Here is a 72089-nt window from a genome sequence, read left to right on the forward strand (position 1 = left end):
AGGATATTGGTGGAGGCTGAGGCTCAGCCCCGCCAGTCACAATGAATTGCCTAGTTTGGAACTGTCATGGGCTTGGGAACCTGCGAACAGGGAAGGAGCTTAGAGATATGATCTGGGCAAAAGACCCCTCTGTCATGTTTTTAGCCGAAACAATGGCGGATGAAGCAAGGCTAGATTTAGTTCAACGAAGCATTGACTATGAACACAAATGGGTAGTACCGAAGGAAGGCCGTGGAGGTGGTCTTGTTTTGTTTTGGAAATCAACAGTGAATTTAGAGGTGATTGATTCATCAAAATATTACATTGATTCTTGGATTGATAAGGGTTCTGAGCATGAGTGGAGGTTCACTAGTTTTTATGGGGAACCAGAGACATCAAAAAGAATTGAAGATGGGATAGTTTGCGGACTTTAAACCACCATCCACAGACCCCGTGGTTATGTGCTGGTGATTTCAATGAACTCACTAGGCAAGAAGAGAAACTAGGCGGGGCCTCCAGACAGCATAGGCAGATGCAACTCTTCAAAGATGTTATTGATGAATGTGGTTTCTTGGATCTTGGTTTTGTGGGAAACCGGTTCACATGGAGTAAACATTTCGAGGATGGGCATTCAATTTGGGAACGACTTGACCGAGGTTTGGCTAATGATGCTTGGTTTCTGAAATTCTCGAGTTCGATTGTTCAACACCTTCAAAGTGCCTCTTCTGATCATTGTCCACTTTTGATCAACCTGTTGGGTTTGGATCCTCTCCCTAAAAAAAGAATTTTCAGGTTTGAGGAAATGTGGCTTTTTGACGAACGTTGTGCGGAATTGGTGGAAGCATCTTGGTCTTCCTATTCAGTGGGGTTCCGTGATAGTGATATTCTTAAAAAGGTGGAAATTTGTGGTAGGGACTTAGCATGGTGGAACCACAATATTTTTGGCAATGTGAGAAAGGAATTATTGAAGAAAAAAGCTCTCTTGGTGGAGGCCAAATTTGCAGCTATTGTAAGTGGGCAAAATGGTTGAGTTAGGGAATTAAAGGAAGAAATCAATATTCTGCTAGATAGAGAGGCGAGAATGTGGAGCCAAAGATCACGGACCCTTTGGTTAAAAAATGGGGATAATAACACCAAGTTTTTCCATTGTCGGGCTACAAAGAGACATAGGAAAAACAAAATCCGGGGTATTATGGATGAGAACAACACATGGAGAGTGGAATCAAAGGAGATTAATTTGGTGTTGGTAAACTATTACAGAAAGCTCTTCTCTACCTCAAGGCCGGATCCCCAATGGCCTCAATTAGAGCACATTCCTTTGATGATTATTGAAGAAATGAACTCAGCCCTTACTGGTACCTTTACAGCTTTGGAAGTTAAAGAAGCTTTGAAACAGATGGCACCTCTCAAAGCCCCCGGTCCTAATGGCATGTCTCCTTTGTTCTTCCAGCATTTTTGGGGGGTGGTAGATGCCGATGTCACTAATTCAGTCCTTTCTTGGCTTAATTCAGGTACCATCCCACATCTACTAAACCATACTTTTATTACCCTTATCCCAAAAATTCAAAATCCTGTTAGTGTGAGTGATTACCGCCCCATAAGTTTATGTAATGTCTTGTATAAAATTTTCTCTAAAGTGTTGGCCAATAGATTAAAGAGAATTTTACCAAGTATTATATCTGAACATCAATCAGCCTTTACGAAAAATAGGTTGATATCGGATAATATCCTTGTTGCTTATGAGTCACTTCACTATATGAATAATATGAGAACAGGGAAAACAGGATATATGGCTGTAAAGCTAGATATAAGCAAAGCCTATGACTGTGTAGAGTGGGTGTACCTGGAGAATGTCATGAGAAAACTGGGTTTTAGCGAGAGGTGGATTGGTTTGATTATGGTGTGCATAAAAACAGTGACATATTCTATCCTTGTCAACGGTGAACCACAAGACCTCATTCAACCTACCAGGGGGATTAGACAAGGGGATCCACTGTCTCCCTTTCTCTTCTTGTTGTGCACGGAGGGCTTACATGGACTCATACAACATTCTGTGAGAATGGGGGAGTTAAAAGGGCTATCCATTAGCCGGAACGGCCCAAAACTAACACATTTATTGTTTGCAGATGACAGTCTCCTTTTTTACAGGTCAACCATTGAGGAGTGTAGAAAAATTTTGGAGATTCTGGAGATTTATAAGGAGGGGTCAGGCCAAAAGGTGAACAAAAACAAAACTGCTATTTTCTTTAGTCAATCCACTCCGGAAGCAACTAAAGTTGAGATAAAGGAGGCTTTGGGATTACAAGAGATTGTACAGTATGACAAATACCTCGGGCTGCCATCTCTAGTGGGGAGGAAGAAGAAGGAGAGTTTCAATTTTATCAAGGAAAAAGTTTGGAGAAAATTACAAGGCTGGGAAGGGAAGCTCTTATCTCAGGCGGGTCGGGAGATCTTGATAAAAGCAATCATTCAAGCAATTCCAACATATGCAATGGGGTGCTTTAAAATTCCGGTGGGACTTTGCCATGAGATCGAATCAATGGTCAGGAAATTTTTGTGGGGTCAGAGGGGAGATAAAAGAAAAATTCATTAGGTGAAATGGGGGGATTTGACAAAATCAAAGATGGAGGGGGGTATGGGTTTCAGAGACCTAGCATTGTTCAATGATTCCTTGTTGGCAAAACACGCTTGGAGGCTCTTGCAAAATTCTGACTCACTTTTCTATAAATTTTTCAAAGCCTGTTTTTTCCCAAATTGCTCTATAATGGAGGCTAAGGAATCATCCATTGGTTCCTACGCATGGAGGAGTATTTTACATGGGAGAGACGTGCTACTTAGAGGTTGTAGGTGGAGGGTGGGGAATGGGAGGTCTGTGCACATGTGGCAGAGTACATGGCTGCCAAGAAAACACCCAACCAAAGTTCTTTCTCCTATCATTGATACCATGGTAGATGCAAGGGTGGAGATATTGATAGATAAAGAGACACACGGCTGGAACCATTCTGTCATTGACGGCATATTTATTCCTGAAGAGGCTGAACTGATCAAGTCCATGCCATTGCCACAACAAGGAGTGGATGACAGACTCTTTTGGCCCTTCACTCAAACAGGGACTTATACCAGCAAATCGGGATATCGGTAGTTGAAGTCGGAGGAGGAAGACTCTCGTAGTGCAGTCCGTTCAGAGGAAGATAGGGAGTTATGGCGTGGTATTTGGTCACTACAGGTACCAAACAAAGTTAAAAATTTCATTTGGAGGGCTAGCCGAAACTCCCTGCCCACCAAGGAAAATTTGGTGCGTCGATCCGTCATTGAAAACCCTCTCTGTGATCGCTGTTCTGGTGCTCATGAATCTGCCCTGCATGCCGTGTGGTCATGTGGTGAATTGGACGTGGTCTGGGAGGACTTAACGTTATGGAGTTATCGTGATTCAATCACTTTCTTCACCTTCAAAGAGCTGCTGTCATGGTTGATCAAAAACCAGCACCACGTGGAGCTCTTCTCAGTCACGGCGTGGAGCATCTGGAATTAACAAAATCAAGTCAGACTTAATAAACCCAGCTGTAGCTCGCATCAAATCTCCCAACTCGCAAAGGAACGTTTGCAAGAAATCATGGCAGTTAATGTGCTCCCTCACTCAAGTCGGACTGTTCCTCCTACGGTGCAAAAATGGAAACCACTTGAGCATGGTCTGGTGAAGGTTAACTGCGATGGAGCCAGGTTTACGAAGGAAAATAGAGCTGGGGTTGGGGTGGTCATTCGGAATAGTGAAGGCTTAGTTTTAGGCTCACTGTTGAAGCTGGTTCCTCAGGCTTACAGCCCTTTGGAAATTGAGGCGACGGCTATTGCAACCGCCTTGGAGTTTGCTTCTGATCTGGGTTTTCAAAGGGCAATCCTTGAGACTGACTCACTTGTGTTGGTGAAGGCTTTGCGGGAAGATACGGAGTTCCTTTCAGCCGTGGGCTTAGTTTTGGATGAGATTAGACATAAGGTTAATTTTTTTAATGAATTACACTACTCTCATGTAAAGAGAGAGGGTAATATTGTTGCTCATAAATTAGCTCGACATGCTATTTCTGTTTCGGATGTTGTAGTGTGGATGGAGGATGTTCCACCACTTTTATTTCCAGTTGTATTGGCTGACATAGCCGGTTTTTCTTATTTAGAATGAATTCCATTCTTCCTCAAAAAAGATCCATTGTTTGTAATACATATCCAGTAAAAATTATAATTTCGACACCTTTATGATTATAATTTCTTTTTTAAAAAATATGATCTACAATGAATTTTATACTAGTTACTAACTTATCAATAAATTTTTTTTTTTTTTAAAATCTATCAATTCTTAACTAAAACAACATTAAATTAAAACATAAGAAGAGTAATATAATAACTAAAAGACCAAAGTTTGTCTACAAGCTAATTTGTAGGCAATGGCTACAAAATCCCCGATCATTTTATTAGATGTGAATTTTGACAAATTCAACAATAATTTTTTTTTAAAAAAAAATCTATCAATTGTTAACTAAAACAACATTAAATTAAAACATAAGAAGAGTAATATAATAACTAAAAGACCAAAGTTTGTCTACAAGCTAATTTGTAGGAAATGGCTACAAAATTCCCAATCATTTTATTAGATGTGAATTTTGACAAATTCAACATTATGTTAAATTTTCTTATAATATCTTTCATGTTTGCAAAATTTCAAAAAGATAAAAATAAATCAATAAATATATCATCAATTAAATGTTTAAATTTCAAGTTTTTGTAGTATTTAATTATGCATACAAAATAAGTTTATGGGTCAAATAGTAAATAATATTCGATTTGAATGAAGTTTGACATATATTTTTAGAAAAATGTTGTGCGTACCCAACCTCTTCATAGACTGGGCCTAAGGTTGGACTCACAACTTACTTGTAGAGTGGGCCTAGTGTTTCCTACTGAGGGCAGTTCCTCTCCAAGTGACACTATGACACCCCTTAGCCCTAGTGAACACCCTTACTTCCCTCTGTTGCTCTCCCCCTTAGTATCGCTATCGCTATCTCTCTCTCTCTCTCTCTCTTTTGAATTGCCCACCCCCTTCTTCTTATTCTATTCTCCTATTTATAGCTTGAGATGGGTGGAGGCATTATGATTACTTTCTGATCTCACTCGTGTGGGTGGGGTCTAATCCTATTATTCCTGAAGAGAATATGCTCTGTTGGGAATAGTGGTAATGGCATCGGAACTGGTTCCTACCTCCAAAAGATTGCTCGGCAGCGATATTCCCCAAGGCAATATCAGGTTGCCGAGAACACAGACTGTCCTGAGCAAGCACATTCCCGATCAAGTTAAAATTGATCGATAGGGGCTTGCCTCTGATACATTTAAGACAAGATGGACTCATTATGGTACTTGAGCTCTGCTTGGGCCTTAAAGTGCGTCTGGCCCAAGACCAAAGGTCTAATGGGAATGGGATCATGCGCTGTACCATAAGGCCTGGACCCAAGTCTCAATGGGTCTAGGACCACTCCCTGTACAAATGCAATTCAATTTTTAGACTTTTCAAATCATGTAGCTATATTAATTTTTTTTAGTGGGAGTTTGTAAGCATTGCCTACAAACTTTGTCCTAACTAAAATTATGGTGTTTAATACATTGTAAATAACTCACTTTTACTATTTTAGCTAACTGTAAACCATTATCAACAAAAGTATTCTTAAGAAAGAGACACACTAAGATGAAGCTAGATAATCTTCATGCTCTAAAAATCATTTAAAGCATTAAGACACCAAAGATTATGCCTTAAAAAATTTTTTGGGAAATTCCAACTTGTTTTTTTTTTTTTTTTTTTTTTTCATACCTAATTAAAAACAATCTAAAAGGGTTACATAAAGCATTAAGACACCAAAGATTATGCCTTAAAAAATTTTTTGGGAAATTCCAACTTGTTTTTTTTTTTTTTTTTTTTTTTCATACCTAATTAAAAACAATCTAAAAGGGTTACAAATATATTTGTTTAAAATTATTATTTTTGAATATAACACTTGAATAAAACATCATAAAAATAAACATAAACATTTAAATAAATAAATAAATAAATAAATATTTTAAATTTGATTCCACAAAACATATGTTACAATTTTGTCAAATAGAAGCATAGGAAAATATAGAAATTTCTATGTCAAATTTTGAATTTTTAAGGTTATTTATACTGTTTTCTCTTTCGTTTTTAACATATAAATCATATTCTTACTATTTATGAGAAAGAAGCTAAGCAACAAAGTTTCTAAGTTTTAAACAAGTTTAAGTATCTAAAGATAGTCTTACATTAATTTTATATCAGATGTAAATTTTTTTTTGATGAAATTTTTATTCTCACTTGCAAGGCGCATTTGAAGCAAAAAAAAAAAAAAAAAAATCATTGATATTTTTATGAATCTTCCAAAGAAGTCGATTTGAAAGAGATGAGTTTGTACTTTCTAGTTGACAACCATAGTCTAAATTGGTCAAAATATTGTGGACTACAATTCATATCATATGCAGTTCCTAAATTAGTTGATCACGTTGTGACATTTTTATAATGTATGAGTGTAAATAATAAAATATTATTAATTTAAATATTATTAGCGATCATAAATTTAGAGTTGATAGCTTTGATACATTTTTTCTTAGAAAAAAAAAAAAAAACTTTGATACATGTTCAATTATATGGCGAGTGTGCTTCATGAAAAAAGCAAAGCACCAATTTCCATCAAGTTTTTGAGAGTTAGTGTCGCTAGCTGTTCAGCTTCAGATACATTATCATGTTTCAGCTCTAGTAAGTTGTAATCTATATTTTGTTGCGACTAGTCTGGACTTAAGTTATTTTATAATTCTCGATTCAAAGAAATGCCCAAGGACGCAGTTGAATTTTTTATTTTTTATTTTGGGTGAAATGGGTACATGCCACACAATTGCAATAACAACAAGGTGTCAAGGTGTATAATGTTATATTGTATTTTTTTTTTAAATTATCATTGTAATTTAATTCCAATAAAATAATTATAGTTAATTTTATTTTGCTTCCGTATGTGTATTGGTGTGGTTTGCATGTAATCAAGGATATCATCTAACTGATAACTGTCAACTTACTTGTGTATTTTTTTATACATAATTTAAAAGATCTAAAATGGGTACAAATATATTAATTAATAATTATATTATTTGAAAAAAAAATTAAACAAAAACATTATAAATATAAACATAAATATGAAAATAATTTTTTTTTTTTTTTGAATCTACAAACATATCTAATTCTTTATTCAAATAGAAGCATAGGAGAATATGGAAATTTATAATGTCAACATTTGAATATTTTTAGGCTATTCATACTTGGCCATTCTACTTTATTTTTAACATACAAATAAATTTTCAACTATTTATGAGAGAAGCTTAAACTCTAAAGTTTCTAAGCTTTAAACAAGTTTCAACGTCAAAAGATAAGCTGACCTTATTTTTGTGTGACATTTCTCTATATAGTAATTTCATTGATTACTTTTGTAAGAAGTTTAAAGTCAAAAGACTCAGAATGTGAATGTAAATCCAGCAAAAGAAGGCATTTGGATTCAAAATAAAAATTTGAATAAATTAAATATTTAAATAATAATCAAATCAAATAATGACACAAAATTACACATTTTTTACCAATGTAATATGAAATTTGAAAATAAAAAATAAAGTAGTATTTATCCCTTATCACTATGCTCATCAATCCCATGGACTCAACGAACACTCTACCGGCAATGTGGGGTACCTTTCATAATCCTTGCAATAATCATAAATAACAAGGTTTCTCTGCACCCAAGCATAATCCTCTTTTTGAGAATCAGAGAGATGCCAAGCAGAATACTGATCCCACCAATTTTGAGTGGTGGTTGAAACACATGCAGGGTATGGATCTTCCCACTGGCAACCATCAACACTGAAGTCTTTGTAAGAGGACACAAATGGGGCCTTCTTCCAGTCTGTCTTCTCGAGCCCACCCCTTGTGGCCCACTCATCGGCATTCCATATGCTAGAAAACAAGTACATGGGCTTTTCGTTGGGGAAGAAATTATTTGCTTCCCCATTGTTCTTGAACACCCTTACGGGAGTACTATCCACAAAAAACCTGTTTGCATATTTGAATAGCAATTCAAGTTAGTAACTGTCAGTATAAGTTCTTCCAAAGCCCATGTTAGACTTCCCCTTGTTTCTTTGTATACAAAACTTTGGTGCATACCTTCAGTTTCTCAAATAAATTCAATCGCGTAATTGTATTGACTAATGTAACACAATCTGAATGGTATTATTTTCTCTTAATTATAATTAAATTCAACTGCGTAAGTTTTGACCAATACATTTATATGGTTGAATTTTGCTAAACCTATGTACACCACCAATCACAAAATTTTCACACTGTTTACCTGTGACTGCTGAAAAGTTGCTTCAATCATAACCGGACATGTTAACAATTGTGAAAAATGTTTGTGTCTATGTATTACTCATTCAGTCAAAAGCAACAGAGTAACTAAGACATCTTTTGTCTCCAATATTAATGGTGACTGCATCGAAGTGTTTGATGAGTAACCACATGTACAAAGTGGGGAGGAGAATCTAAACAAGTAGCTCATAGAAAAAAGAGTGAATTTCAATGGTAAGAGAAACTTACACAATCTGGTGGTTGTTCCAGAGGACAGAATAGGAATGGAAATCCTCAGTGGGGTCAAACCAAAGCATATGCCTCATCTCACGGCCACCAGTCCCATTCTTGTACACATTAGTCTGAATAAGATAAGGCTGCCCAGTCCTATTCCCCAAGAACTCAATATCTAACTCATCTCTCGTTGGCCCTGCCCCATTTTCAGTGCACATCTACAACATAAATTTTTGCCAATCATTTTAATTAGCCACTCTCTAATTACAATACAAATGCTATAAATATGAAGCATTAATAAGAATCGATGTCAAAGACTTACATAGTAAGCTGTCACTACACCGGCAGAGTCACCTCCGACCAACTTGAGCTTCATGCTAAACCACCCAAATCTGTATCTTTGCTTTGTTTGAAATCCACAGCCTATTCAACAATACAATAAAAGAAAACGTAAACTATACTATAAGTTTCTTATCACAAAGACTATATCTTTAAACTAAAGCAAGCAAAAATAGAATTAAGTATAGCTAATCTTGTGTATATATGTGTGTTACCTGTTTCTTTGTCTAATGAGAGATACCAGATCTGCCCATCTGGGGAGGTTGAAAAATGTTCCTGAGACCACATTATATCGAAATTGTCTTGAAATGATCCTTTAGAATCAGCTGCCTCAGATATAATAAAGTAAGAAGCAGCCATTAGAGCTGCAATGAAAAGAAGAGTGGGCATTGGAGAGACTCTTCTTTCCATTTTGGGCTGAAGGACTTTGGGGGAAGAGAAAGACGCTTCTAAGCTGGGATCTCTGAGAAGCAGTTGCATTAAATGGTCTGTATTTGAATAAGGATTTTGCACATGAAGATTGTCTGGTTAATAATTTAGTTATATATATGTACATTTTTGCCCATGTAATACTATTCAAACGTTTGTACGTTATTTGATAATAAGAGCTAATAATTGGTCATATTATATAGTCACTTAAATGTTTTCTACATCAAATTTTATGATTTATATATGAATATGGGGTAAAGAAAATTAGTCTTATAGAGTTATATTTCTTTATTGTATTACTTGACCCAAAAAAGTATAAGACAAATGTATTATAACTCATAATATTTAAGTCTCTCTTTTTTCTTTTCTTTTTTGGTTTTTTCCCATATGAAGATAATATCAAACGTGATGTTATGTGGAAGATTGTTTTTATTATATGTGGATTGAAGCCTATTGAAATAGTTCATTTTCAATAACAAAAATAAAAATCATTCATTAATTGTTCTAATTTAATAAATTATGCAGCTAAGTAGCTTTTCTTTTCAGTGAATTCTTTTTGTTCATGGGAACACCATCCCTTCACTGTATTAACCAATACTTTTTTTATAAAAGAAATGGGGGGTTTAGTATTATACTCAATGCTTTGACATTTATAAAAAATAAAAGTACTTTTTTATTTTTGAGCAAACAAATAGAAGAAAAAAGAAGAAGTTGAAAGTACTTTGTACCGACATGGGCAATATAGGAATTGAAGTGAAAATGAAAATACAAAAAATGGGGAAGTGCCGAACTGGAACTTATATGAAGCCAGGCTGCCCTCCAATGGGTTCTGGCAGAAATTAAAAATGGAGGTGGGCTCCATGTGTTTGCATCTAAGAGCGTGATTTTGATTGGTCATACAATAATCAGAAAGTTACTGGATTCGACAACTGGATTTGGCGGTCTGAAATTAAAAGAACTAGCGATCTTGTGAAACAAAAGAATCTTAAAATGTAGATTTTAAGAATTTACAATAGAGATTTGTGTTTGGTCAAAAAGTTAAAAAGAGGGTCTTATCAGTGTTTAATATTTCTTTAATCTTCTTTTTAACATAAAGTACTCTGTGTTTATGTATTTTACTTTAACTTGGAATTAGCATTAACCTCTATTAAACAAAAATATTTACCGAAAGAAGTGAATTTGTGCCTTGCAAGTTGCAACAGAGACACAGAAGACTTGCTTTATTGGTATAAATATGACCAACATGCAATTACAATAACCAAGAAAAGGATATGCTATTATGAATATATTTTTTATAATATCCTTTGTTGTCCTATCAAATAAGAGTAATACTTAATACATCAATTTTGACATGATTTTGTACTATAACTCGTCATATAATAAGTTGTGATTGATAAAAATATGTTCTCACATGGTCTACGGGCACACTCTTACTAATCACAACTCACCATATGGCGAGTTATGGCACAAACTATACCAAAGTTGATTTACCCAACATTACTCACAAAATAAACCCTGTCTTCTGATCGCTTTCTCACCAAAAAAAAAAAAAAAAACTGTCTCTGCAAGTGGGTAACCAGCTTATAAAACTTTTAATTAATTCCCAATGGCTTAATTATAATTAGCCAATTGACTAAAGGTCGAAACATGAAACATTGACTTAGGAAGATGCACATGCCAGCCAGGTCGGTCAGATTCCTGATCATGAAGGGAAGGCCACAGGAGCCACCAAATAAACCATTGGGAAACTTAATTATTGATGGACATTGTCATTGCACAGCTGGCAATAAGTAAGAAATGCAACATGAAGTGAAACCATTTTTTTTTTTTTAAAGTTATTAAGAAATTTAAATTGTATAAAATATAATAAAAAGTACTTGACTATATGGATATTCTTAAAAAAAATTTATAAATATGAAATTTTACAATTTTTTTTTAGTAACAAGATTAAAAGAAAAAAAAAAACAGATGAGAGATAAAATAAAAACTGCGAATGCTAAAATGAGAATAATAAAATGAGAGAGAGCGAGAGAGAGAGAGAGAGAGAGAAACCTATTGCGATTGCAAGTTATGCCACTGAGAAGAGTAGAGTTGTTGGTTTTGCTGAGGAGAACTCACGGTTACAATATCTCTCTTAGTACCATTTTTTTTAGAAAAAAATGAAATTAATGATTATTTTTTTAAGAATAGGTTGAACAGATTATGAGCCGAAATGATTAGAGATTTTTTTTTTTTGAATGAGTTTTTTTGTTGAATATTTTGTTAATTTTTTGTTGTTTGGACTAATCTTGTTGTTATTTGGGTTGATTTTTATTGTAATTATTTGGGATTATATTATTTATTTTTTCTAAGGGGTTATAGATTATGTTTAGGGGACAGTATTATTTTTGATTAATGCTGGAGACAAAACAAAATGTCACAATATTCCTAAATTAACATTCTAACTCACGTATGGGAACACAAGAATCTCTAATATAAATTTTTTGATTAAGTGAGTCATGTGTGTTACATATAATAATGACACATGACATCTTCTTACTAGGGCTTGAAGCCTAAGCCTCCAAGCATATTTGGAGCCAAATTTTGTTTATTTATTTACATATTTTTTTTAAAGTGGTATGATTCATTAAATAAGTCATATAACTAAAAAATGCATTTGAATGATTTTAACATTTACCGTATTGGAAATCAAAGAAATTTTCCTTTAAATCGATTTGAAGCAATTCTTTCTCCTAAGCTTATTGGGCCTAACTTATCCCAAAAAAGAAAAAGCTAATTGGACTTCTCATTGTAAAAAGTGGGAAGGATTCTCATATGTTTCCCCCCATGTCTTGTTTTGCACCAAGAGATGGTGTTTCTTCCTAGTCCCTTTGGGTTTGGTGTTATATTCTTGTTAATGAGGAAAAAATTAATTAATTGATTAAAAAAGGGTTAGATTAATAGTAATGCTTCTGATAAGTAATCGAATTAGATTAATAGTAATGCTTAGATCTGTCTCAAAAAAGAGTACTTCATGTAAAAATAGATACTCTGGCATTACATGGTCAAATTACAGGTTAAATGTTCTGCATCAAAGGTTCAATCTTGGTAGTTTTTCATAATTTACTCGAGGGAGACATGAAATAGTTGACCTTAATCCTCTTAGTTGGCAAAAAGATAAAATTGGCGAGTAGATCCCTGCGTAGAATCTTCTGAGGAGCCAATGCCCCAAAGTGCCCATCCAGCTGATTGGGGTGGTTCTATATATGAGGGCTTGTTTGTAAAAAGAAGACACATAGAGAAAAAGAAAAGGAAAAAACAGAAGAAACAAAAAGCAATAAAGAAAAACAAGTAAAAAATCATATACAACTATACAAGTACAACAAACGCACAAGTGCTTTTTTGGCTAAGCGCAGAGGTGTCCAAAGAATAAGGGATTGGTATCGGTATATACCAATTTTCAATCAACATCAAAAGTAGAGTTGTGATGAGATAGTGTGTATATTAAATATTAATTCAATGGTAGATGAACTGTCAGGTTGGGATTTCATACATCGAATATTCTTCTGATATAAATAAATATTTTGGGGAAATTAAGAACAACATCCGACAGTTTGGCCGAGTGGTCTAAGGCGCCAGATTTAGGCTCTGGTCCGAAAGGGCGTGGGTTCAAATCCCACAGCTGTCATGTTTAGTTTTTTTATTTATTGCAGTTAATTATTGTCATGCACACTTACGGTTCTGCATTTATTTAATGATAATTTTGCAGAAGTGCCGAAGAATATATAACATGCATCTATATCAGTTGATTATCATTAATTATGTAAGAATCCTAAATTCCAGTAAGGACAGCATAACAACTTTTTGCTAGGAATAAGGATCTTTGAACCCGTTAAACGATCCTGAATAAACAGACTCTATATAACCAAAGATTGTGACAATGTTAGATCCTTTTAGGCTAATACCCAAGCTGTTGGATTGTTGCCTAGTTTTCTTTAACATGGACCTGTGTATGTGGTTACTTAAAACTCAGGTTGCCAAGGAGCCCTTAGCAGCAAATATATATATTTTTTCCTTTAGCCATTTGGAGCCTTTGGCTTCACAAAAATAGAGTGGTGTTTAGAAATTCTCTGGTAAGTCATGATTTGTTTAAAGAAGTGAACCATTGTGCTACTGAATTCTTCTATTTGGGCTGCTCGGTCTCACATGAACAAGAGCATGCAATTAGTTAAGAGTGAGACGGAATAAACCTATGGAAGCCTGTCACAAACTCAGTTACAGATTGCTGTTCATTGGACAATCCTAGGCTAGCTAAATGGTAGGACTTAGGAGAGTGATCTGGGACCGTAGAGGACTATGGATTATGGATTTTACCCGAATCATGTGGGTGTGGCTACTAGTGTTGATGCAGAACTTTGTGTTTTGAGGGATGACCTATTGAAGTATATAAATATAAATTCCTTGGCGGTTGAAAATGAGATCATGCAAAGGTAGTCTTTAACTGGGTTATTGAATCTTATTGCAACAATTTACATTATGCAAGTCTTATTACGGACCGTAGGATCCTCCTCGGTTAGAGATTTTAAGTGAAGATAAAGTATTGTTTCTATGAGGCAAATCATTGTGCTGATGCTCTAGCTAGAGAAGGAATGGAACTAAACCAGGATTTTGTTATATTTTAAAGCCCATGTGCGGGTATTTGTATTTTGCTTTATTATGATAATTTGGGCATGTATCATAAGAGACTATGTCCTCTTAATTTTGTATTAGTTGTTTAATTTATGAGCACCCTTTGTTTATAGGAAAAAATACACTATATATTGAATGTAGGTTATTCGTTTATCATTATTTTAAAGATTATGAAGGTTGTAAGGTCATGATGGATGAGCTTCCATTATTTCATGTGTCATCTTTTGAAGAAAAACTAATCATCATGTAGCAAAGTCAATGAAACCTTAGAATTGGATGGGCCTTGATTAGCATCGCATCCCTAAACAATAAATAATGGTCCCATATCATGGATAATAATATAGTCAATTGGACAAATAACCTGGCCCAAAAGCAAACCAAGTTATCCAAATAATTTTTTTTGTTAGATAGGGTCAAAATTTCTCATCCCACTTGTCTTGCATTACTTCGTATGGATTTTCCCTGCTTCAAAATGGTGATAGTACAATGATGGGTTTTACTTGCTTTATCTCATCCCAAACGTTTATATATATATATATATATATTTATTTATTTATTTATTTATATGTATCATTTAATCATTTATATATATATATATATATATTTATTTATTTATTTATTTATATGTATCATTTAATCTTTTTTTATACAATTCTTAATTATAATTATTTAATTTGTACTTCTTTTTTACCATCTAAAAACACTTGTTTTCTCTCAATTATTTAGCTCTCTCACATGCGTCCATTCTCTTTTTCTTTGATCTCTACCTAATTAATGTCGAAAGATGAGTCTTTTGGCTAAATATTGTATAAAATGAAGTTTATTTGTGGTATAAGCACTGTTTAAAGTTATTTTAGAAAATGAGAAGAGATGCGAATTTCGATAATATCATTATTGAAATTCTAAGAGAAAGCAGGAGAGAGGAGAGAGACATGATGTGATGGAAGGAGAGAGAAAAAAAAAAAGAATTGTGGCAATGCCATTGGTGAAATTAGGAAAGAGAAAAAAATTTGCAATTGTGACAATTCAATTGCCGAAATATGAGAGGAATAGTAAAAAGAGGAAAATTTGTAATTGTGACAATTCAACTATGGCAATTCAATTGCCGAAATATGAGAAAAATTTCACTGTTCCTCTCATATTTCAGCACTGGTATTGCCACGATTCATTTTTTTTCTCTCTCTCCCTTCGTCACATCATGTCTCTCTCTTCTCTCCTACTACCATTGCCGAAATTCTCATCTCTCCTTATTTTCCTAAATAAACTTCATTTTATACAATATTTAACCAAAAGACTTGTCGAAAGACTTGGAACCACCCCAATTGGATTACAAAATACTTCAAACCCATCACATCTCATATCTACCCCAGTATATTTTGGCAATTGAATTGCCACAATTGTAATTTTTTTTCTCTGTTAATTTCGACAATAGTATTGCCACAATTCATTTTTTTTTTCTCTTTCCCTTCCATTACATCATGTCTCTCTCTTCTCTCCTACTTTTTCAATGATATTGTTGAAATTTGCATTTCTCATCATTTTCTCAAATAAACTTCATTTTATACGATATTCAACCAAAAAACTCATTGAAAGACTCGAAACCACCCCAATTGATTGCCATCTTGTTTTTGGTTGGTAGGAATAATAAATTATAGGTAATGTTAACCGTGTTTAAGGACAATTGTTAATATAATATAAAAATTTTGATATCACTTTTATGTGAAATATAAGAAGTTGTCAAAAAAATTAATTATTTTATCATTTTTCTATAAAATATTTCTAAAAATATATTCTAAACCATTTTCCATAAATTATTCCTAAGGAGGTGTCATTGTTCTTTCCACAAAAAAAAAAAAAAAAAAAAAAAAAAAAAAAAAAAAAAAAAAAAAAAAACTAATTAGTCAAAGAGGGTGATAAAACCCAAAAAATGACAACCATTTTCTACTGTTTTTTAACTTCTCCCAACCCAGTTTTTTAAGTTTTCCACTCAGACACGTTAATCAGCTTCTCATTTTATACTTCTTCGGTTCTTCTTCCAATTTTTAGATGAAAAACTCTTTGAGTCTCTTGCCCTCCCTCTCTTACTTTCTCTCTCTCTCTCAAAGTTCTCAGTTTCAGGCTCTCAATCTCATTTCACAGCCCAACGAATCGCCAGTGCAATCACTTACCGCCATTTAGTATTGCAGTACCAGTGTGATGTTGAGAGAATGTTTTTGATTTGTAACTTTAGTACCGGTCTGGTATACATTAACTTGCTGAATTTCGGTATTTATCTTGGTACGGCCGAAAGGATCTCAATACGGCTGGTATTTAAACTGATATGAAATTATTGTGTTTCTATGCCCGTCAAGCCACCGAAACAACAAATACCGACAGTATTGGCCAGTAAGATACTAAATTCACTCCCTTGACTTATATACAAGGTAGATTATTGTGCTTTACTTTACACAATTTAATATAGAGTTTCTCAAACTTTCACACACTTAAGATTCGAATTTGACTGCCAACCTTAGTCAAAACCACCCACGACCTAACCGATTAGACCAAGTCAGTTGAGTGGGTCAGGTTTTTTTCGAATCTATGGTCAACTCTAGTATAGGTTATACATGGGTCATAAACATAATTCTTTTACAAAATATTTTTTAATGAACCTATTGTATAGAAATAATACATTTTTCGTCTCTACATTTTTACATATTTACATTTGGTCCCTATTTTTTCATATTTCCACTTTTAATCCCCAAAATCTAGACCATCCGAATCCAACTTTAAGCGACCTTTGCATGTCCTGTGGAGTCGTTTGTTTGCTAAGTAAGTTTGAACTGCTCGAAAGGTTGCTTTATAGTTATATAATATACAACAGTGACTATATAAGGGCTCTTTCTTTCTAGGTTTGAATTCTTACCTTTTTGTGATGAAATGAGCGGAAAGGGGCAACTACCATAGGGGCTAGCTTCTTTTTGTTTTTTTTTTTTTTTTTGAGAAACATAGGGGCTAGCTTTAGTATCCCATGAATGAACTATATTTGAAATTAACAATAGATTTGAATAATCCATTTGATTGTTTAATCAAAATTGAGACAGGTTAGAAGTAAAACGAACTAAATAATAAATTCATTTTAGCTTGGCCATTAGAGAATATCAAGAGATGATGAAGACTTTGGCCATTTTTCTAACTATTTGGATGCTTCCTTTTTTTTGGTCCCCATAGAGATACACGCGCAGAGGATCGGGTTGTGGCATTTAATATCTCTCTCTCTCTCTCTCTCTCTCTCTCTCTCTCTCTCTATATATATATATATATATATTCTTCTTTTATATGGTTTTTTTTTTTTTTGAAATTTTATGTAAGAAAATGAAAACCTTACGTAGGAGATCATATAGCTTTGCCGTGTGACGTTTTGTTAGAATAATTTTTTATTTAAACGTGACATCATAAATTTTCAATAAGTCAACTAAACTTTAACATTATATTATTAAAAAAAAAACATTATGTTGACCCCAATACATTGAAGAAAAAAAAACTATGATTAGATGCGGTGGGATGTGGTTACTCCATTTTCACTTCCACTTGTGGTGGGATGTGGTTACTCCATTTTCTAGGCAGTTTTGATTGATTTAGATGCGGTCCAAGTGGTTTCATGAACACCCTTAATTATAACATTCTCTTAGTTTATTACTATATCTTGTTCCAAGTAACTACTATATCTTCCATAAAAATAAAAATTAAAACTTTAAAAAACTTATATAAATTAAAAAAGTAAGATTATGATGAGTGCTATTTAATTGGCACAATAAATGAATATTTAATTTAATTTTTTAGTGTGATTGGTTACATGAGCCTTCTTTTATTTTATGTAATTTTTTGGGAAGGGAATTACACATGAAGTTTGTAAAGTTTTCGTAATAAACTTTATAATATCACTCTATCTTTATCTATATAATAAATAGGAGAGGGATTTCCTCCAAACATGTTTACAGCAACTGCTGCAAACATGGATAGGTGTCAAGCACACAAAGAAACACATAAGTAAGGGTCATATGCATTGCACATGATCCATTTTAAGAGAAGTACTATTGTTAACCCTAATGTTAACAGCGTTAGACAGAAGGTCTTCTCCTCAAATGCGCCTCTCTCTCTCTCTCTCTCTCTCCTCCTCCTCCTCCTCTGTTTTTCTTCAGCAACCTCAGACTGGCAAGAGCATATATTCTCTCTGGGTTGCATGATTGTCTAGTGGTTGGATCAGTAATGGTTGGTGGTTGGATTGAAGTTTGGTGGTGGGTTTCAGTCGCTAAGATTGGAGTTTGGTAGTGGGTTTTAGTGATGGGTTTCGTTCTCAGATCGGAGAGGAATGGTGGCTAGACTAGCTGAGGTTTTTTTTTTTTTTTTTTTTTTTAATATTTTTTTTATTAAATCATACTTGGGTGGGGTAGTTTGCTTCGATGGGTTTGTGTGGGTAGTAGATGGGTTTATTGTTTTGGATTTGTGGGGGATAGTTGATGGTTGTATGGCGAATTCTGGTGGATTTGTGGTTGTGATTTTAGGGCAGTCACGAGTCAGCCATGGTTTTGTGATTTGGGGCATGGGTTTGTGATTTGGATCAGTGGGTTGGGATTTGGGTGGTGGTGGTTGGTTGGACAAACTTTCAGTAATTGGGTGGTGGTGGTGGCTGAGCTTCAGTGCATGTGGCAGTGGTTGGGATTTCTGAGAAGAACAAAGAATGAGGATTAGAGAAAGGAGAGATGCTATCTAGGTTAGATTGAGAGAGTATATGCTCTTGACAATTTGAGGTTGCTGAAGGAAAAACAGAGGAGGAGGAGAATGAGAGAGAGAGAAAGCTCTTGCTGGTCTGAGGTTGCTAAGAAAATAGAGGTGAAGGAGATGAGAGAAAGGAGAGAGAGATAGAGGCACATTTGAGGAGAAGACCTTCTATCTAACGTTGTTAACGTTAGGGTTAACAGCAGTACTCCTCTTAAAATAGGTCATGTGCAACGCATATGACCCTTGCTTATGTGTTTCTTTGTGTGCTTGACACCTATCCCTGTTTGCAACAGTTGCTACAAACATATTTGAAGGAAATCCCTGTCCTAATAAATATCATATATGAGGGCTATGGATCAATTCCGACAAAAAATCATAAAAGTGTCCCATCCAAAATACATAAATAAAGCATAAAAGTGAATGATATAAAATTTTATTCATCTGAATGTGTGATGGGTGAGTAAGTATCGAATAAGCCTTGTGCCACACTCGCCCATGTGGCGAGTTGTGGTTGGTGGAGAACCACAACTCGCCACATGGGCAAGTGTGGCATTTGTTGTGCTACTTTATGTGGCACAAGACTTATCCTTAAATATCAAGAGATATATACTCTTACGACGGGCCGGCCAAGCATGGATTTGTGATCAGCTATGTTAATCATGCATGTCAGTTTGCACTTTGCAATACATGAGATCATGAACCTCGTTGTTTAATTAGGCTATGCTCTGTGCATGAATTTACTTCTAAATAATGCTCACTGCAAAATGCATTGATTCTTAGCCTACAATAAATATGCTCCACAAGCTCTCTCTCTCTCTCTCTCTCTCATAGTAATAATTCCGATTCTTTTGATTTGAGCACTGTGTAAAACACCGACCGACTATAACAGTTTTGTGGATTCGAACCCACAACATTAGTTCTCACATCCAACTCCTCAATAATGCAGCTTTGTTTTTGTCTTTCAATCATCAATTTACCTCAACAAAACCCACAACCTTTGCATTTGTGTGAGTCTTTGCGTTCTTGGTTTCCCGTATTGGTTTCTTTGTAATGGTGCTTGAAGTTGCATCCATCAGGTTCTGTGCCACAACTACTTGTTCTGATTTGGGGTGGTCTAGGAATTCTGGGCTTGCTTTTAATCTGAGGTTTCGTTTGGAAAAGTTTCGCAAATGGGAATTTTGTTGTCTTGGTGTTTTTGCTAAGAGAGATACCTCTCCTGTGGAAGATCACAAATCGTACGTGCCTGGGGTTGAGTCTTCTAGGATCGTTGAGCAGACTCAGGGTAATGAGTCCAGGGGGAATCACAAGGCGTTGAACCTTCTTCCTAGTGAGTTAACTCAATCTCCGAATATTTTGTATTTTAAAATAAAAACTTTGACAGTTCTTTCTTTTGGTTAAAGGACCTTTGTTTGTTCCACTGGAATAAAACGTACATCCTACTCCAAAAATCAAATAATGTATTGTTCAGCCCGATGATAAAGAACAATATTACTTATAAATTGAAATTTTATCACAATATCTAAAAGTTAATATATACTTTTTTTTTTTAATAAATTTGATAATTATAATGAGGAAGTAGAACATGAAATTTTGAAAACTTAAATATTTTTATGGGAAACAAAAAAATATCAGTTAAATTACAAGATTCTTTAAAAATAAAAATAAAAACCTTATATTAAAAACAAATTAAGCTTTATAGCTTAAAATTTTTAAATTAAAATCTGAAGTCTAAGAGCAATGCAAAATAGAATCTGTTTTTTAGGAGTTTTTCTTTTGGTCTTTTAATTTACCTATTTATGATTTTATATACAACTTTTTAGAATATTATTTTGTCTAGATATAACTATACTTAAATCAATCTTGACAAATCAGTTTTCGGTAAAAAGGTACTCTGCTTCATGCAAGTGATCGTTTTTTTCCTAATTTCTTCTCTTTCCGTTTTCCTTTGTAATCTCATAGCTTATATATGAAAAAGTTGAAGAACGGTTCAGTGCATATGACCGTTCATCTTCTACAAGCAATGATTTAAAAGTAATGGTTGCCCATCAGGTACATGCTTTTTGACAATTCTTCTCCCAAGTGGCTATAGCATTCTTGATTTCTTATTATTCTCATTTCTCATATCAAAAAATTAAATGAGAACAAATTTCATAATATTTTTCACAATTATTAAAGAGACATTATATGAAATTTCTTATTATTCTCATTTCTCGTGAAATTATAAAATTTGTTGTGTGTAGTATTGTTGTGCTCTCATATTGGTTGTACTTTCCAATATGTAGGGAGTACCAGGAGCATATATTGAGGCTGCCGCTATGAAGGCATTTCCCAGATGTGAGACTGTCTCATGTATAACGTTTGAAGAAACACTTAAGGTTTGAATAAATGTTATATGAATAATATATTTGTTTTGATGAATAAATGTTAAATATTACATACTTTTATTGGTATTGAATTCATTAAATTTATTGTTTATGCTTATTGGTCTTGATTTTTTAAAATAAAATAATTAAAATTGTAACCTTAGGCTACAACTAATTTTGTAACTAAACTTTATTCTTAAAGTAATTACAATTTTAATTATTATAAAATGCATACAAACTGGCTTGTGAATATGATTGATATTAATTCAACCTAATAAATAAATATATGATGTGATTGGAGATAATTACATGTGTAAAAATTATGTAATGAAACTTACAATATCATTAGCATTTCTATTTTATTTTTTATATTTTTAAAGCTGAAGATGTACCTTGATGAGTTGTTTACCTATTATTGTTACCTTGATAGAGTTGGATTCAATATTTCACAGGCTGTTGAAATGTTGTTAGTGGATAAAGCAGTTCTTCTCATCGAGAATTCTATTGGTGGAAGCATTTACAGTCACTACGACTCGCTCCTTTCCCATAGGCTAAACATAGTCGGGGAGGTGAAATTGCAAATTAACCATTGCCTTCTAGGACTGCCCGGCGTAACAATGGAGGAGATAGTAAGTGTTAAGAGCCATCCTCAGGTCAGTGATCATTTTGTTTCTTTTTCATTATCTTTCTTCCTAGAATTTTGTTGTGAAGGAGAATGTAATGTGCCAGTTCTGTACGTGGGACATGAGTGCTACGCACTTTCATCTATGGCAAAAGCTTTAGGATATATGTTGCTCAAATAGGAAAATTCTTGTCAAAAACCATATAGTTTAACTGGTTAGCAATTCTTAATGTCTCTAGTAGAGACATTTGGGGTTCAAATTCCCTCATTTCTAACTATAAAAATTAAAAATTAAAAAAAAAAAAAAAAAAACATTGTAATTGGTGCTACATCATTAACATAATAAATAAATTTCAAAATCAAATTTTTTTGATTGTTTTAAAAGTTGACACATCATTTTGTATGTTTAATGTAATAAAATTTGTAATATCCATGACATGATTTATTAGTTAGTGTTCCATATGGGTAAGGTTTAACTCTAATATACTGAAGCCGACACGATATGGACACATGTTCGATTTTTGTCACATATCCACGTCATGTCAGTTCCAGTACATTAGAGCACTAGAGCTAAGCTGTATCCCTTCTATACAACAACAAAATCTTAGTCCCACTCTTTTGGGTTCCACTTGTCTATTTATGATTAATAGTCAAATAGGATGGAAAGTAGTGGTAAAAATACTAAAAGTTAGTTAAAAGGTATTGATACAAAACTTTAGCCATCTCATTTTTTTTATTTATATGCTGCCTTATGGAATAAAGCTGTTTGTATTACACAAATATTAACCTCATTTGTGATGGAAGACAAAGTTCCCGACAGTTCTCTCTGTTGCTGTTTTAAGAATGTCGTCACTTGCAGGCTCTTGCTCAATGTGATATGACGCTAAGCAAGCTAGGTGTTGTCAGAATTATTGCTGATAATACTGCCATTGCTGCTCAGGTTATCTATGCTAGTTCAGTATATTCCATATATATTGTATTTGAATTTCTTTTAAATGTGTAACATTCTCTGATGAATAGATTATTTGGACAGAAGGTGGCTTCAACTGCGCTAAGAGATACTGGAGCTGTTGCAAGTGCTAGAGCGGCAAAAATATATGGGCTTGACATACTCGCTGAAAAGATCCAGGTAAGACTTCCTTCTCTTCAGATTTGTAAGACTCGGGCATATAAATCAAACAAACAGCTGATAACCCTAGACCAATCTTCAAAAGCATTGTCACCACTCATCACCAAACATCTCCACTTTGACTCTGTAAGACTCATAGTCACAATCAAACCATTGCCACCACGTGACTTTGGAGCACAATAAAGTGTTAATCAAACACTTTTCTTTGCAATAGCCAAATGTGGGGATGAGAAGAGAGAAAAAGAGTGAGTTCATGAGGAGAACCAAAATATTTTGTCCCACATATACTATGTTCATAGTGTACAGCCCTTTCGGCTGAAACTAAAATTGGTCTTCTTATTGTTTCCTAATTAAATTTTATTAGAGTCATATTTTTTATGTATTGGCATATCTTATGACAAAACACATTTTACTTGTAATTAGATAGATCTAAGTGAGTTCAAGATTATCATGACAAATGGTTTCATTGAAGACATGAAGATTACTCAAGAACTACTAAAAAAAACTGAATCTATAGGTTCCGATACCTCCTCAATACTTGTCGATTTATCAAGATTTGATGAAACTCAATACCTCTCAATCTATCGAGCTACGAGATTTCAAAATATAGCTAACAACATTTGGATTCCAATTGGCTATTGTTTACGGGCTTGTGTAAACCTAATAGGAATCAGAAAGCCTATTTAAAAGGTCCATTAAGCTCCTATATAAATAAAGTGGTAGAGAAAAAAAGACTTTAACCCTAAAAAGTTTCATAAGGTTTTCTTATTGAAACCCTAGCCTCCTCCTACAAAAGAAAGAGATCTTGTTACGTTTCTTGTGCACCTTTGGGTTTTATAACCAAGCAAAGTCTCTAGTGCCAATCATTGAAAATCTTATTGGTGTTTTTATGTAAAGCTATGGCAAATCAACTACTACAATCAAAGGGTTGATGTAGAGTTAGTTATGTACTTAGATTCGTGCAAATAAGTTAATCATATATTGGAATATGTGCAAAAAGAAAGAAATCTCTACAGGATTAAGTCCAATTGGGGATTTGAGTGAAAATTCAATTATAGGTTGATACTTTGGGATAGTCTAGGGTAGTTTTAAGATTCTTTGAATATATAACCACTTGATTATGGATTAGTGATTCTTGGAAGTGATGACATGAAAATCACTCTGTAGGGTTTTTGTCTTGCGAGCAATTTCCCCATAAGTTAACAAATCACTATATCAATTTATCTTCTACTGCACTTTAGTTTATTTGGTAATTTGTGTGTTTCCACGATTTGCATGTAATTTAACCTAATTAATCAACTTAGATAATTGAATTAATTAACCGAGAACAATCTATAAGCTAACAAATTTAGTATTAGACCATAGCATTTTTAAAGGATATGGTTTCAATGTTATTGATCACATCCAGAACTCTGTTCTTGTTCCTCACTGATCTATCTCCTCCATTATAAAGGACATTAACACCGCTGCTTTTTTTTTTTCCCTTAAAATTTTAATTTTGCTCCATTTCTCACTTAGTCAATTCTGCAAATCTTTTGGTCCACTCTATTGCAGCTTATACTCCCTTTTGTATTGCTCTGGTGCCTATCCATCTCTACTCTGCTAGCCTATGATTTACAGGTGGAAAAGATAGATGAGTTGTGCCTATGATCTTTTCTCTTAGAATATAGTATTTATCACCCCCTAAAATATATATATATATATATAGCTGCATTAGCATGTGTACATGCTCACCCTAGTTCTACATTATTGGGAAACATGCCTTGACTTATGATACATGCAATAATTACTTACTAATTTCTACATGGAGATTTTGCTTAGATGTAATTAGTAATAACTACTTTGGCAGAAATCATGCTTGTGATGAATGTCCTTATCAGACTTTGTCTCTTCCCATTGTTATTGTCAACTATGAAGATTGTCAAACTGTCATGAAATGTGCCAAATGCAACATGACTAAATTTTTCCCACATTATATTGGCCAGGATGTTGACAATAATATTACTCGTTTTCTGATACTCTCAAGAGAACCTATAATTCCAGGAATTGATGACAGGCCCTATAAGGTATAAACTTTTGTTGCATATTTATATGTCTAAACTGTCGTTGATCTGACGAAATATTTGTTAATTTTGTTCACATAGACAAGCATTATTTTTATTTTAAAAGAAGGTCCTGGTGTGCTATTCAAAGCTTTAGCAGTGTTTGCTCTCGGAAATTTTAATTTAACAAAGGTAACTACAAGCCCAAAAACTAAATAAATAAATAATTGGTAACTTTTATAATTGCATCAATAGACTTTATTATTATTATTATTATTATTTCTAAAATTGTATCAATAGACTTTGATTGACTTGATCTGCATCTGAGAAATTTCAGATTGACAGACATCCACATAATCAGCATCATTTGATGGTTGATGGTTCTAATGAAGGAAGCATCAAGTGAGTTTTATTATCTTTCGAATTGGAATTTGCAATTGCAATATTGGGATTTGATATCTATTAATTTATTTTAACTTATCAATAATATTCCATTAGAATATATATATATATATATCCATAATATTTACCATCCTGTTTTCTTCCATAAATTTGGGAAATGACCATTTCTGTTTGAAATGAATTAATTTCATAATTTGAATTAAATTTTATAAACTTCTATTTGAAATGCATATGATACATGTGGCAATTTATGTATTAGATGCATGTAGCATATCTCTCACAATGTGTGTGTGAGAGATGCCACATCTCTCTATCTATCAAAAGTTATATGAAAAAGAAAAATTGTTGTAATAATTTATTCCTTTTCATAAAAAATTGTGTTTAAGCAATAAAATTTGAGATTAATTACATATTATAAGGAAAATTTTGATTTTAGAAGAAGGGGCATATTCATGCCAAAAATAAAAATCCTCAACAAATAAACAAAATGTAGTAAATATTATATCTTTATGAGTTCTTTTACATTAATATAATATTTAAGAATGATTTATATTTTATATTGCTCAAGTAAATTATATATATGAGTGCTTGCAAATAGGTGCATGTGAATTTTGTCTTTCCCTAAAGTTAAATCCTAGCTCCGACGTTTTTGGCACAGTATTGACTCGATTGAGATTTCCTTTTGTATTGTTTATAGTTATAGACCCTCAATGCTAAAGTGGTAACTGTTTTCCAGTGGAAGGTACATGGAGAGAATGTTTTGCATGGACTTTGAAGCTTCAATGGCAGAGCCTCGTGCCCAACAGGCGCTACTACATCTGCAGGTCAGTTCGTATGTCATGACTCATGATATGCTTTTCCCTTGTATAAAATCTCTCTTCACCTTACCTTTATATAAAATTATGGTCAAAACTATGAAACAGGTAATTAAAAGGATTGAATGATTAGTGAAACATTCTTTTATTTTGGCAGGAATTCACAAGATTTGTACGTGTCCTTGGTAGTTACCCAGTGGGCACAGTACAGAAGGCCCTCTTTGGAAATTATTAGTTCATAATGGATGACCAAACTGTTGATGCTTCATTCATGCATGTGGCCCATGTGGGACTTTAAAAAAAATTATTAGTATGTGATAATATTATTTGCACGTTTTGATTAAAAATATTCATACTTGGTCTCCTCTGAGATTATCATATCCCCACAATTCAATTAGAAGCAAAATCTAAAAAAGCCCCTTTTCATGGTTGTAAAAAAGGATTTTTGTTCGAATCCTTTCATTTTAAGGAATTGGTTGGCTATACAATAACAAGTATTTTACTAGATAGAGTTTTTTTATGAAAGAAGTAGAAAAAACTCTGTAATATTGAAGAAAAAAATGTAAAACCCAAAAGGAAAATAACATAGGAATTATATAAATGTCAAACCATAAGTGAAAAACCATATAATTAAACTAGTTAGATAATGCATAAAGCATGCTTCTCATATTATGGGAATGTATCTTGTACGTATTTCTTACAATATAGACCCCAAATAACTATGAGGCACAAGTATTGACTCCAGATCTTTGATGTGGCACTAGGTTAGTAGTTCACATACATTCAATGCCAAATAGTTGGTGTGCTTATTTTTACTCCCTTTTTTAGGCACCAAGAGTTACATCATTAGGAAAAACCCAAGTCTTAGCAATTCCAAAATACACATAACCAGTCTAGGAGACAGCAGCACAATACATTATTAGAGCCTCCACTTACCTTTTTCTCTTCCTAGTGGTCATAAAGCTCGAAGAGCAACCTGATTCCCAGTGCTTTGAATCATTAGAAAAGTCTGAAATTGAAACATTTCAATGGCAATAAACTTCTCAAAATATACCTTCCAATATGTATAGTATATATGCTTACTAAATTAGAACTTAATTTAACACAAATCAAAATGAATTTTCCCCATCACATACAAATTTCCACACCCAATATCTAGTAATCCCTACCAAAATGGTCTATTTTCATCAATACTCTTTCTTTATTTATTCCAAATTTTAACAATCCAAAAGGCCTTGTATCATCACGCATCCACAACAATCTCCCCAGTCTCAGCAGCAGCAAGAATAAGCTCTGGTTGTATGGCCCCAGCTTCACTGTATGTCCCATCAATTGCATTGGGCTGTCCCAATGCCTTCAAGGCTAAGTGTGCCGCCTTTTGGCCCGATATCATCATGGCCCCAAATGTTGGACCCTGCAGAATCCAAATGTTACAAAGTATTTCAAATTTTATTATTCAAGTCCTATAAAGTATAAGCTAATATATCAATTTTTAAAACAAACAATAAAGATTGAGAAATTCATTTACTATATTATTGATATGATACTAAATATATTCATTATCACATCAAATTAATAATTAAAAAAATTGCTATGAATTAAATTGAACAGAAAGGATAAGAGACAAAAATGGTTGAGACATACTAAAATTAGTATAATCTTTCAACTATCTAATTCCCCCTTCCATGGTTTACTTATTAGCTTGATGATTAAATTTACGTTTTCCTGATAGTTTGAACTTTTGGAATAAGTGATAATTTATCATATTAACAAATAATGAAATGTCAATTTCAATACTTGTTAGGAATCTTATGATTAATAAAAATTCAGCTGGTTCAAAATAATTACCATTCTTGGGGCACCATCAATTTCTGCAACCTCCATCCCGGTAACAATCATACCAGGCACAATCTCTCGAGTAAGCCTGACAATGGCATCTTCAGCAGTGTTCATGTCAAGGGCTTTCATCCCGGGCACACTATCAATCATTCCAATACTCTTCAACCTCTTAACTCCAGTGGCTCCAAATGGCCCATCATGCCCACACGAGCTCACCACAACCTTAGCCTCCATCACATTAGGGTCCATGCAAGACTGTGTGTCATGGTTCATTGAAACCAAAGCCCAGTTGGTCACCACTCCCGAGACCCTCTCTTCCTTCACTATCAAATCCTCAGCTGCCACAGCGTTGAACAACTTCACGTTAGGCCTAGCCAATAGCTTGCTCATGATTGTGGATGTGAACAAAGCTGCGTGCTTGATAACAACGTAGTTTTCTTGCTCATCATACTCGATTTCAAGCTCGTCAAGGAAATGATGAGCTGGTTTACGTACAACCATAGCTGAAAAGAGCTGGCCACCAAGCCATGCACCACCACCAGGGCTAACGGATTGTTCAATAATAGCTATACGGATTGAAGGTTTTTGCTTAGTTCATAAGCGCATGAGAGACCAGCTGAGCCAGCACCGACTATGACAACATCAGTATCAGCGTAAGTGATCATGTCTGTCATGTATCGGCGAGTCATTTCACGAGAGACAGTGGATTCTTTAATGGGTTGGAAAGTGAAAGATTTTAGGTCGTATGGTGGGGTTAAGGACATAGAAATGGTGGAGTTTTGTGGGGTGGATTTGATGGGTGTGAAGCGAGAGGTAGCGATTGGTGTGCCATGGAAGCAGGACTTATTGTTGTCTAAGAAAGATGGTTTTGGGAGTGAAGAAGTGAAGGTTGTAGCCATGGCTGCCATTGAAGTGTCTGATATGGTTTTGGGGAACGATGATGTTGTGAGGTAATCAAAGGCTTAGAATGATGAGTGTGAGCAGGGTATCAATGAACAGGGTGGGAAGGTTGTGGGAAAGTATGAAAATATCTGAATAAAAATCTAGAAAGTGTGTACTGATAATGAGTGGTGAAGATAGAATTTGAGCGGTTGCAGAACGCCTGGAATGTTTGGCCACAATCTGGTACAGATATTAGTATACTATTGCTATTTAGTTCATACTTCTGAGTTCTGAGATAGTTTCCTTCTCTCTTTTTTTTTTTTTTTTTTTTTTTTTTTTATAATATATATAATACCATTTTTATTGACCAAGGCATATCCCCACATCACTACTAACTGCCTCATCTACAAATTCTAACTGATATTTTGTGGTTTTATCTTAACTTTTTAATAAAAGTTACAAGTCCTTAACCTTTTTTATTTTTATTTTTAATAAGTGTTGTAACATGTATTTGTAAAGATCCATAATAAAATATACAATCGTCTATCAAATAAATAAATCTATAAATATGAATATATATACACACACTTTCAAATTCATGAATATATAATTTTTTTTTTTTTTTTAAATAGCAGTAATCATGAAACGGTACACCGATATTGATCAGTACTGAAATATTTCGTTTCTTTAACTAAACCAAAACAATTTTCGGTACAGTATTAACTCCCTTTGTATAAGTAAATAATGTGATGTAGAAGTACTATAATTGTGTATAAAAGACTAGGAGCAATGGGCCAAAAGCCCATTTTCCACTCGGCTAATGGCCTAATACTCTAACACTTAGATTCCAGATAAATCAAGTACACACACAAAATAGACCCAACTGAAAGTTTTGATCCCTTACACGTGTTTTGTTTTCATTGTAGTCTGATTGCCTTTTGGTTTTTCACGTAAATCTTGCACCAATGCTCTATGAAGCTTCTAATGTATCCAAAATGAAAAGCCTTCCAACTTTACCATCTACGAGTGATCCTATACAAAACAATTGTAGAGGTGATGAATTAGTTGATTAGATAGTTGACTAGTTAAGTGAATGTCTAAAAAAGTTAGAAGAGATCAGCTCAAAGAGGTATGAGTATCAATGTGGCATCAACCTAATCGATTTGATGCTTAAGTTAGTGGTGTATTTTGGTGGATCAATTAAACGAAATTGAGATAACATTTTCTCATACCTACTCCAAATTTGGATCTCTTTTTATATATACATTCTCTAATGAAATTTTCTTTGATTTTTGTCAATTTTTCTTTGTGTCATAATTGGCTTATAATGAGGGGTATAATTACTCCCATCACGGCCATAGATTTCAAATATATAACCACTAATATTAGTTCTCATAATAGGGGTAATGGTTTTTTAGATGTCGTGTTTGGTCCTTTGCGCGTGGGTTTGAGTGTTTGTCCCCTTCAATTCGACTTATAAGGCCTTGGCCTTGTTTCTCAGTTTTGCATTTGTGCTACTCCTTAAGTTCAAGTTTGAAAAAGTAGTAAGGTCACAAAATTGGGCCATTAAACTAGTTGTCAAAGTCAAATGTTTGCAATGATGTAGTATGAGAGAATATTTTTTGTGACAAGAGGACTAAAAAAAATAATCTTAAGTTCTGATTCATGTATTTGACCAACAAACAATATGATGGGTATTTTTTTTGTATTTTTTTGTTTTGTTTTTTGAAATGAATAGACAACATGATGTGGAACCAGACCCCTATGTGTGGAAGGAAGATGTTGTTCCAAAATTTCAGTTTGTAATTCTGGCTAATGTAACCAATTTTTCTTAATCTTAATAAAAGTTTATGTCTTTCATTTCAAAAAATGTATATAAAAAATGAAAATAAAAAGAGAGATTGAACCTTCGAGTGGGCCAACATCGGATGGGTTGGACAACCACTAAAGTGCAAGAAGTGAGCCTGGGCTAACCAGCCCAACCAATTATCCAAACTACCTTAAAAACATGACTTCCTAAAACCATTTGAAGCAGAACAGACCAAAGTAGTGAGAACTCAAATGCTTCTTCACAGATCTCACCCTCTTCTCCTCCTCAAACCATTTTCGACTTCAACAACTGCTCTCACTTGGAGAACCCAAATCAAACAAAACCAGCTTGCCTCCCAAATCTCATCCATTCTCTTACAAAGGCACAACTGGGTCCCTCTTCTCCAAGACCTCAATCTCTCCAGACTAACCCCATCACTCTTCCTCCAAATCCTCCACAGAACTCAGAGCAACCCTCAAATCTCTCTCAGCTTCTTCAATTGGGCCAAATCAAATGTTGGGTTTCAACCAGACCTCAACTCTCACTGCCAGCTCATCCAACTCTCGCTCAGCTCGGGTCTTGTCCAACCCGTGAAGACCCTCTTGGATTCTCTGATTCAGTCCCACCCTGCATCAGTGCTTGTACAGTGTCTTATTCGAGTTTGTAGAGGTAGAGATTCTCAGTCTAAAGTGTTAAGCTTTGTTCTTGAATGGTATTCTCAAAAGGGTTTGTTTGTTGAGGGGTTAGAAGTGTTTAGGGAAATGAAAGTTCATGGCTTTACACCTTCAGTTTGTGCCTGCAATGCACTGCTTGATGCTTTATTGCGAAAAAATGAGATTAAACTTGCTTGGTGTTGTTATGGTGCTATAATTCGTTGTGGGGTTTTGCTGGACCGGTCTATGTGGTCACTGGTTGCTCAGATTTTTTGTAAAAATGGGAAATTTGAGACAATTTTTAGATTGTTAGATTTGGGTATTTATAATTCTGTTATTTATAATCTTTTTATTGATTGTTATGGTAAAAGTGGGGATTTTGGAGCTGCATTTGCTACCTTGAATCAGATGTGTGAAAGAAAAATTGATCCAGGTTTTAGTACTTATAGCTCAATTCTTGATGGAGCATGTAAATATGAGAATGCTGAAGTCATTGAGAAGATAATGAGCATTATGGTGGAGAAGGAGCTGCTTCCAAAGACTCCTTTATCGGAATATGATTTAATAGTTCAGAAGTTTAGTGACTTGGGCAAGACTTTTGCAGCAGAGATGTTCTATAAGAGAGCTTGTGCTGAGAAGATTGGATTACAGGATGCTACTTATGGGTGTATGTTAAGGGCATTGTCTAAGGAAGAGAGAGTAAAGGAGGCAATTTCGGTATATCGTTTGGTCTCAGAAAGGGGTATTACGGTGAATGACAAGAGTTATCAGGCCTTTTTAAATGTTCTTTGTATGGAAGATCAGTTGGAGGAAGGTTGTGAATTGTTAAGGGATGTCATAAGAAAAGGGTGTAGTACTTGTTCAATGGAATTGTCTAAATTTGTAGCATCACAATGTAGTAAAGGTAGGTGGAAAGAAGCAGAGGAATTGGTGGATGTAATTTTTGATAAAGGGTTGTTACTGGACTCTCCTTGTTTTTGCTTGTTGGTGAGGCGTTACTGCTCCAGCAGACGAATTGATTCAGCTATTGCATTGCATTTTAAGATGGAAAGATTGAATGTGAGTTTGGATATAGCAACTTATAATGTGCTTCTCAATAGGCTTTTCGGAGCAAGGAGGATTGAAGAAGCAGTCAGGGTATTTGATCACATGAGAGGGAAGAATTTGGTGAGCAGTGAAAGTTTTACGATTGTGCTTCGTGGGCTTTGTCGTGTAAAGGAACTCAGAAAAGCTATGAAATTTCATGACGAAATGTTGAACATGGGGTTTAAACCTGCTCAAGCAACATACAAGCGTTTGATATCGGGGTTTAAGTAACAACCTGTTTTGGAAGACGTCGGGGTTTAAGCAACAACCTCTTTTGGAAGACATTTGCAATTTGTCTGGTTCTTTACATTATGGTTGGAGTATGTTCCAATTTTATTGTAACCATCCCTTGTAAATTGGCCAGCATAATCTGCAGACCGAGGACTATAGTTATTATAATGCCAAGCATCTCTTTGTTTCTTTTCCAGAACGCTCATAAGATTCAAATTAAAATATCCAAACATCTCTTGAGATGTGAGACAAAGAGGCTTACATGTATTCTAAGAAAGAGAGAATGAAAAGTTCTGCTTCCTCGGTTCCTGTATATAGCCATGATTGCAGTACCAAGTGAGGCACATGTTAGCTTGCTCTCTCTGGTTCTTGCTTAATTCATTGCCTGTTGGGACAAATATGGGCATGCTCATAATCACTCACTGAGACTGATAAAACCTCGGATTATTTGCTGTATATGATACCTTCCTCTTATCCAAGAGAAAAACTAGCAAAATGATCACTACATTTTCCTATGTTGAAATTAGAATTCAGATTCAGAAGTATGTATATGATACGTGCACTCCTAGAATTTAAACCCAGGATGCTGTCTCCAATTATGTACGTGTAAATCTTTGCCCTCAACAAGAACAGTTATGTATTTATAAAAACAGTTGCCACACAAAGTAAACTGCAGTGCAAGTAGGAAAGGACCATAGCAACATTTTTTTATGCCATCAACTTGGATCAACTCATTTTTTCTTATTGTTGCATTAATCACTCTCCTTTGAACATAACTAAACCATCTCAAGTGAGAGGCTTTACTTATCTTTAAGCGGATTTCTTCATTTTGAATCCTATTTTTTAGTGTATTTTTACTTATCTTAACATTCTTATTTTAGTTACACTCATTTAACGAATATATTTCTTTCTAAGAATCCAGTATCTTGTTGATATTGGCCTCACTCTGCAAGCATAAGTTGGAATAAGGTGGGTTCGAACCCTATATCTTTTATTTAATAACAAGAAATTTTACTAATTGAGCTAATTAGAATCTACGGCTATTATAACTTCAATACAAAATCAGGATATATATGTAATCCCAGATTTAAATAAAAAGAGAGCAAGAGAGTTTAAAAAGATTTAAAATAAAATAAAATAAAATTTTTGAAAGGTTAGGGGGCTATTTGGATTTGCTATTTCCATAACTTATAAATCTGTTTTCATCACTCATAACTCAAAATATGTGGGTCTCATGAAAAAAAAAAAAAAAACTTTGTTTGGATTTGTTTACAGTTTTTGTTTTCATTACTTAATTCTTTGATTTTTGACTGATGAGTTATGGAAACTGAAAATACATTTTAGGTATTTTCAATTTCCAAAACCCAGTTTCTAATGGCATTTTGGTAATTAAATACACATTGAGGGACCCACTAGCCTCAACTTTTGACTTCAATTTCCACTTTTCCTTTTTTTTTTTTTTTTTTTTTTTTTTTTTTTTTTTTTTTTTTTTTTTTTTTTCTTTCTTCTCCACTTTTCTTTCTTTTTGTCTCTCTTCTTTCTTTGTTCTTCAGCTCAATTCGTTCTTTCCTTTTTTTTTTTCCTTCCTTTTCGCCTTTCTCATCTTCAATTCGTTCTTTCTTTAATTCTTTTTTTCTTCCTTTTCACCGTTCTTACCTCAGACCCATAAAAAAAAAAAAAAATCAATGATTGCGGCAACAAATTGGTTGTTGTGGGTTTGTGAATTTTCTGGGTGCTTCAAGGATGCTAATGAATTTTCTAGGTTTGTGCTTCAAGCTTAGAACTGAAGTGGTTGTTGTGGGGATTGGGGGTTGAAGGGGAAAAAAAAAAAAAAGGAATGCCTGGTTTTGGGAGATCATCACAGGTCCGAGCTGCACCAAGTCATAAATGGTGTCACCGCTAGTGACAGTGGAGATCGTCGCAGGTCCGATCTTTCTTTCTTTTTTTTTTTTCCTTCTTTTTGCCTTTCTCATCTCAGACCCATTAAAAAAAAAAAAAAAAATCAACAACTAGGGCAACAAATTGGTTGTTGTGGGTTTGTGAATTTTTTAGGTACTTCAAGGATGCTAATGAATTTTCTGGGTTTGTGCTTCAAGCTCAGAACCGAAGTGGTTGTTGTGGGTATTAGGGGTAGAAGGAAAAAAAAAAGAAAAAGGAATGCCTAGTTTTGGGACATCGTTGTAGGTTCGAGCTGTACCAAGTCATAAATGGTGCTGCCGCTGGTGACGGTGGCGATCGTCGCAGGTCCAAGTTTCTAATATCAACCACTGGGTTGAAGTCTTTGGTTTTGGGAGAGTATTGGGGGCTAAAGGGAAAAGGAAATGAACAGTGAGTGATATGAAATGATGAAATGGTGTGAGGGGGGTAGGCTAATAGGAATGCCTAACATAGTGCTCAGGTATGGGTCCCACAAAAAGTAGAAAAAATTGAGTGATGGGAAGCTGAAAACATGTGCCAAACAGATGGGTATAGGAAAATTGTGGTATTTTAAGTGATGAGTGATAATTTTCATCTTTGGGCAATTTTGCAATAGACTCCATATGTGATTTATCACGGGATGCAAATGTTTCACGTCTTAGTCAATGTGCCGGTTTGGATAGCACTCAAAGTTGCTGTGCGTTTCCAATTTCATGTTTCAGAACTTTTTTTTTTTTTTTTCCCAACGCATGAACAGCAAAATCACTATGCAAAGACATTTATCATTATTCACGCACTGTTCACGTATTGTAGCAGCACTGTTCATTCATTAAAAATATTAAAAATGGGTCCCACGGTACTATTTACACATTTAAAAATTATTTTACTACAGTATTTTTAATAACAATAAGTTTTCAGTAACAATAAGTTGTATCCAAACAGACCAAATATCAAGTACCTTTCTGTCAATAAAGGTCTTGCGAGAGATTTCAAAGAAATGTATGGGAAAAGAGGCAAATAAAACAATAACTGCTCCTCGCATTCACAATCGTGATTCTCACAAGCCACGATCTTTGTAAGATATATGTGGGAACTGGGGAAAAGAAGCAATGACTGGGCCTGTCATCCGAAATCAACATTAGGAAACCCGTTCGTTTGTCCAGTTTTGTTGTCTCGTGGAGTCAAAATCTTTAGCGTGCCCTTTTTCATTAGGTCCTATTAAAGGTCTCCCCACCCACCATGTTCGGTTAGCCATCTATATTGGTTTAAATAGATGATTGGGGTATCCGTATCCTAAAAAACCACACAAGCCAGAAGCATTGAACAAGTTATGGGACTTGTCTGAAATACAAGCATGTCAGTTCCTGTACTCTTGCTATGTTGCTTTTGTTTAGATTCTGGCTCTGCCTCAGACACCATTACATCTCTTCAACCTATCAAAGACTCTGACTACATAATCCCTAATGGGAGTGTTTTCAAACTGGGATTCTTCAGCCCTGTAAATTCTACCAATCGCTACGTCGGAATATGGTATAATAAAAAGTCTGTTCTACCTGTCCAATGGGTAGCTAACAGAGAGAAACCCCTCAAGGATTCTTCTGGGGTTCTTACTATATCTGAGGACGGAAATCTTGTAATATTAGATGGACGAAAGGAGATTCTTTGGTCATCAAATGTTACAAACTCTGTTGCCAATTCAAGTGCCCAGCTTTTAGAATCGGGGAACTTAGTCTTGCGAGAAAACACTAAAGGGACAATCGTATGGGAGAGTTTCCGACATCCTTCTGATACACTCTTGCAAGGGATGAAATTTAGTACTAACGTAAGAACAGGTGAGAAAGTGCAATTTACATCATGGAAAAGCCCTTCTGATCCATCCATTGGAAGCTTCTCCTCTGGTATTCAAACTCAAAGTCTTGTTCAAATATTCATTTGGAAAGACGGTAGCCCATTTTGGCGCAATGGCCCGTGGAACTCCAGGAGCTTTATTGGAATACCAGAGATGTCTTCTGTATATTATGATGGATTTTGTCTCATAGAGGATCAAGATGGAACATATTATTTCAGTTGTTCTTATGTGAGCAATTCTTTCTTTCATTATGTCTTGACTACAGAAGGAGATATAGAGCAAAGACATTGGGATTATGAGAAGGACGATTGGGGGATCTCGTGGAATGCTGTGAAGAGTGAGTGTGATGTTTATGGTATGTGTGGGGCATTTGGAAGCTGTAATTCAAAAAGTTTGCCAATTCGCAGTTGTTTACCTGGGTTTGAGCCAAAGAACACAAAAAAATGGAATAGAAGAAATTGGACTAGTGGATGTGTAAGGAGGACACCGTCGTCACAGTGTGCGGTGGTGAACAGTAGCATTGAAGCCGTCAAAATGGATGGGTTTTTGAAACTGAAGACGATGAAGGTGCCAGACTTTGCAGATTCATCACTTGCTCTTGAAAACTATTGCAGACAACAGTGTTTAGAGAATTGTTCTTGTATAGCCTATGCATATGATAGCGGCACTGGTTGTATGTCATGGACTAGAAGCTTAATTGACATACAGAAACTTTCCAGCGGCGGAGTTGATCTTTAAATTCGTGTTGCCTGTTCAGAACTTGGTGAGTCAGTTTTGTTATCACTGTCTAGATTTTGGGGGTGTTTGGTAGAGTATTTTAAGAAATGTTTTCGTAGTTGTTTGAAATAAGCGTGGATGAAAAAGTATGTGAAAACGTGTGTAATGTTGTTTAAAATGTAAAAATGTAAATTTGAGATATTAGACCAAACAAGCTCTAAGTTTTCAAAATTAAATAAAGATGAAAGGAGAGCAAGCTCTCTTGCTGGAGAAATTATAGAGTCATCTAGTGGACCACGTTATTTGTCCACCATTTCATTAAAAAACTCTCACTTGTTTAAAATTGTTGAGTAAATAATTAATTTTTGTTTAAAAAAATTTTATAACTAACAATTTTAAACAAATGGCAGTTTTTTAGTGGAATGGTAGACCACATCATTTGTCCACCATGTGGATCTTATAATTTCTCCTCTTGTTGACGTTAATTCAAATTTTAATTTTGACTAGTGTTCATTTGGCAAAAATTATTTTTGTCAACCTATTTTTATTATTCAGCTTATTTTTACTACTATTTATGAGTTTCACTATACTTTTTGGTACTATTCATGAGTCTCACTGTACTATTTTAGCTAATTTTTACTTTTATCTACAATACTTTCAGTAAAAAAAATTTAGTTTCAATAAAACAAATAGATCTTAAACGGACCCTAAGGCTCCGCTTGAGAGTTTATAAGGAAATGGAATGGAATGGAATGAAATGATCATAAGGGAATGGAAAGGAATGGAATGGAATGTATTTAAGTAAGGAAAAGGAATGGAAAGGAATGGAATGGAATGGAATGGAATTTAGTAAGCTTGATTGGATGTTTTAAAATAAAGGAATGGAAAGGAATGAAAATGAATGGAATGTAAGTAATCATGTTTGGGAGCAACATGGAGGGAATGGAATTGAATCATTTTATGACAATATTACTATTAGACCCCTATTTTAAAATAAATGGTTGAATATATATGGGTATTTTGGGAGTTTTAGTAAAAAAATCATTAAATCTAATTTCATTCCCTCCCATTCTTCCTAATTTCGGGGGGAATGAAAATTTGAAGTTTTAAGGAAATAGAGAGGAATGAGTGTTCCCTCCTACCCATTCCATTCTCTCCCACTTAAACTCCCAAACAAAGGAATGAACTTTCCATTCCCTCCATTGAAACTCCAAAACAAGAGAAGAGAATAATATTCTAAAATTATTCTTTTTATTCCTTTCCATTCCATTCCCTCATCCCAAGCGGAGCCTAAGAATAGAAGATTTTATTCATCTTCCATTTCTCCATTTATTTGGGAGATTGAATATTTTTACACTCTTAAACTTCTATAAATAGATTAAAACACATTAACAGTGTGCACAATATTTGAGGAGATTTTTTTTTTCATTGAATCAATTTTTTGGGTCTTAATTAAAATTTTTGCGCCATAAGAGAGATAGAAAATGCATTCTTTTGACCAATAGAATGACCTTAATTTATTTGTTTTTTTAAAACTTGCCAAGTGGGCGGTCTTGTTATTATTATTATTATTATTTTGCATTAGGGGCTTAAGCCCATTTAATTGGCCTAATGGTTGTGCTGCCACTGCTCACAAGCTAATGAAATCCTTGTAACATAAAATTTATTTGAACAAAAAATGGAAAGGAAAATAACGGATTTTTTTTTCTTCGAGAAAACAATAATACTTATTAAAATACACGAACACGAAAATAGTATATAAAGTTTTTAAAATAGGCTTATAATATATTACATAATTAAAGTACTACTATAAAATAACCTAACCTTTATAGTAATAGCCTGAGGTTATAACTTATAAGAATTAAAACTCTAATACACACAACCAATATGAGATAAATATCATTTTTCTTTTTTGAGGAAACAATAGTATTTATTAAAACATACGAACACAAAAGTAGTATATAGAAGCTTTTAAACAGACTTATAATATATTAAATAACCTGAGTACCACTACAAAAGGGCCTAACCTTTATAGTAGTAGCCTGAGATTAATAAAGAAATTGTTGTTAGAAGACTATTTATTTAACACCATTTTGCAATCTGTTTTGTTTGAATAAGTGTTATACTTTTTGTACCCTTCTGATTTACAGATAAAGTGGGAGATGGAAAAAAAGTTGTCACAATCAGTGTGATCATAGGAGCAATTTTCATTTCCATCTGCACTTTTTTACTATGGAGATGGATGGCAAAACAACAAGGTAATTATATTCACACTTAAATTAAATTAGCTCAGTTGACTAGGAAATGCTTCTATATATTACATTACTCACTATTTATGGTGAACAATAGCGAGGAAAAAGAAAGCGATGGAGATCTTATTTTTCAACAGAGGGGAAGCACAACAAAATTGTTGAGAAGCTGGCTAAGAGCATTCACACCAGTTAATGTAAAATCATGTAAAATAGAAAAAGAAACTGATTTTACACATTTTAGCTCAAAATTACATTGCATCAGTTCCTCTAAAAATGTCTAAAATCGTTTATATCTATACACGAGCTACAGTAACCGTGTAAATTTACACGGTTACTGTAGCTCGTGTATAGATTAATTTATTAATTTTTTTCGCTCCTTTTTTCTCTCTCTCTTCTCCGGGCTCAACAAACTCACCACTTCTCATCTTCTTGTTTTTCCTCCGATACACAGAAACACACTCACACACAAACACATCCACACACAGCTCCGATCAACACAGATTCACTTGCTCAAAAAAAAAAAAAAAAAAAAACGAGATACACAAACACACCCACACACAAGCAAACCCACACAGACAAACAAGAAAGATACTGATCGGAGCTTGACTGGAACGATCGGAGCTCGTTGATGGAGCGGAGTGTAGATCGGAGATGTGGCGTTGGTGGATCGGAGCAGATCGGGTCGGATCGGAGCGAAGCAGAGTGGAGCGGAGCGGATCGGAGCGAAGCGGAGCGAATCGGAGCGGATCGGAGCGGATCGGCGCGAAGCGGAGTGGAGCATCGGAGCGAGCGAAGCGGAGTGGAGCGTCGGAGCGGATCGGCGCGAAGCGGAGTGGAGCGTCGGAGCGAAGCTCCGTGGAGCGGAGCGGATCGGCGTGAAGCGGAGTGGAGTGTCGGAGCAAGAGAAGCTGATGTGAATGGAGCGTCGGAGTGGAGTGGAGCGTCGGAGCGTCGCGGAGGGGATCGGCGTTTTGTGATTTGGGAGGAAGGCCAGAGAGATGGAGAGAGGGAGAGAGAGACAGTGAGACAGTGAGAATCAGAAAATGGGTTGAGAGAGAGAGAGAGAGAGAGAGAGAGAGAGAGAGGGCGCGTATTTAAGAGGGAGTGGTTGGTGAGAAATAATAAAAAAATAGAGTGTAATGTATATTTTATTAGAATAACTTGTAAAATAAATGAATTGATGTAGGTGTTTTGTAAAAGTGAATGTGTAAAATAGAAAAAGTAGGTTTTTAGTGTAAAAATAGATGTGTAAAATACACATGCTGATGTGAATGCTCTAAGGCAACAAACAACTTCCATTTATCTAACAAGCTTGGGCAAGGTAGATTTGGTCCCGTATACAGGGTAATGGATCCTTCCTCGTGTATTTGACCCAATATCTACTCTAATACCTTTTAGCCCATTAATTTTTACATTTAAAAAAATAAATAAAGGAGGCTCTCTAATTTTTAATGTAGGAATAAACATTTTACTAACTAGCTAACTCCTTATCTTACGCACTAGCTCTCATAGTTTTACATTTATGTTATTATATTTATTCATTTTAATTATATAATATTAAAATGCTACAACATGTTTTACTAAAGGTTTCTTGTCTAATAATTTGAATATCTAATTAACCATCTGATGTTTGTTTATAGGGAACATTGTCAGATGGACAAGAGGTAGCAGTAAAAAGACTTTCTAAAGCTTCTGGACAAGGGTTACAAGAATTTATGATTGAGGTGGTGGTAATTTCCAAACTTCAACATCGGAATCTTGTTCGGCTCCTTGGCTGCTGTGTTGAAGGAGAGGAAAACATGTTGGTCTATGAATACATGCCAAACAAAAGTTTGGATGTATTCCTATTTGGTTAGTTAATTTTGATACCCTTTCTTATATTAGAAATACAATACATTGTTAAATTTTCTGCCAAAAACACAATTAGTGCAATATGATTTTGTAGACTATGGAATAATATTCTTTGTCATGCTAGTTCACTTGAAACAGACTTTCTAATTTTCTTATGACTTCACCATGTGAACTTCATTTGCAAAATGCAAACTATATGTTCACTTACCTTGTGAGTTTCTTTCTCATATTTCTTTTTGCTTAAACTTGATAGCTCCACACAAAGAAAAACTACTAGATTGGAGAAAACGGTTCAACATTATTAAAGGGATTAGTCGAGGTCTACTCTACCTTCATCGGGATTCTAGATTATGAATTATTCATAGGGATTTAAAGGCAGGTAACATCTTATTGGATAAAGAGCTAAATCAAAAAATTTCAAATTTTGAAATGGCCAAGATTTTTTGAAGTAATGAAGACCAGGCCAATACCAATAGGGTCGTTGGAACTTAGTAAGTACCTTTGGTTTTGGTCAATTTAATTAGATACTTGTGCTAATATATGATGATAAGATTTGAATGTATTTTGTTGTTGAAATTTAGTGGCTATATGTCTCCTGAATATGCAATGGAAGGGATTTTCAGAGAAATCGGATGTCTTTAGCTTTGGGGTATTGTTGCTAGAGATACTAAGTGGAAGAAGAAACTCTAGTTTTTATCATGATGAGTCCATGAGTCTTCTAGGATATGTAAGTCATCTTTATCTCATTGCCTTTTTCTTTTTCTTTTTTTTCTTTTTTTTTATACCTCCAGTGCTTGTTAATTTCTTATAAGTTTCAATATTGATGCTAAGAATTTCAATATTCTTTCATGTTTCTAGGCATGGAAATTGTGGAATGCAGGCAACATCGTAGCCTTAATAGACCCAGTCGTATCTGAACCATGCTTTGAAATGGAGATTTTAAGATGTATACATGTTGGCCTGTTATGTGTGCAAGAATTTGCCAAAGATAGGCCGATTATATCTGTTGTTATTTCCATGCTTAAAAGTGAGATTGTTGATCTGCCCCATCCAAAGCAACCAGCATTTACTGAAAGGCAGATTGCCTTAGATACCAAGTCCTCTCAACACAGACAAATAAAATGCTCTGTTAACAATGTTACTATTACAATGGTTCAAGGTCGATAAATAGCATGTGTTGTTGACATAATCATGTCGTAGTTATAAATTCATTTTGAACACTTTCACAAGAATCTTAAAACTTTTGTCAATATTCATGAAACTGCATGAATATTTCATACCATTGGTACAAATAATATACATTAATTTTTTTTTAATCATAAGAGAAGCTTAAGGGAATTTTATATGTCGTACATAATTTAAGTGGAAGTTCATTTTATGCAAGTAAAATACATTGTGGTTGTGGGTATCGATGGAAAAATGCTATGCATCTCAATCTCTTTCTTTCAGTCTTACAATTCAAGCCTCAATTTTAGACCACCAAGAGAGGAAAACTCTCTATCATAATTTGTTGTCAAAATAATCTCCATTGCTGGCAAACTTGCAATAGCAGGAACACCTGTGATGAAGAGTATCTTATCCTCCTCATTCTTGATGGTTTTGGACAACCCTATGAAGCAACAGTAAACTCCATTCAAGCTTGAGAAACATCTCTCTCTCTTTCAATGTCATTTTTGGGCTTCCATTCAGTTTTTAAATATAACACTATTGTCGTAATGTTACATTATTGTAATCTTTTATTAATGTAATCTCAATACAATAATACAAAATTACACTATTTAGGAAGGTAATGAAATTAAGGTAATGTGATATATTTTATAATTTTAAATTATGGTAATCAGAGATGGAACTACCTTGGGGCTGAGGGGGGCATTGCCCCCCTAGCCTTTGAAAAAAAACCATTTAGTATACAAAAAGTCATCAGACCACCCCTTACCTAGTTGTCTTTTATTCAAATATTTGGTTCTTCCTCTTCAGAATTTTATCTTCTTTCTCAGTTGTCTGCTTTGTCTTCTTCTGTCTTCTTCTCTGTCCTTTTCTTTGTTTGTTCAACAGATAAGGTGGTCCTCTTAATTTCCATTTCTTGTTTAATCCGCTTATCCCACGTGAGAGTAAGAAATGATGAAAGTAACTTCTATAGCCATTCACACATTGTCTTTTACAGCTTTGATTCCACCACCACCAGGACAAGTGCTAAGCTTTTAACCTCTTCCTTTTGCATCTAATTTTTTCTTTTTTCAATATATCTAGGCATACACGTTTACAGGGGAACATGTTATTATAATATAATAATTTTTATTATTGGTTATATCATTTTTTTTATTGATAAGATATATAATTTTTAAAGACTATTAAAAGTCTTACAATTTTTTGTTTTTTGATAAGTGAAAGAGAGAGAAGCAAAAAATTAAGTTTATACCAAACTATTGTTGTAAATAAACTCAAAATGGTATTTGATTGATACCTAAACACATTATTCCCTTAATCAAACCGAAACGGTCACCGTACAAAATTTACGACCTTTGTTTTTAAACGATTCTCTCTTAGTCAAGAGCTCTCTACCCTCTCTCAACTCTCATTCATTCTCCTAATTGAATGAGTAATATTAGGTATAAAACAAATTTTACTACATAAGTCTTATATATTAAGGTGTTATCAATTATAGAAATTAATATAAATACTAATTTATTATTTTATTGAAATGACACTAATTACATTAATTATCACATTAATTTGTAAATTTTTTGTTAAAAATTTTATAATAGTTTTAGCATTTTTCTAATTGCATATTAGTGCGTTGATAGTTTATTAGTGCCAAATGGACAGTAATTTGAATTTCATTAAAAATATATTATTCATATTCCAGCCCCCTCTTCAATCAAAATCCTGGTTTCATCCTTGATGATAATGTTAGAAAAAATAAAATATAGGCAAAAACATCATTTTGGTCCATATATTTTGAGGTCACAGTCAATTTGGTCCCTATAATTTAGTAGCAATTAATTTAGTCCATGTTATTTTTAAGTTTGAGTCAATTTGATCCATACCGTTAACTTACTAATGGAAAATGCCTACGTGACAAATGGTTTGTCTTGTTGACACACATGTGGCTAATATAATAATATATTAACCACCTAAGCATATTTAAAAAGCCACCTAAGCATTTTAATTTTTTTTAAATCCATGTCAAAAAAAAAAAAAAAAAAAAGGAAAAGATTAATTTAAAGAAAAAAATATATATTATTTTTTTATAACAATCCTCAATTTCTTTTATTTTCTTTTGTATTCTTAGCTTCCAAACACTATTCCCAGCAACTCAACAATCTAAAACTAAACAATAATCACACACACTCAATTTTCTTTCATATTCTTCTCTTTTTATCTATTTTCCTAGCAACTTCACACAACTATCAACATCCCAGATTTAACCATTTACAGCCACCATCAATATCCAAACCATTGAATGTGTGTAAATAGTAAAGTAAAGTAAGGTAATGCAAATGCAAAGTGCAGGCAAAGCGTTTATCAAGACGCAGGCTTGTTAAGGAAAGGTGCTGAAAACAAAAGAGATGGTTTGGTTCAGCCTTTTTTTGTGTCCTATATATATGGGCAACTCACAAAACAAAAAAGGGACCCGAAAAAATCAATATATGAGTTGGCCATGTTTGATTGGACAGTGTTTTTTTACATTTTTGAATTACTCAGATGTTGCCGCCGATGGGTAAGAGCCAATGAAGGGTTACCCTGCTTTTTCGCGGCAAGCCTGCCTTTTGGTTTTTGCCGTTTTACTTTACTTTTACCTCACCGTCGATTCTGTGGTGTGATTTTATTTTATTTTTTTTGGGTTAAATAATTTGTTTAGTTTTAGATTGTTGATTTGCTGGGAATAGTGTTTGGAAGCTAAGAAAAGTTTTTAAGAATACAAAAGAAAATAAAAGAAATTGAGGATTGTTATAAAAAAAAAAAAAAAATTTCTTTCAATTAATCTTTTCGGTTTTTTTTTTTTTTTTGACATGGATTTTTTTAAAATTAAAATGCTTAGGTGGCTTTTTAAATATTATTATATTAGCCATGTGTGCGCCAACAAAACAAACCATTTGCCACGTAAACATTTTTCTTTAGTAAGTTAACGGTAGGAACCAAATTGACTCAAACTTAAAAATAACATAGACCAAATTGACTGCTACTAAAATGTAAGGACCAAATTGACCATGACCTCAAAATGTAGAGACCAAAATGGTGTTTTTGCCTAAAATATACCAATAACCTTAAAATTATATTATGTACATCACATTAAAAACACATTACAACAAACCAAACGCCTCCAACAGTTTTTCAATATCCCATTTGAGAGCATGAACTATTGAGAAAAGAAGAAAGGGATTCCAATGCTGAAATGCCTCGTGGTTTTCATTGATTAACCAATAATGGTATTGATACATAACTAACAGCAAAAGAACAAACTTAACTAACTAATAACAGACTCCACTAATGACTGTTTAGCCACTAACAAATTCAAATGCTTGATACGTGTGGACTGAAGCCACTTATTACAAACCACTAAACTGCAGGTAGTTTTACTCTACAACAGCATATACTATTTGTAGTTTTCACAATATGAACACCGCCTTATTCAAAAAATATTACAAATCCAATCGTGGTTGCAGTGGCTCTCATCAAGCTTATGCACAGTCTTCTGCACTTTAGCCTCCTTAAGCTTCTTAGCTTCTTTCTTCTTGAGCTTAGAACTTTGACAATTGTTGATACTTACAGACCTAGGTCCGCTTGACAAATTTGTTATAGACCTAATCGCCTTCTCATCATCTGTTATCATCTTACGGAAAATTATATTCTCAAATCTCAAACCCCTTCATGATTGTACATTTCAATGCATTTGATTGGACCTTAAAAATACATGACCTTTCAGTCTTCTTCTCTTCCTCTCTTCAAAATGCATGACCTTTCAGTCTTCCTCTTCATCTAAATTCTCTTTTAAAATTTACTTCCAACCTTCTCTGGCTCTTCCAGTCTTCCTCTCCCTCGCAGATTTAATCTTGATGTCGGCATCAATCCTGATGTGAGTTTTATTTTGTTCTTTCATTGCCTTTACAAGTGCGAAGCATTTTGGTTTCCTCAATCTGACATTTTGGTATAGGAAAAGGTCAAGTTGGAAAACCTGATTGGCAGCATCCAATTCAGTTCTTCAGCTAGCATCTTTGCTTCTAATAATCAGTACAAATTTACGCAAAAATATAATTGCACTTGCTAGGGATTTTTTATAATCTTTTTATGCTTTTACTTACAATGGGGATGGCAATGCTTGCAGTTTGCGACTTGACGAAAAGATCTCTTCATAGAGCTGTATTGGGAGGTACTCTTAAGTCACAATGTAATGGTCAATCCTCTCTGCAATAAAAGCTTGTATCAAATATATAAAACTCTTTTTACTTTTGCACAGTGGGAAATGTGATAGCATTCACATTAGGCTTTACACACTTTTAGCCAAATTAANAAGTATATGATATTTATCTTATGAATAATTTATTTATTTTACTTGTATATATGCTTGATCATGCTAGTTCAGATTGGTTGCCTGCCTATTCTCAAAAAAAGAAAAAAAAAATGGTTACTTGCTTCGTTCGGTAGCTCATCCCTTATTTCTCTATTTTAGATTTTGAGGAGTAGTAGGTTTATCGTTGAGGTGGTTTGTGTAAGAAGAGTATTACGATTTGCATTAACAAATTTTTTTTTTTTTTTTTTTTGAGCTTGCATTAATAAATGTTAGAAACTACTAGTGTTTTGTGATTATTGGATTGTTTAAAATTTGAAGTTTTCTAACCGTTTTGATTTTCTAAGAAATTTACTTTTGTTGTTGTTGTGATGTGGACGTAAATTTTCTGTCTATTTTTCTTCTCTCCTCTTTAATTTTGCGTTAATGAGTTTTGTAGGGTCAGTTTTTGCGGCCCATGCCCAAGGAGGTATGGATTTGGAACCCACCGAGCCCAAAACAATAAATTTTGTAGAGAGTGGGTGAAAGGGCTAGGCTAATAATGAAAATAACAGCATTAAACGGCAACGCCAATGGGAGGAGTTGAATTAATGTGCACTCGGACTAATATGAATACTCTGTCCGAAGAGATGCTTTTCATTGATAATCTAAGGTTACCATTCTTGGAGCTACAACCATCTAATATATCCTTTCTTTTCCTCCCCCTACTATCAGAGGCACCCTTCCCTTATATAGCATTGCCTTCTTCCATCTCCTCCGTCCACTTGTTCATCATCCAGGCACCCATTTGAGTGTATGTCCCATCACCCCACTTTTAGCCTTATGTGAGTGGCGGTAGCTGAGAATGCACTGTTCAGGGGTCTTATCCACATAAATGCGGCCAGGAAGGTAGGTGCCGTGCATTAAATGTGGTGGTTGAAGTATGCCTCCTTGATATTTTTCTGTTCCCGTTATCTTTATGTGTATCCGAGATTCCTCCCCTTCTTGACACTTGTCAGATAGATCACTTGAATCTCCCATGCTCGTGTTGAGTCAAATCTCTTCGGATCCGAGGATGCAGGACAACTCGGACCATGAGCACCTCCTCGGATGGTATACGTGCTCACCTCAAGGCATCCCCCTTTGTAGTGGGCCTGACCGAAGGCTTCACCTCCTCGGACGAAGAGTGTTCCTCATTCAGGGCCTTGGGCCCAAATAAGTCGGGTTGGGTTCTTCTCCCCCCACAAGTTTATTTTCACAATAGTTGCTGATATTGAAGATTAGCCAATGCTAAACTTTTAATTTTTGTTTTATTGAGAATATTCAAAGGAATTTTAATTTGTTATTGTGTTTTTTTTTTAGAGAATAATTATTAAACTTTAGTGGAGCCTTGCACACTTGTGAATATTTCTTGATGTTTGGAGCCTTGCACCTTTTTATTAATTGCCAAAAAAGTTTGTGCAACTTTTGATAAATTACCAATTGTCTTAAAATTTTAAGTTATTATGTAATATTAAATTTAATTACTTAATTATAATTCTAATACTCTTGCTAACGTATGGGCCCAAACTCTCATTAACAAGTGAGACTCAACACGTGAAATTTTTAAGATTGTACATTGGAGATAGAGAGGATATTAGAGACAAAGATTGAACTTAAAATATCTTGCTCTAATACAATGGACTATTGATTAACCCAAAATCTTTAAGTTGTTTGGAAATGTTTCACTTAACTATAAGTTTCACAATTTTCTTTCCAAATAATATTAGGTAGAGATGCAAATTACACTATTTGGAGTCAAGTCTTTGAAATTACAAGGCCCATTTTCTTTATTTTGGGCCCCTGGTTCTTTTGTATTAAAGGCAACTTAAAATGCAAGTTACTAAAAACGACTCAAGTCTTTGTAATTTCATGGCCCACTTTGACGGTTTCATTCCTCTCTCTTCCTTTTTTTTTTTTTTAATATGCATTTTTGTAATGAAAAGACATAATCAACTTTTCCTAAAATAAGTTACACTATTCAAAAATAAATAAATAAAATAAATTAGAGCAAGTTGCAGTGTGAAGTCTTGGACTCTTTCTCTTTAATCACAAGGCTCCTTTTCAAAAAAATTATTTTTGGGGTCCCATTTTGGTATGTCATGAGTCTCGTGACTCCTAAACTATTAGGGACTTGTGTCCAAAGAGCCAAACATGTAAGTTTTCCAATGAAAATGGTGAAATATGGCCATGATGTGATTACGAAGACTTGAATCTGTAATAACTTGCTTTTGGACAAGTTGTTAGATTTCTTTTCCTTATAAAAATGGAAAAGGAGAATGTAGTTAGCAAGACTTGACATGAATAACTTGCATTTTACTCTTTACTATTTCCTAGGACATATGTGGTTCACATGTTAAGAACATATATCATGCTTTTATATAATTGGTTAATCTTTTGACAAAACGCACTTTACTTGTAGTTGAGTAGATCTAGGATGTGTTGAAATACTTCAAGAAACCATGTTTTAAGATCAAGTGTTGAAGCCTTCAAGTTTGTCCAAGATTCAAGTTGAAAAGTGTTTGTCATTAAATCTCGACAGCTAGCATCTATCGAGACCTGTAGAGCTGTTCAGCCCCATGGCTCGATGGCAACTCGACAGATAGGGTATCTGTCGAGGTTTATGAAAAATAGAATTTAAGTTCTGTTTTGACTCTAATCCGTGTTTATGTGTTTGGGCCTTCTTTTCTCCTAACCCTAGACATATAAAATGATTGTTTTAAGGGCCGTCAAAGAGTACACAAGTTGCACAAGCATTGAGCAAAGTCTGTTCAAGTAATATGTGACTAGAGACAAAGTCTTGAACTAGTTCATCTTTTATGAAGAAGTTGCTGTGTATGTGCACCTTTGGGTTTTGTAACCAAGCATTTTCTTGATGTTCATCGTGGATGAACTGAAAAACTTTGCAGCCAACAACTCTTTCTAATTGGTGATTGAAGTCGCATACTGGGATCCCCACATTAGTTAGTCACGTACTTGGGAACCGTGCATCAAAAGAGGAAATTGTCACTACAGAACAAGTCCAATTGGGTATTGGGGTAAGGGTTCAACTGTAAGTTGGTAAGGTACTTAGAATTCCTTTACTTGTAATTGCTTATTGTGATAAAGTGGAATTTTGGAAGTGGTGACTTGAAAATCACCCGGTGGGGTTTTCGTCGTCAGGTTTTCCCCATTCGTAAACAAATCACCGTATTATTTATTTTCCACTGCATAATTAGTTTATTGGTGATTTATTTGTGCTACCACGCGTTTGCATGTTAATTAACTTAATTAATTCATTTGGCTAAATTAATTGGTTAATTTATCACAAGGGGTCAATTCGTTTTTGGCTTATCACTATTCCTATATTAAAAGAATTAAGGGTCCCAAAATAAAGAAAATCGATCATGTGAATTTAGAGACTGGTCTGTTTGGGATTTGCTTATTTTGCTGAAACTGAAACCTTTTTGCTGAAAGTATTGTAGATAAATGTAAAAGTTAGCTGAAATAGTACAGCGGGACTCATGAATAGTATCAAAAAGTGTAGTAGGGCCCATAAATAGTAGCAAAAAGAAACTGAATAGTAAAATAAGTTGACTTTTTAATTTGGAGCCAAACTCATACTTGACTTCCTTTTTTTTGGGAAGAAAGTTGCACAAAAGGTTTTTGACGCTCTTGAGTCTTGCCTAAATCAAGTAGTCCCAATTCACTCATGAAATTCACCTTGATATTAATATATATATATATATATATATATATAAATCATTTGAGACTTATTATTAGGGTTCCATGAGAAGTGGATCTCGCTCATTATGATGTGTGTGACCACAGTGTCTTACTCGGTATTAATAAATGGCGAGCCAAAGGGGAAGATTATTCCAACAAGGGGACTGCGCCAAGGGGACCCAATATCTCCGTACCTGTTCTTATTGTGTGCTGAAGGATTGTCTGCCATGTTGAAGAGGGAAGAAAGAGTGGGTCACATAAAAGGAGTTGCGGTTAGTAGGGGGGCACCGAGGATATCACATTTACTGTTTGCCGATGACAGTATTGTTTTCTGTAGGGCAACTGGTGAAGAATGTGACAGGATCATAAAGGTGCTAGAAGACTATGAAGGAGACTCGGGGCAAAAACTAAATAAGGAGAAAACTTCCCTTTTCTTTAGTAAGAATACTAACAGGGAGGTCCAGGAGAGAATTAAGGAGAAGTTTGGAGCTCAAATTGTCCAGCACCATGAAAAATACCTAGGTTTGCCTCCACTTGTGGGGAAGAACAAAAGAAAGGCCTTTAACCGCATCAAAGACCAAGTAGGAAGGAAAATATCGGGTTGGAAGGGTAGACTTCTCTCTCATGCGGGCAGAGAAATACTCATCAAGGCAGTAGCTCAAGCTACGCCTACTTATACGATGAGTTGTTTCAAAATTCCGGACTCTTTGTGTACGGAACTGAATTCGATGATGAGTAGATTCTGGTGGGGACAAAAGGATAAGGAGAGGAAGCTGGCTTGGGTCTCCTGGGAGAAAATGTGCACTCCTAAATCAGAAGGTGGGATGGGATTTAGAGATCTTAAAGCGTTCAACCTAGCACTTCTTGCAAAACAAGGGTGGAGAATTAAGCAAGACCCACACTCTTTGGTACACAGAGTATTTAAGGCAAAATATTTCATGGATAGTTCTTTCGAAGAGGCTCAAGTGGGGCGAAGACCCTCCTATGCATGGAGAAGCATAGTGGCAGCAAAGCCGGTCATAGACAAGGGCTCTAGATGGTGCATTGGAAATGGAGCAAGTGTTCGCATCTGGAAGGATAGGTGGATACCAAAGCTGGAATCCTTCAAAGCAACCAGCCCACACGCTGACCAACAGGATGAGGAAAGGGTCTCAAGCCTCCTGGATACAGAGAGAAGGTGCTGGGATGTGGTAAAGGTGAGATCCACGTTTCTTCCCCATGAGGCAGAGTCAGTTTTGAGCATGCCAATCAGCTTTCGTTTGCCAAAAGACTCCATAATATGGGCGTGGACTCCGAATGGAAAATTTAACGTTAAAAGCGCATACAAGGTAGCTCAAAAATGGTTAAAAGAAGGACAGTGCAGGCCTGATGGGGGGAGCAGCTCAAATAACGCGGGTTTGAAGGCAATGTGGAAGCTTACTTGGCATTTGAACTGCCCAAATAAAATAAAACATTTCTTCTGGAGGGCTTGTAAAAACATCCTACCCACAAAGCTCAAGTTGAAAGAAAAGGGAATTGGGAGAGATGATAGATGTGAGATATGTGAACAAAGTGAATCCTCGGGTCATGCCTTGTGGAGTTGCAAATTAGCTGAAGAAGTGTGGAGCAACACAAAGATCAAGCTGCCTTATTTTCAGGACCCTCCAAGGGACTTTATCGATATAGTTTGGGCAATCAATGACACACATCCGGGGATCAACTGGGAGCTGTTTGCAGTGACAGCTTGGAGCCTATGGAACAATAGGAACAAGGTTTGCCATGGGGAACAAAGCAAGAGGCTCGATGTGATTGTGAGGGAGGTAGCTGCATATTGGAAGGAAGTTCAGGAGGTTAAGCAAATCCTTGTAAGTCCTTCCATCCCTGCAAAACCTCCTTGGACCCCTCCTAATCGGGGATGGTTTAAAGTCAACACAGATGGAGCTATTTTTGAAGACATAGGGTGTTGTGGAATTGGGGTGGTTATTAGGAATGAGAGGGGTCAACTGATGGGAGCCATGAGCAAGAAACTTGAGCTGCCTTTGGGTGCGTTGGAAACTGAAGCTAAAGCTATGGAGGAGGGAATGCTACTTGCGTGGGACTTGGGGCTGAAGGAGATCATCATGGAATGCGATTCGGAGCTGGTGGTGAAGGCCCTTGGTGATCAAAGTTTGCTGCAGAATTCCATCCAGAAAGTAATAGAAGGGATAAAAGAGGGGCTGAAATGCTTTACGGCGTGGAGGGTAACACACATTCGCAGGAGCGGGAATGCTGCTGCTCATATCATGGCTAGGAATGCTAAACTGTTGAACCAGTGTAATATTTAGGTAGAGGATATTCCACCCATAATAGCTGATCAACTTCAACGTGATGTAATTTGTTTGAATGTTTCTTCTTTAAATGAAATCTAATTACATGTTGTTTATCAAAAAAAAAAAAAAAAACAAGGCCCATTTTCTTTATTTTGGGCCCCTGGTTCTTTTGTATTAAAGGCAACTTAAAATGCAAGTTACTAAAAATGACTCAAGTCTTTGTAATTTCATGGCCCACTTTGACAGTTTCATTCCTCTCTCTTCCTTTTTTTTTTATATGCATTTTTGTAATGAAAAGACATAATCAACTTTTCCTAAAATAAGTTACACTATTCAAAAATAAATAAATAAAATAAATTAGAGCAAGTTGCAGTGTGAAGTCTTGGACTCTCTCTCTTTAATCACAAGGCTCCTTTTCAAAAAATTTATTTTTGGGGTCCCATTTTGGTATGTCGTGAGTCTCGTGACTCCTAAACTATTAGGGACTTGTGTCCAAAGAGCCAAACATGTAAGTTTTCCAATGAAAATGGTGAAATAGGGTCATGATGTGATTACGAAGACTTGAATCTGTAATAACTTGCTTTTGGACAAGTTGTTAGATATCTTTTCCTTATAAAAATGGAAAAGGAGAATGTAGTTAGCAAGACTTGACATGAATAACTTGCATTTTACTCTTTACTATTTGCTAGGACATATGTGGTTTACATGTTAAGAACATATATCATGCTTTTATATAATTGGCTAATCTTTTGACAAAACGCACTTTACTTGTATTTGAGTAGATCTAGGATGTGTTGAAATACTTCAAGAAACCATGTTTTAAGATCAAGTGTTGAAGCTTTCAAGTTTGTCCAAGATTCAAGCTGAAAAGTGTCTGTCATTAAATCTCGACAGCTAGCATCTATCGAGACTTGTAGAACTGTTCAACCCCATGGCTCGACGACAACTCAACAGATAGGGTATCTGTCGAGGTTTATGAAAAATAGAATTTAAGTTTTATTTTGACTCTAATCCGTGTTTATGTATTTGTGCCTTCTTTTCTACTAACCCTAGACATATAAAATGATTGTTTTAAGGGCCGTCAAAGAGTACACAAGTTGCACAAGCATTGAGCAAAGTCTGTTCAAGTAATATGTGACGTCTTGCCCTAGTTCATCTCTTATGAAGAAGTTGCTGTGTATGTGCACCTTTGGGTTTTGTAACCAAGCATTTTCTTGATCTTCATCATGGATGAACTGAAAAACAGCCAACAACTCTTTCTAATTAGTGATTGAAGTCGCATACTGGGATCCACACATTAGTTAGTCACGTACTTGGGAGCCGTACATCAAAGGAGGAAATTGTCATTACAGAACAAGTTCAATTGGGTATTGGGGTAAGGGTTCAACTGTAAGTTGGTAAGGTACTTAGAATTCCTTTACTTGTAATTGCTTGTTGTGATAAAGTGGAATTTTGAGAGTGGTGACCTGAAAATCACTCGGTGGGATTTTTGTCATCAGGTTTTCTCCATTCGTAAACAAATCGCCGTGTTATTTATTTTCCGTTGCATAATTAGTTTATTGGTGATTTATTTGTGCTACCACGCGTTTGCATGTTAATTAACTTAATTAATTCATTTGGCTAAATTAATTGGTTAATTTATCACAATGGGTCAATTCGTTTTTGGCTTATCACTATTCCTATATTAACAGAATTAAGGGTCCCAAAATAAAGAAAATCGATCATGTGAATTTAGAGACTGGTCTGTTTGGAATTTACTTATTTTGCTGAAACTGAAACCTTTTTGCTGAAAGTATTATAGATAAATGTAAAAGTTATTTGAAATAGTACAGTGGGACCCATGAATAGTATCAAAAAGTGTAGTAGGGCCCATAAATAGTAGCAAAAAGAAACTGAATAGTAAAATAAGTTGACTTTTTAATTTGGAGCCAAACTCATACTTGACTTCCTCTTTTTTGGGAAGAAAGTTGCACAAAAAGTTTTTGACGCTCTTGAGTCTTACCTAAATCAAGTAGTCCCAATTCACTCATGAAATTCACCTTGATATTAATATATATATATATATATATATATATATCATTTGAGACTTATTATTTTTTGTAATAGCTTAAAAAACTTCCTGATGCAATGAATTATAGAAGGCATGTTTTTCAGTTTCATTAAAATTATATGTTTTCATAACTACAAAACTGCTAAATACCCACTATTGATTTTAATGAATTAGAAAAACAAGCCTCCTCTAATTCATTACAGGGGATGCATATCTTATGATTTTATTGCTATCAACCTGAATTTCGTGAGTGAATGGGGACTACTTAATTCAAACAACTAAGAATCACCAGTTATCATTTATTAATTTCCAAAATATTTTGTGCAACTTTTGAAAAATTGCTAATTGTCTTAAAAGTTTAAACTATTAAAAAATTGTGAATTTAATCACTTAATCATAATTTTAATACTCTCACTCGCGTATGTGTGCCCAAACTCTCCTTTAATAATTGAAGCTAAACACATGAAATTTTAAAATTTTACATGGGCGATAGAGTTAGACAGTAATTGAACTTAAAATTTTTTACTTTAATACCATAATAAATTATTGATTATCTCAAAAATTTAAGTTGTTAATTTCTTCACACAAAATATTTTGGTATAGATGCAAGTTACTGGGTTAGACCAAGTCTTTGAAAACACAAGGGCCCATTTTCTTTATGTTGGGCCCCTGACTCTTTGATTCTTTTGTTAAAGGTGACTTAAAATGCAAGATACTTTGGTAAATGCATGGCCCATTTTCACGCTTTCCTCTTCCTTTTCCTAAAGCAAGTTGCACTATTCAGAAAAAAGTAATAAAAACAAAATAAAATAGAGCAAGTTATAGTGTGAAGTCTTTGACCCTTTGTAATCACAAGGCCCCTTTTAACAATTTTGGGACCCCATTTTGGTATATGTTGTCACGAGTCTCGTTGTGACGCGTAACAAATAGATCTACATACAGTCCTTGTTTTAGTCTCCAAACATTAGAAAGTGAACTTAATAAGCGTGCAAAATTGTCCCATTTTTTTCCTATAAAATAGATACTAACATCCCAGCTCTCCACATATCACATATCTGCTTATGAACTCATCAGGAATAATGAGGTGGTTCATATGGCTCTCTCAACTCTTTTACCTCTTGCTGCTCTTCTATTCTCAACTTACTTCATCATCTTCTTCTTTCAACTCTTCTTCACCACTACTGTGCTCCCAAGACCAGAGCTCTGCGTTGCTCCAATTTAAGCAATTGTTTTCTCTTTCGGAAATAGCTTCTCTCGATTGTGATATTTCTTATCCAAAGATGGAGTCTTGGAAGGAGGGCACTGATTGTTGCTCATGGGATGGGGTTACCTGTGACAGTGTGAGGGGGGACGTGATTGCCTGATTGGCCTTGACCTCAGTTGTACCCTCTTTCTTCTCCCTCACCTGCAACATCTCAACCTCGCCGTCAACTTCTTTAATTTTTCACAAATTTCATCTGGATTTGGTCGTTTTGCTTAGTTGAGATATCTTAACCTTTCTCACTCCGACTTTGAAGGCCAAGTCCCACTTGAATATCCCACCTCTCCCAGTTGTCCTCACTAGATCTCTCTCGCAATTACTGGGTCAGTTTCGAAACATCTGTTGTGAAGAGGCTTGTTCAAAATCTGACCAAGTTAAGGGAACTTCATCTTGATTCTGTTAACATGTCCTCCGTTTCACTTGGCTCTTTCATGAATTTCTCTTCTTTGGTATCCCTTACACTCGAAGATTGTAGACTGCGTGGAAGTCTGCCAGATGACATTTTCGGCTTACAAAACTTACGCGAACTCAATTTACGATGTAAGTACGAATTCACACCTTTTTATTTATTGGTTTCTAACACGTACTAGAGTTGTTAAAAATCTAAAATTCTTTGGTTGGTTTGAGAAAAACATTTTTTTAATTAAAAAAAATCCATAATAAACTTTCATTGAAAAATATTAAGGAGTTACATTAGCAAATACATGATGACATTTTGATATAAATTTAAACAATTCATGTGGGTTTGAGTTTTAAAGATTTTTCTTAAACAATAGTTAAAATAACATTTTACACCTTATTTCATTTCAAATCATATATCGTATAAATTATATTAAAATAAAAGTTGAGAGAAAGTTCAATCAATAATCCAAATTTGATTATAATTGCATTCCAATTTTCTACAATTGTCTTCTAATTTGATGCCACATGTCTCTAGATTTTAAATGAGTTTCAATTTTGTGCCAAGTCATTATATGTCTTATTTCATGTCTAGTCTCTTTACAAGTACATGCATGAATCTTAACTTAAAAAATATATAAGGAAAATTACAATTTATTACACTTATATCTAATAATTTGAATATGTAATACTTCTTTCTAAGATATTAAAAACTATTTTAATACCCAATTGAAAATTGAAACTATTTGCAATCTACTTAAAACTAATTAAGATTTTCATATAAAAAATTATTATTAGTTTAAATATAAATTTCAATGAAAAAATGTGCCATGCTCTAAAAAATTATTTGTTCATATCTTATTTGAAAAAATGTATACATGAAATAAATTTATTGTATCACAATAGCAAAAATGACGTTAAGAAGTGACAAAAATATATTCTATTGTTTTATAAAATAAAATAATAAATAATAAATAATCTGCATACTCTACTAAATAATCCTTCAAGGATTTTTTTTTTTAAAGAGTTGACAAAAATATAAAAATGACTATTAGTAGTATTTAACTTAGGTAGGAATATTAATTTGTACCTAATTATTGATAGTTTCTAAATTCATTCATGCCTACGCATGGTGTTAGTTAAAAATTAAAATTCAAATAATTTTCTTTAGGGTAAATTACGTATTTAGCCCCTAACCTTTATGTTGAATGTCAACTAAGTCTCTATCCTTTTAAATGTGTCAATTTAGTCCCTAACATTTTGGTATTATGTCAATTTGGTCCCTACCGTTAAGTGATGAATGGAAATGCTAACCTAATGAACAGCTAAAATAAAAATGATATGTGTACTGCTACGTGGAAAAAAAAAAAGAATAATAATTTAAGAAAGGAAAACCATTTTATGTTAAAATTAGGATCTCCTCTTGAACAATCAAAGTTTCATGTCGCTAACCTTCCACAGAGACAAAAAATTAACAAGTTCCTAATTGGTTGCCGAGAAACCATAAGGAAATAGAAAAGCAACTGAAAAACTTAAAATCAATCCAAAATGAAAATTTTCTATTAATTCTATTGCAAATTGTAACGAATGAAATACAAGAAATAACAAAAAAAAAAACAATTCTTCTGTTTATGGTTTTGACACGAAATCCTTTATAGCCAAGGTTTTGTGCCCATTTTGTCTTTTTTCATTAGTAACGAGTAAAGAAAGTAGTGAAAGATCCTGCCACCTTAAAAAAATCTGTTGTTGTATTACCATTGAGCTTTGGAAACAAGCTAGCGTCCGTCTTAACTAGAGACCATGGCTTGTATTATCCTAGAAGAACTTGAGGCTCCCAGACGACACCGTTTTATTTTATACACCATATTCCCTGACTTCTCACTGAATTCTGATCATACCCCTAACCTTTCACTATCCTCCTCTCGGCTCTCTCCACCTCATCTCCTATAGTATCGGAAAATTTTTATTTTGAAATGATTGTAGGTCTTTCAGCTGCTTTTCAACTTCCTTTTCCTACAGTTTCTCCGCAACTAAACAGGTTTTGTTAATTTTTGGTTGATACGGCACTCTGAAATTTGTTTGTTCATGATGGGATCCTAATTTTTAACATAAACTGGTTTTCCTTTTATTTTTATTTTACTATTATTCTTTAATTTTTATTCTACACGGCAGTACACTGTACACGTATGTGTCGTAATTTTATTTTTTTTATTTTTTATTTTTAATTTTGCTTGTTAGCCATGTCAACATTTTCCATCCATCACTTAATGGCAAGGACAAAATTGACACAATTTCAAAAGGTTAAGGACTAAATTGACACATTTGAAAAGTCAATGACTAAATTGACATTTAGCATAAGGGTTAGGTACCAAATACGTAGTTTACCATTTTCTTTAAATACCTAATTCCAAATAAATCATTTGTTTTGAAGCACTAAATAAATCATTCAGGATTGTATAATCTATATCTATATATTACTAAAAGCTGAAACGTAGTATTTAATGTTGCTACACTCACGTTGAGCCACATCAGCAGCCACGTCATCATTTTTTTCTTCTCAATTTTTCTTATATATTTTTTAAACATTTTCTCATTTAAGGTGACTTAATTATTATTTAAAAATTAAAATATCTTTTAACCATTATTTTTATTATTAATTTTCCAAAACTCTAATATCCTTTTACCTCTTCATCTCCCTACTACTTTCTACCTTAATATCATTCTTTCTCTACCTTTTTATCTTCCTTTATTTTGACTATTCTTACTTTCAACATCTTACTATAAATTTGACATTTTCTTTTTCATTCTATGCATAGTTTTCTCACACAAAAAAGGTTAGTTCTCTCACTCTCTCTCAAAATTTGTTTTTCATTTTTTGTTTGATTTTTTATTTTTTATTTTTATTGCATCAATTCTTTAGGTTGATGAATTTTTGTGTTAATTATAATTCTACNCAAATTGCAATTTTTTAGGACCAATACCTGCGTCGTTGGGGAACCTCACCAAAGTTACTCAAATTTTCCTAGAATCTAACTACTTCACCGGCCATATTCCTTCATCACTTTCACATCTAAAGGATCTCAATCTTATTGACCTCAGCTTTAACAAATTTCAAGGTAGAACTCTTGATTTTTTTACCAGCCTCACAAAACTTGCCAAAGTTTACTTATTTTATAACCAACTAATTTTAATTTCACAGGATCAATACCAGTATCATTTGGGAACCTCACAAAAGTTACTGATATTATGCTCCAAGATAACAACTTTACCGGCCAAATTCCATCATCACTTTCAAATCTGAAGTATCTCAACTTTATTGACCTTAGTTACAACAAATTTGAAGGTAGAACTCTTGACTTTTTTACAAACCTATAAAAACTTGCCAAAGTTTACTTATTTTATAACCAACTAATTTTAATTTCACAGGATCAATACCAGTATCATTTGGGAACCTCACAAGAGTTACTGATATTATGCTTCAATATAACAACTTTACCGACCAAATTCCATCATCATTGTCAAACCTAAAGGATCTCACTTTTATTGACTTCAGTCACAACAACTTTGGAGGTTTTGGTGGTAAAATTCCTTTTTTGACCAACCTCACAAAACTCACTACAGTTGACTTGTCTTACAACCAACTCACTAGTGAAATGTGTGAATTCCAACCTAACAATTCACTACAAAGTCTTATATTGAAAAATAATAGGCTTTATGGCTCTATTCCAAATTCAATCTCTAATCTCGTGAATCTTTCAAAGCTTCATCTTTCATCAAATAACTTGAGTGGCATTGTGGAATTTGATAAATCCACAAATTTCAAAGAACTGGTCACTCTTGATCTTTCAAATAATAGTCTGTTCTTGGGCATCAAAAGCAACTCTAACCATACCTTCCCCCATCTTCGGAACTTAAGCATGTCTTCTTGCAACATAATTGAATTCCCAAAATTTTTAAAATCGTCAAAATATTTAGAAAACTTGGACCTATCTAATAACAGAATCTCAAACCAAATCCCAGAATGGATGTTTGAAGTTTTGGAGAATCTACAGGTTCTTGATCTTCATGCCAATCTATTGCAAGGAAATCTTCCTATTCCATCTTCTACTATGATCGCCTTTTTTATGTCGAACAATAGACTAACTGGGGAGATTCCATCTATGATTTGCAATGCAAGTAACCTTGAAATCTTGGATATCTCTAACAACAATTTGAGTGGTAAGATTCCACAATGTTTGGGAAACTTTGGTCATAGGCTTTCAGTGATGGATTTGCGAATGAACAATTTCCATGGCACTATTCCTGATACATTTGAAAAGGATAATAATCTAGCAACTATTGCCTTTAATGGAAATCATTTAGAAGGGAAATTACCAAAATCATTTGTCAATTGCACAAATTTGGAAGTTCTTGACCTCGGAAATAATAAGATTAATGATTCATTCCCCTATTGGTTGGAAGCCCTTTTGGAGTTACGGTTACTTGTCTTGAGTAATAATAGATTTCATGGTCCTATAAGAAATCATACAAATAAGGGGGTGTTTTTCTCTAAACTACAAATTCTCGATCTCTCTCACAATGAGTTTACTGGTCTTTTACCAAGAATTTATTTTGAAAATTTGGAAGCCATGATGATTTGCAATGAAAATGCACAAGAACCACAATATTTGGCAGCATATTATGGTGCACCTAATTATGGTAAACGTAAAAATGTGTATGATAGAGTTGCAATGCCTGAAGGTTTTTATCAAGATTCAATAGAGGTGACTGTGAAAGGGTCAAAGAGAGAACTACTGAAAGTCCTAACCATCTTCACAATGATTGATTTATCAAGCAACCAATTCCAAGGAGAGATTCCAGATGCACTTGAAAGGCTTAAATTTCTCCGATTGCTCAACCTTTCCCATAACAGCCTAACCGGCCATATCCCATCAACGTTGGGAAATTTATTAGCACTTGAAGCATTGGATCTCTCTTCAAATAAACTCACTGGTGAAATTCCTATGCAATTGACACTTCTAACATTTTTGGCCATGTTAAACCTTTCACAAAACTACCTTATTGGACCCATACCTCAAGGCAAACAATTCAATACATTTGGTAATGAATCATATGATGGGAACTTAGGATTGTGCGGATCTCCATTGTCAATTAAATGTAGTACTAATGAGCCACCACCACCAATATTCCTTGAAGACAATGATTCAAAGTTTGCAGAAGGATTTGGTTGGAAGACCGTGTTGATTGGCTATGGATGTGGATTTGTGTTTGGATTAGTTGTGGGATATGTTGTGTTTAAAACAAGAAAACCCCAATGGATTATAAGGTTGATTGAAGGAGAACGAGAGGGAAGGGTGACAGGGCGTATCAACCAAAGACCTAAGCGAAGAAGAAGTTAATGCCATGTGGATTAATACTGTGCTATGGATTAATGTGTGCTCTTAGGTGAGTGTGAGAAACTTCTCTTTGCATTAATATTGTGCTATGGATTTATATTAACTTATATTAGTAGTGTCAACATTTGTAGTTTCGTATATGTTTCATAATTTCTCTCTATTTACTTGCAAGGTATTGTTGGAAGTGATGAGGAACCTATTATCTACTATGAGTTGAAGAAGATTACGAGCTTAAATGAATGCAACTTTTCATTAGAATGTTGGGCATTAAGGAGTGGATCATGCTAATATGAATTATGGCGTTGTTTTCCTATCCTTCTAATAATCATGTTTAGATTTGACGTATGTATATTTGATGGTATTCTTTGCGTTTGTTTTAAAATTGTATCGTGTCTTGGACTTAGTTTTGGAGCTAGTACTGTGCTCAGTTGGCTTATACTTATATATTTATATTTGAGGGTATTTCGTGTGTTCATTTGTGTTTGTTTTGATACTTTGTGGCACATTGGACATAGTTTTAAGGGTGGTCGTCTGCTTACTGCTTAGTTAGATTACTAATATATTGTTATTAAAAAAAATCTAAAATGAAATATTTCTCATTGTAAATCTATATCTATATATTACTAAATGCCGAAGCGTAACATTTATTGTTGCTATGCTCTAGTTAAACCACATCAGCGCCATGTCATTATTTATTTTCTTATTTTATTTTTTATTTTTAGATTTACCAATTGTCATTTATTGAGCATCTCCTTAAATTTTGGATGTTACTCTTATCTTCAACTTTATCATGTATCCCTCCATTAATCAAGACTCTTCAAATGCCGCTATTATATAGAATTCTGACAATCACCAATAGGTTACAACCTCCTCACATCCTTTATTTGTTGTAACTTCTTCCATTTATTGTGTACGATATGACAATTCTATATATATACGCACACACACACACACACACACACACACACACACACAAATTTCAGCCACGTTAACATTTAAAAACACCAAACATTGGGACTTTTAGGATTTTAAATTTTTAACTAACCGTTTAATTCAATACTTTTTAAATACACCTTTTAAGAATTAACTATAAATAGGTGCCTTTTCCTTTGGTTGTTGATGTGAAACGTTTTGATTTCTAAATTCTACAAATAATACCACATGACTAAAAAAAAAACGCAAACTGATGCAACATTTTGCCTAGCTCTGGATAGTTTTAATTTTTACAGGTTACATAGCAGTTCTTTCAAAAAAAAAAAAAAACCACAAACACTTCTCCCTATCTTTGTACGTACTTTTCCTTTTCTCCGCCTCCCACTATACTTTATTTCCTACAATAATAATTTTGAGACTTTAACTTCATAAAAGTTTTACTCATTTTGCAAAAATCCTCAGAATCAAGCAAGTTGTCAAAGCAAGCCCAAAAAGCAAAGGTCATATCCCTTCTCTCATTCTATAATTTAGTAATCTAATTTTACCTATCTTAAACCCAAACCAATAGATACAATGAATGGATAGAACTGCTTTTAGCCTTCTTACCCTTTTGATTCTTTGAATGACGCAACAAATTTTTCTAATTCATCTTACACACATGTGAAGGATATGGGAGAGTAAGCGGTTGATGAGGAAAACAAAGAGTCAAAGTCGAAGTTTCCATTCTTCCTGAACTTCAAAGTCCTTAATCTCCACTCCACTCTCTTCCTCGACAATGATATTGCTCAAAACACCAACTCCTTCAAGATGGTCACTTTCTTTCTCTCTCTTTGACTAAATCCATTTTAGTACGAATGGCATTAGATATCTATGAACCGTTTTAACTTTTATTTAGTTTTACTAATTCGTGAATGTGTGAATTGCTTTTAGTTTGAGTATTGTTGGTTTCAAAAGCAAATTTGGATTTTAAGAGTCTATTATAAACCAAAGAATTTTTTAAATTGAATGGGTTTGTTAGTTCGTTTACTCATTAATTTTTTAATGTAATTCCTTACTATGATTTCATAGCCGATAAAGCACATCTCAAGGTCCCTAAAAATTGAAACTTCTATTGTAGTTCTTGTGAATTAAATCTGAGTTTTTAGAAAAAAAAAGTTTGATTTCTTGACTGAATATTACTTAGTATTGGATTTGCATTTTAAATTTTTGTATGGTACTTATTTTTATAGGTTGGTAGAATGGCAGGCAAGTTTGCGAAATTGAAATTAGAGCCATTATAGATGGGACTACACCTTTGGATTTCACAAGGCATGGGTATGTGCCATTTAATATGCGGTTTCTCTTTGGTTTCTTTTATTTTTCTTTTTGTTTGTTAGCCCACCATGAAGCTTAAATATAATTCAAATTATTGACATATTGAACCATACTTTTATTTTGTTGTTTTGCTATGATTGTTTGATACCTAGAACATGCTACTTCTTTTATTACTGCTATCCCATTTGGTTATACAAGTTGAACATATGATGTCCATGTTTTGGATATATCATATAGATATAGATCAATGGAGATAAAAGATGATATCATATCCTTTTTATGTTTTGCTGATACAATGCATGCATATTCTTCAAAAAATTAGGTTCCAGTCTTCTCTTTACAAGCCATGACCTACTAGTTTAAAGCCTTTGTTATGTATTATTGTGATTAACTCAAGTAAGCAACGATGAAATGAAGACATTATGGTTGTTGATTGTAACATCTATTTATTTTGCTTTCCAAATGTTAAGAATTAATTTTGCCAATGAAGCTTACAATTGTTTACCATAAACAGTCCATCTTGGCAAAGCTAATAACTTCCAAGTAATAAGGTTTGGCTTTGATTGCTATTGGACTCACATTGAAATTCTCTCAACTTATTCTTTTTAATTATGTGGAATCACAAAAACAACAGAGCTTATACATTGATTGTTTAATCTACTGAGTTTTTTGTATGCTTTTTGGTCAGAGCATAGTTAACTTTTGCCTTTTTTAAATGCATCAATATATGCATGACTTCTAGAATCATTATTGCTTTATCCTAGAATTTGTTCTAGGTTATGGAGCCTGGATATGACTTTTTATTTCTATATTGCATTTTGATTTACTAGATATGCCTGTTGTGGGGAAATAACTTTTTGAAAAGATATAAATAGAGAGAAATTTCCATGTCATCGATGACGGAACTTATATAGCAATTGATATTTTTTGAAGGTAAAGATTGCAATATCTATGTTATTTAGCAAAAAAAAAAAAAAAAAGATTATAATATCTATGATTTGAATTTATAAAAAAATTGTGGCTACTCATTCCATCATTGGTACTTTATTCTTAGTCTTTTTACCTTCATAAATGTGGTGTTTACAAATTATTTAATTCCAAAAAAAATTTGTCACTGACAAACATTTAATAATTAGCAGTTAATGACTGTTAGCTTATTTGGTTATTTGCTTATGTACAACTTTGAACAATTTTTAAGACTCTCACTTACAACTGTACTTCCGTCAACTTTCAACAAATAAAATTTTCTTAATTAAATTCATTAAAACCATTGTTCAATTTTTCTTTATATGTTTGTATAGTGTTTTCTATCAAAAGGTGGCTTGGGTTTTGAAAAAGGTTTTCAAATTGGTTTTTAGTGAGTGAATAGTTTTGTATTACTAAAATAATTTAATTTTCTATTTAATTATAGATTATTTTTTGGATGTTTGTTCAATGAATTGTATTTTTTCCTAATGTATTATATAATATTATATATTGTGGTACATGTTATATACTCAGTAGCTTCCCTGTGCATCGCACAGGTTAGTGACTAGTTATACTAAAACACAAGAATTTTGATTTTGAAAAGGAAAATTTCATTGTGGTTTATTTTTTCCCTAAGTAATTTTTAAAAGGGACTTGGATTGATGTGGCCAATAATAAATCCAAGATTACCCTAAAATTGGAATTTTTAATTTTTTAGTAACTTAGACACTTATTCATGGGATTTTTTCCTGTGTGGCCATGTGCTAATCGCTGAGGGGGTGATCGTACTAGAGTCTTTCTTTTTCTTTTTCTTTTTTTTGGGGGGGGGGGGGGGGGGGAATTAAGCCCGAAATAATTGGACATCAACGTAAAGAAGACCATGGCTACTTGTGAATTTCCAACCTAGAAGAGAAACAAGTCCAAAATCTAAGAAGTGAAACATGCATGATAAGTGGGACTTTGATTCAAGTCAAGCAGTGTTGATAACATTGAATGGTTTTTAGATCTCTTAACACAACCAGATTAACCTAGTTAATTAGCCAAGTGATTAACTTAGTCAAATTATACAAATCTAGGCTATCACAATCATATCAAGTATATATAGCAGTGGAAATATAAATAACACAAAGATATGATGACCCAGGAAAACCAAACTAGTAAAAAACCTAGGGAGGATTTAACCTAATTATCCTCAAGGTAAACTTGAATCCACTATCTTGAAAGAATCGAAGTTCATACAATAAGACTTACAAGCCCCCACGCTTGACTTCTTATTGCTACTCACCAGTAGAACTTACTGACATGACCACGTGCAAGTTCCAAGACCACGGACTCCTTCTTTCTTGGATTCACAACCAAGTACAAGCACTCACGCTTGTTTTTCTTTAAACTTTAATGACAGCAATTGAGTTGATCATTAAGGTGTAGATAACATCTTCTCTTTGAAAACCCTTAGCTTTGTGTAAAGGAAAGCTCCTCTAGATCTCACAAGAGATTTACCCAAAACATCAATATGAGCAACCTCTAAAACGTGGCTAGGGTTTGCCTTATATATTTAGGGCAAAAACATAAAACCCTAAATGTTTTAAGAGTTAGGGCTGAGATGGAAATTCTGCAGAAAAAACGCATCTGCCCGATTTTCGATTGATTAAGCCTAAGCTTCGATCAATTGAGCCAGGTCGAGATGCACAGTAAATTCTACATCAGCTCGATTCCAACTTTACATAAACAATACTACATTGAGTAAGTCTAAACAAGACTAAATAACTAGTTTTGATCATGGTTTGCTAACAATACATATTAGAGTTCTAAAGACATTAAATCCTAAATCATTAGAACCTAACAAACTTCCCCTTTGGCAATCTGTAACAAAACACAACTAAAAGCTCAAAGTTTACAAAGTACAGCCCTTTACATAATAAATCCAATCCTAACTACTATCCACCAGTTGCAAGTGTAGACAACAGCTCAATTGAATCAACCTGTATTTCCTGAAATACTCAACAAGTGCATAAATGCATGTGTGGAAAATACAAGTAAACAAAATAATTTATTGATTTCAACAAAACACAATATAAAGACATATATCAAATGAATAACCACAAAAATATAAGTCAATAAGCAGTGAAACAAGAAACAAACTAAATGTATCTCCCCCTAACATGAATAGCCTAACAAAAAAAAAAAAACATCTAGAGCCAAAAGAATGTAAATACAAGATGCAGCTCCTTGATACAATCTAATCACCACAGGCTCCTTAGAAACAAAAACTCCCCCTATCAACAAAAACTCTACAAGCTAGCTAATCCAAAAGCTACTCCCTCTTTTTGTGACAGAATGCCAAAGGGCAATCACAATCCATAATCAAAGGGAGGTGGCGAAGGAGATCGTCAGAAATGTGCCAACTCTGTACGCAAAGCACGAACCTCATCGAGCAAGTCCACCAAAATTTGTCCATAAGTTGCCTGAATGGTCAAAACATGATCCAACGTACGTCGAATGTTTGAATCATCCAAAGTAGTCAGTGGAGGAACGTCAGCAACAGCAGCAACACCAGATGCCTTAGCCTATGCATCACTTGTAGAAAAAGAAGGAGGGGGTGCAGCACCAGAAGACTGAACACAAGGAGGCCTCAGATGTGCAGCCCTCAGACGAAGAAAAGAGGCACCTATGGGACCAGTAACATGTACGAGCTCAGATGCGGGGAAACCATCTAAACCATAAACAACAAAATCCTATGAATGAAGATAGGATAGACAAGAGCATGACCAACTACGCTACTCCTATGAATCTCGTTCAAAGAATGAAGAAACAGATGAGGAAAAGAAATAAAAGCACTAGAGACAAGGGCATACAAAAACACACATCGCTCAATAGGGATGGTGTGGAGATGAGAGATAGGTCACAAAGAGTGACAACCAACCTTGACTCTCAAAGTTTGCCCTAATGGTAGGATCTAACTCATCTAGCAACACAAAACGTTCAGCCCAAATCTTCCTCTTACTGTTCAGCTTATCAAAGGCCTCTCTGTTTTTGGCATCCTTAAACAACTCACTCCTAGAGGGAGACTGAAAAGAAGAGAAGGGAGTCTTATGGGCTCTAGTTTTCCTAGGCATGGTGCTAAGGAAAGGACAAGGACACAAAACAAAAGCAAAAAGAACAAAAGGGAAAAACCAAGGGCAAACTGTAAGTTAGCACAAAACAAATATAGAACAAAAATATATATGATGCATGAATAGATTAAATGTCATGATGCATGCTCTAATGCAATGAAACTAGGGTCAATTTAAGTTCAAATTCATAAAATTGGCTTGAGCATAGAGTTTCTAACAAAAACCCCCAAAAATTTAAGAAAACCACTTGTTCAATTTGAAAGAAATTGACGAATTGATCATTACACATGAGAGAAAACAGATAATAACGGTCAATTACATCAAAATAACAAGCCAATTTCATCAATTAAACCTAATTTGACAAAATCCCCAATTCGGGTTCAATACAAGCCCTAGAATTTTTAATTTTTCACAAAACCCCAAATTGATCAAATTAACCATCATAGATCATGAATATATCAATATAGCAACAAAACCCATTGATCAATTTCACAAAATAAGGCTTGATTAATCAAAAATCCCAATTTAGGCATAGTTTGAAAATTTACCCAAAAACCATGAAATAATGCATGAAATCATGAAAAACAATGTAAAAGGAAGGGTATAAAGGTCTTACCAGTGTTGAGAGAGGAAAACCTTGCATAAAAGATGGTTGAAAACGACAAAAAATTGATGATTGTGCTTTGCCGAGTCGGACAGAGAGAGAGAGAGAGAGAGAAAAGTTGAAAAACTTTTGAAAAAGTGAAGTTGAACAAGTCCAACCTAAGTTTTTAAAAAACTGGATTCACGATTTTCGATTGATCGAAAATTAGTTTCGATTGATCGAAACAAACAAAGACTCACCTAAATTTTCAATCACAATTTCGATTGATCGAAGAACAGATTCGATCAATCGAAATTGTAAAAAAATGAATTTTTGAAAATTAACAGAATTTGATGCAACCTCTCCTCAAAGCATTGGAAATTATGTATGACATGCATGAGTATAAGATGAAATGATTTTCACAAACCCAAGATTTTAGCCCAGTTTTTCAAAATTAAGATTTTCAAACAATCTTCCATTAAATTCTCAAGCAATAAAGCTATTTTGCATAAAAACTCAAAGTATTTTCAAACTTAGTTAGTCAGACCAAAAACACACACAATAACATGTACAAAATTTAGCAAAGAGTAACTTGTGTAGTGTGTGAAACTAGCAAAAACTTGAGATACATGTGAGGTGATATGTGAATAGAAATCAACCATAAAGTCTATAAAATTCATCACATAAGCTTGCACATCTCCTAGAACATAAGCTTGCAATCATGTAAATTTCTTGAATTTTGCCTCATAATATACACACCAATTTTAATTTATTCAAAAACTTATTAAAAAGCCAAGATAATGTACACACCAACTTTAATTCCGTGATTTGGCATCAAGCCTAATAGTATACACCAATTTTAAGTATTAAGTAATTAAACCGAAGCTACACCTTATGTTCTTTTTTAGCATGTGCTACACTTTCTCGAGCACAAAATCTTACGATATGCACTAAGGTGTTCATGATTGGCTAGTGAACAGTGGTGAGATGGTTATTTATGCCTTCCTCTAAAGGTTCAAGTCCGACAGTCAAAGACATGTGTCTTCAAGATCAAGACAAAGTGATCAAAACCATAAACATCTTTCACACACAACATGCACTACAAATTTTCAGCTAGTAAAATACAATAAATAAGCTTATCAAAGCCAAACAAGGTACATAGAACATATTATGTGAAAATAAATTGACCAACCTTGTTTTCAAAAACCAAGAGAATGAATACAAAACACAAATTGCTTTCCTTTTTCTCCTTTTTTTTTATTATTTATTTTTCTTGAAAAGAAGAAATAAAAGCAAACCTAGAATGAAATGCATGAATGTTATGCAATGCAAATCCTAGAAACAAAAAGGTAAAAGAAACCAAAAAATAAAGGTCACAAAAGATAGAGCAATGAAGCATAAGGACCATGTTAGAAAGACTTAATTAGATTGAGCTTTTTGCATCCAAAACCTCTTAAATGCATTACGAGCATTGGAGTTCATATTCACATTAGAGTGATTTCCAACTCTGGGATTGGAATAAAGGTTTAGAGTCTTTACCAATTCACCAATAAGTGCCATAGGATCTTGTACTTGAGGCACAGGCACTTTCGGCATATTTGCTCGCTTAGCTGCTTGCAGCTTATAACAATTTGGATGAATGTGTCCAAACTTTCCACAAAAATGACAAACCCGAACAGGTTTACCATGCATCTTGTCCTTAGTAAGGGTAGACTCCTTAGGTTTAGACTCTTTCAGATCAACCCTAATTTTCTTAGGAGGTGTGACCTCTACAGGTTTAGCAGTCTTACTCACAGCCTCACTTACAAGGGTTTCAGAGGAAGAAGAAGGAACAAAGTTTGTGAAATTTGGTGCAGTCACAGAGATGCTTTCAACAAAACCTAATCCAGATTTTTCAGAAGGAACCTTTTGAACACTTAGCATTTGATCAAGTTTAGAACTAGCAGATCTAGTATATTCTCAGTTTTCACATTGTTCAAAAGATCATTAGCATCAACCAAATTAGCAGGAAAATTTTTCTTTTCAAGCTCAAGAGAAGCAATTTTCTTTAAGCCTAATTCAACATTCATGGCATCCTTTGCAGCAACTTTGCAAAGTTTATTGTAGGCTTCTTAAAGATCTGCATCCTCAGAGAGTTTCCCATCAGAAGGGTTCTCTTCAACAGACACACTTTTATTGACTACAGCAGTAGCAGTGAAAGCAACGAAGTTTCCATCGTCGTCACATCCAGACTCATCACCAGAAACTTCATTATCACTATGGGTTACAGTCATAGTCTTCCCCTTAGACCTCAAGTATGTGGGACATTTAGATTTCATATGACCATACCCTTGACATCCAAAACACTGAGTACTCATAGAGTTGTTTGAAGATTGACCAACTTTTTCTCTAGGTTTTTCATTGTTATTAACCTTAGTGGGATCATTCTTCCTAAAGTTTCTAGGTTCAGCAGTGTTTGTACGTCTTGCCATTCTATTACTATTCCTAAGAAAGTTTCTAAAGTTCTTGGCAAGGTAAGCAATCTCTGTAGCAGAGAGCTCATCATCAAATCCACCTACATCAACATCATCAATTGACTTAAGAGTCATTGATTTGGATTTGTCAGTTTTGGGTAGGTTCAACTCATAGGACTGAATAGATTCTATAAGTTCATCAACAGGGATGGAGTTCACATCCTTGCTCTCAATGATGGCAATCACTTTGGGTCTAAAGTCTTCAGTCAAAGATTTAAGAATCTTCCTAACAATTTTAGGTTGATCATAAATTTCACCCAAATTATATGCAGAATTAACAATGTCATTTAGTTTAGCATAGAATTCATCAAAAGATTTATCATCAGACATCCTAATGCTTTCAAATCTAGATATTAACTGTTATAACTTATTAATTTTAACTGCCTTAGTGCCTTCATGCACTGTCTGGAGGATTTCCCATGTAGTGTGAGTAACCTCAATATTAGAGATTCTCTTAAATTCCTCCATAGAAACAGCGTTAAAGATGACATTCATAGTTTTGCTATTGAACCCAGCTGCTTTTTTTTTGAAAAGTTTGCCACTCACTCACAAGAGTAGTGGGCTTCTCCCATCTATATTCAACGGAGTTCTAGATTCTCTAATCAATTGATTTTAGGAATGCTTTCATCCTTACTTTCCAATAAGCATAATTATTCCCATCCAAGTGATGAGGAATAACTAGAGAGTGTCTGTGTTTTATGACAACAGAGGTCAAGGATCAGCTTAGAGACTAAATGATCTAC

The 72089-nt window shown here is 34.2% G+C and overlaps 5 protein-coding genes, 1 non-coding gene and 1 pseudogene across 6 annotated transcripts; 5 read left to right on the forward strand and 2 right to left on the reverse strand.

Annotated features, from left to right (window-relative positions):
* Positions 1 to 7547: 7547 nt before the first annotated feature.
* On the reverse strand, positions 7548 to 9512 carry LOC112016285 (probable xyloglucan endotransglucosylase/hydrolase protein 8). The gene is made up of 4 exons (XM_024048813.2): positions 9196 to 9512; positions 8964 to 9064; positions 8657 to 8859; positions 7548 to 8116 (listed from the first exon to the last, which is right to left on the reverse strand). The coding sequence occupies exons 1-4, from the start codon at positions 9458 to 9460 to the stop codon at positions 7714 to 7716; spliced, it is 972 nt and encodes a 323-aa protein (XP_023904581.1). The 5' UTR covers positions 9461 to 9512; the 3' UTR covers positions 7548 to 7713.
* Positions 9513 to 12996: 3484 nt separating this feature from the next.
* On the forward strand, positions 12997 to 13076 carry TRNAL-UAG (transfer RNA leucine (anticodon UAG)). The gene has a single exon. It is a non-coding gene; the product is annotated as a tRNA-Leu (tRNA).
* A 6812-nt stretch (positions 13077 to 19888) lies between these two features.
* On the forward strand, positions 19889 to 26446 carry LOC112016260 (arogenate dehydratase/prephenate dehydratase 1, chloroplastic). The gene is made up of 11 exons (XM_024048778.1): positions 19889 to 20165; positions 20820 to 20887; positions 21121 to 21213; positions 21654 to 21854; positions 22683 to 22763; positions 22857 to 22952; positions 24938 to 25018; positions 25097 to 25186; positions 25332 to 25396; positions 26139 to 26220; positions 26369 to 26446. The coding sequence occupies exons 1-11, from the start codon at positions 19889 to 19891 to the stop codon at positions 26444 to 26446; spliced, it is 1212 nt and encodes a 403-aa protein (XP_023904546.1).
* Positions 26447 to 27276: 830 nt separating this feature from the next.
* LOC112016278 (thiamine thiazole synthase 2, chloroplastic) lies at positions 27277 to 29178 on the reverse strand. Its single transcript, XM_024048797.2, is given in 3 exon segments — positions 27277 to 27625; positions 28060 to 28634; positions 28637 to 29178. Coding segments are annotated over 3 exon segments (1068 nt in total). The 5' UTR covers positions 28959 to 29178; the 3' UTR covers positions 27277 to 27454.
* Positions 29179 to 30945: 1767 nt separating this feature from the next.
* Positions 30946 to 33456, forward strand: LOC112016261 (pentatricopeptide repeat-containing protein At4g21170). Its single transcript, XM_065768698.1, has one exon. The coding sequence runs from the start codon at positions 30994 to 30996 to the stop codon at positions 32710 to 32712; it is 1719 nt and encodes a 572-aa protein (XP_065624770.1). The 5' UTR covers positions 30946 to 30993; the 3' UTR covers positions 32713 to 33456.
* Positions 33457 to 35090: 1634 nt separating this feature from the next.
* LOC112016263 (G-type lectin S-receptor-like serine/threonine-protein kinase At1g11300) lies at positions 35091 to 42465 on the forward strand (annotated as a pseudogene).
* Positions 42466 to 59499: 17034 nt separating this feature from the next.
* Positions 59500 to 62437, forward strand: LOC136065481 (receptor-like protein 33). Its single transcript, XM_065768695.1, has 4 exons — positions 59500 to 59644; positions 59728 to 59871; positions 59955 to 61973; positions 62097 to 62437. Exons 2-3 carry the CDS (start codon positions 59775 to 59777, stop codon positions 61925 to 61927), a joined length of 2070 nt encoding a protein of 689 aa, XP_065624767.1. The 5' UTR covers positions 59500 to 59644; positions 59728 to 59774; the 3' UTR covers positions 61928 to 61973; positions 62097 to 62437.
* Positions 62438 to 72089: the final 9652 nt, after the last annotated feature.

This window comes from Quercus suber, unplaced genomic scaffold (assembly GCF_002906115.3).
Source record: "Quercus suber isolate HL8 unplaced genomic scaffold, Cork oak 2.0 scaffold_988, whole genome shotgun sequence".
In the NCBI taxonomy this organism is placed as follows: domain Eukaryota; kingdom Viridiplantae; phylum Streptophyta; class Magnoliopsida; order Fagales; family Fagaceae; genus Quercus; species Quercus suber.

Bases quoted from the DNA above. Each gene is read 5' to 3' on its own strand.
- LOC112016260 (XM_024048778.1), top strand. From the start codon at position 19,889: ATGGTGCTTGAAGTTGCATCCATCAGGTTCTGTGCCACAACTACTTGT. The intron at 25,187-25,331 runs GTAACTACAAGC...GAGAAATTTCAG, and splicing joins GAAATTTTAATTTAACAAAG to ATTGACAGACATCCACATAA. The intron at 26,221-26,368 runs GTCAGTTCGTAT...TTATTTTGGCAG, and splicing joins AGGCGCTACTACATCTGCAG to GAATTCACAAGATTTGTACG.
- LOC136065481 (XM_065768695.1), top strand. From the start codon at position 59,775: ATGCTCCAAGATAACAACTTTACCGGCCAAATTCCATCATCACTTTCA. The intron at 59,872-59,954 runs GTAGAACTCTTG...TTAATTTCACAG, and splicing joins TAGTTACAACAAATTTGAAG to GATCAATACCAGTATCATTT.
- LOC112016285 (XM_024048813.2), bottom strand. From the start codon at position 9,460: ATGCAACTGCTTCTCAGAGATCCCAGCTTAGAAGCGTCTTTCTCTTCC. The intron at 8,860-8,963 runs GTAAGTCTTTGA...TTTATGTTGTAG, and splicing joins GTGTAGTGACAGCTTACTAT to ATGTGCACTGAAAATGGGGC. The intron at 8,117-8,656 runs GTAAGTTTCTCT...ATATGCAAACAG, and splicing joins TGGAACAACCACCAGATTGT to GTTTTTTGTGGATAGTACTC.
- LOC112016261 (XM_065768698.1), top strand. From the start codon at position 30,994: ATGCTTCTTCACAGATCTCACCCTCTTCTCCTCCTCAAACCATTTTCG.